The sequence below is a fragment of the Erinaceus europaeus genome, chromosome 2 (assembly GCF_950295315.1).
Source record: "Erinaceus europaeus chromosome 2, mEriEur2.1, whole genome shotgun sequence".
Taxonomy (NCBI): domain Eukaryota; kingdom Metazoa; phylum Chordata; class Mammalia; order Eulipotyphla; family Erinaceidae; genus Erinaceus; species Erinaceus europaeus.
The window spans coordinates 134,141,694-134,213,782 of record NC_080163.1 but is presented as its reverse complement, the minus strand read 5'-3'; the positions used below and the strand labels follow the sequence as shown (position 1 = coordinate 134,213,782).

At 38.7% G+C, this 72,089-nt stretch overlaps 1 protein-coding gene and 1 long non-coding RNA gene across 4 annotated transcripts; both read left to right on the top strand.

Moving 5' to 3' along the window:
- Positions 1–33,041: 33,041 nt before the first annotated feature.
- On the top strand, positions 33,042–42,082 carry CMTR2 (cap methyltransferase 2). Of its 3 annotated transcripts, XM_007526682.3 has the most exons (3): positions 33,043–33,380; positions 33,858–33,938; positions 38,650–42,082. In XM_007526682.3, the coding sequence occupies exon 3, from the start codon at positions 38,669–38,671 to the stop codon at positions 40,961–40,963; it is 2,295 nt and encodes a 764-aa protein (XP_007526744.1). In that variant the 5' UTR covers positions 33,043–33,380; positions 33,858–33,938; positions 38,650–38,668; the 3' UTR covers positions 40,964–42,082. The 3 variants fall into 3 exon arrangements, with proteins under 3 accessions (XP_060041190.1, XP_060041189.1, XP_007526744.1); XM_060185207.1 differs by lacking the exon at positions 33,858–33,938 and having other exon boundaries at positions 33,042–33,380; XM_060185206.1 differs by having other exon boundaries at positions 33,042–33,938.
- A 7,040-nt stretch (positions 42,083–49,122) lies between these two features.
- LOC132536753 (uncharacterized) lies at positions 49,123–68,190 on the top strand. The gene is made up of 3 exons (XR_009548264.1): positions 49,123–49,349; positions 53,404–53,435; positions 68,113–68,190. It is a non-coding gene; the product is annotated as an uncharacterized LOC132536753 (long non-coding RNA).
- Positions 68,191–72,089: the final 3,899 nt, after the last annotated feature.

Sequence of the window (72,089 nt, the reverse complement as noted above, 5' to 3'; positions counted from 1 at the left end):
CTATAAATTTGTAACTATAAGTTAGTAGGTGTGTATATTAGCACTATTCCCGCCCCAAACGTCTCTCCCCTTTCCCCCCTCCCCAAACACACACACAGTGAAAATGAGAATCTGCCCTCACCCTCTACCCAGAGTTTTTTACATTGGTGCAGTACTCCAAACTCAGTCAGATTCTGCTTTGAGTTTCCCTTTCTGTTCTTCTTTCTCAACTTCTGTTTATGAGTGAGATCATCTAATGCTCATCATTGTCTTTCTGACTTATCTTACTTAACATAATTCCTTCTAGTTCCATCCAAGATGGGTCAAAGAAGGTGGGGTGGGTTCATTAAAATATATATATATATATATATTATTTATGTATATTATATAAGATATTATATATGTTATTATAGCTGAATAGTATTCCCTGGTGTATATATACCACAACTTTCTCAGCCATCCATTTGTTGTTGGGCACCTGGGTTGCTTCCATGTTTTGGCTATTAAGAATTGTGCTGCTGCAGCTATCAAAAACAATGAACCCACCTTCTCTGACCCATCTTGGACAGAGCTAGAAGGAATTATGTTAAGTGAACTAAGTCAGAAAGATAAAGATGAGTATGGGATGATCCCACTCATCAACAGAAGTTGATTAAGAAGATCTGAAAGGGAAACTAAAAGCAGGACCTGATCAAATTACAGCAGGAACCTCACATCTCCACTATAGAACCCCTACTTCCCCCAGTCCTGGAACCCTTGGATAGGGTCCACTTTCCCGTATGCATCTCCCAATCCAAACCAAATAATATTGCATTCGCCGATCACACCCTAACCAACGCAATGATTGCCACCTCAACATGCTTCACCTCAGACTGTGTCCAGAGACTTCACGTGTGGAATGACAACCCTTCAACTTCATTACTTGGGTGAGACCTTTCCTTTTATAGTACACTCTAATTTCATCTCAGGTAGTTCACTTTCTAACAAAGTCCCATAACCTAGATATACACCAGTTTCTGTGAGAGAGAGCTTATGTGCACATGTATCCATAAACTACTGCAAAATATATACCTGAAAGCAGAAGTACACTAGAGTTTGCAGTGAGTACCTCTCTAACACTTCCTCTCCACTATTCCAAGCTTGGGATCCATGATTGCTCAACAAATTGTTTGGCTTCGTATGTTAACTCTCTTTTCAATCACCAGGTTCCAGATGCCACCAGGATGCTGGCCAGGGTCCAATTGGTTGAACAAAGTTAGCAAAAGTTCAGACTATACACTGTGCAGAGGTTTTTTGTTTATTTGTTTGTTTTATAAATATCCTCATCTCATATAAGGAGCAATGGTTATAGAGTAATAGAGTCAGAATCCACATATACTCTGCAATACTCGCCAATATTACTATTGGTGTCAAAATAGGAGTTTGCTATTTTTCTAGTTACTCATTATGGAAGATAAGTTACATTGGCAGCCCCAATTAATGACTCCCTATACTCACACCCTTTGCTATAAGATTTTCTTTTTTAATTTCATTTTACTAGTGAGTTAATAATAATTGACAAGGTTATAGAATAAGAGGGGTACAATTCCATACAGTTCCCACCACCAGAGTTCTGTATCCCCTCCTCTCCATTGGAAAGTTCCCTATTCTTTATCCCTCTGGGAGTATAGACCAAACATCTTTATGGGGTGCAGATGTTAGGAGGTCTGGCTTCTGTAATTGCTTCTGTTTAGCCTGATCCCGCCTCTCTCAAAGATAATTTGGGAGAAGCCAAGAGGCAATGGGTGTAAGCGTGCTTTACAAAGATAAAAAAAGTGAGCCATTTTGACATGAGGAAATGTGGAGAATGAGAGAAAACAGACTGCTGCAAGAGGGAAGAGGGAAGACTAGTACTCTGGAGAAAAGAGGAGGTGGAGTACTCTACCAGAAAACCTGCCTGGAGAGTAGCAGTATTAGTCTGGACATGGGTGTTGGCAGGTCAGTCCATACTCCCAGCCTGTTTCTATATTTCTGTAGTTGGGTAGGACTCTGGGGAGGTGGGGTACCAGGACACATTGCAGATACTGTAAGATTTTCTAGTCCCTGCCCACTCTTACTCCAGGCTAGCCTTGTGTCTTGCTTTGGTGAGTAGAATGTAATCAAAGTGAGCACCTATTAGTTTCATGTCTGGGCCCTCAGTGGGTTGCAGTCCTCTGCTGCCTTTTGTTTTTAAAGCATTGCCATCACCATCTGAAAATGCACTGGAGGATGAGAACCACACGTAGTAGAGACCAGTCATTTCAGCATGAGGCCATCAAATCAGCTTTAACCAGTAGATTCCCAATTAAGTGAGAACACAGTTAAAATCAGTAGAGCTGCCTGCCTGATCCAGACTGACCAAAGATATCTGAGCAAGTTTTGTTGAGACCAGAAGGACTGCTCTGCTGACAGATACAGACTCATGAGCACTAAGTGCCTGTTGTTTAATATTTAGTTGCTGGAGGGTTTACTCAGCAGCAATAACTAACTGGTAACACTTTAAGTTCTTAAAGTTGTAGGGTAATTGAAGGGAGAGGGCAGTGCAAAGAAGGGGGCCATACTTGGCAGCAACTATCTGGAAGGTTACTAATTATATTAGACTGCTTAAGGCAGTAAGTTTGATGCTTTTAGAATCTCAGATTCATGGCATAAGGATCCCAGTTCAAGTCCCCGGGCTCCCCACCTGCATGGGAGTCCCTTCATAGGAGGTGAAGCAGGTTTACAGGTGTCTTTCTTTCTCTCCCCCTCTCTGTTTTCCCCTCCTCTCTCCATTCCTCTCTGTCCTATCCAACAACGATGACATCAAGAACAACAATAAAACAACAAGGGCAACAGAAGGGAAAATAAATAAAAAAACTTAAAAAAAAAAGAATCTCAGATTCAGGGATAATACATGGTAGTTCTGATTGGAGTTAGTGTATTGCACCAAACTAAAAGACTCTGGTTGTTGGGGGAGGGTTCAGGTCCTGGAACATGATGGCAGAGGAGGACCTAGTGGGGGCTGAATTGTTATGTAGAAAACTGGGAAATGTTATGCATGCACAAACTATTGTATTTTACTGTTGATTGTAAATTATTAATCCCCCAATAAATAAATAAATAAATATATATATGTTCTGAGTAAACAATGAAATCCAAATCACTGCTCCACGACACTTACAAAATGTGCACCTGTGGTCAAATTTCTGAAGCTTTTCATTAGTTTCCTCTTCTGTGAAGTGGAGATAATAATAGTTTCTGGGAGGGTTAGGGGTCCTGGTGTATGATGGTAGAAAGGACTTAAGTTGGAGGTCAGAGTCTTTTTTATATAGCTATTATTGGGAGATGGAAAACTGTATTCATGTACCAACAACTAACTGTACTACAAATAAATACCATCGTTCGTCCCCCCCTCTCCTTGAAATGATATAAAAAGTAGTAGTGGCTGGAAGGGTTGTTGAGAAGCTACAATGGGGTTAGTGCATGTAGATGATTTCTTGTGGTGCCTGGCACACGGAGAGCACACCCAGTATACTAAATAGTCCTGCTACTAGTCAGTCTCCAAAGGACATGCTCCATGTAGCCTTGTGGGTGCTGTAAGTTTAACTTGATACCCAGGGCAGGATTTCACAAGTAAAAGCTTTGTCTTTATTTTCTTTTTATTATTTAAAAAATATTTTTTATTTATTCTGAAGAGACAGAAGTTGAGAAGGGAAGGGAGACAGAGAGGGAGATAGAAGGGACCTGGTGGTTGCACACCTGTTTGAGTGTATATATTACAGTGCACAAGGACCTGGGGTTTGAGCCCCTGGTTCCCACTTGCAGGGGGAAAGCTGCACAAATGGTGAAGCAGGGCTACAGGTGTCTCTGTCTCTCCCCTTTTCTATCATCTCCTTCCCTCTCAATTTCTAGATGTCTCTAGTCAATAAATAAATAAAGATAATAAAAAATTAAAGAGAGAGAGAGAGGGAGATAGAGACACCTATAGTACTGTTTCACTGCTTGTGAAGTGTCCCCCATGCAGGTGGGGGCTGGGGACTTTGCACCTGGGTCTTTGCACACTGTAATGCTTGTGCTTAAGCAGGTGCACTACTGCCCAGTCTTCTTACAAGTACAATATTTGAAGAAAGGGAACTACAGCTGCATATGATACTATTTCTCCCTTAACCACAGCAAAATCCCTGATTCAAAGAAAGCTCATATTGTGAGCCATGACTTATAGTTTTGAATATTGAACTTGGCTTTAGTGTGTGGAGGTATTTTAGAAAGAAAATGTGCACACTTGGCAATTGTAAGGCAGGGACATACATAACTGTTTGTGGAAGTTGTACCAATGAACCTATTTCCTTGAACAAAGAAGCAGAGAAATTGTTCACAATATGTGAGGTGAGAAAAACATCATTTGATTATATTGCCATCATACACAAGTTTAACTCAAAAGATAATCTCAAAAAAGGGAAAAAAACTGATCTATATTTAATGTTCAAGGCAAAAGTCCTCCAGTGATCAATTTCTGAAGACACTCAGTGTGTATTCTTAATGGAGAAGAAAATTGTGGGAGAAAGTCAGGGTAGAAATTCTTGGGAATGTGATATCAAATTTCTGTTCCCAAGTAGAATTGGACTGTGTGAGAGCTCTCTGTTTTAAAGTAGATCAACACTCAATTAACTTAATTATTTTTTCCAGAGCACTGCTCAGCTTTGGTTTATGGTGGTGCCAGGGACTGAACCTTGGACTTTGGAGCCTGTTATGCTATCTATCCCTCCTCTTATTTAATTTATTTAGAAGAAGCTTTTGTATTTTGAGAGAGAGGCCCCAAAATACTACTTGGCTCTGGCATATGTTGGTGTTGGCAATCAAACCATAGACTTCTGTGAACTCAGGCATGTGAGTCCTGTGTGCTACTATTGAATTATGCCCTAGACTCAGTCATTTAATTTAAAAATGACAAATTTAAGCCTTTCCCAAACCGTCATCTCATTGTAATTTTTGTTTTGTTTTGCCCTAGCCATGTCACTGCAGTATCTGATAGTCACTATATATCTATGAATACATAGAACTATATAAGGCCAGTGTGTTCATCACACCTGAAGCACTTCAAGCAGCTCCATGGTCCTAGTGGGAGTGACATGCCCCTCACACCACACTACTCAGTGTGATGTCAGTCCTTTCTGACAGATCTCACGGAGACCTGTTACCCCTGTATAGGCTGTATGTATCCTCCTAGTTATCACAGTGAATGCACTTGACATTAGCACAGAAACTCTTCTGTGACTTCTCTGGAAGAAATATTAACTCCCCATTGGGGTAGTGAAAAAAATCTAAGCATACTGAGAATTCTCTGTGAGGCTAAGAATCTGACTCCCATTCAGGTGATTTTCAATTTCTTAGATTTGATGGGCTACCAGCTTCCACAAAGATTATGGTGTATTCCTTCAGAGTGATTGGTGTTTGTGTCACATTAAGTATTGACAGTATGACTCTCCTTAGAACAAGTGAGATAAATCTAATGTTTGGATTTTACCTTTTTCAAATCTAGGGGCTAGAACTGTAGCCAATCTCTATTTCTTCTTTCTTTTCTTTTCTTTTCTTTCTTTCTTTCTTTTTTTTTTTTTTTTGCATCCAGGGTTACCGTTGGGGCTTGGTATCTGCACTATAAATCCACTGCTCTTGGTGGCCATTTTCTTAGATTTTTTGGGGGTAGGACAGAGAGATATTGAGAGAGGAGGGGAAGATAGAGAGGAAGAGAGAAAGATAGACACCTGCAGACCTGCATCACCACTTGTGAAGTGACCCCTTGCAAGTGGGGAGCTGGGGGCTCCAACCAGAATCCTTGAATAGGTCCTTGTACTTCATACTACGTGTGCTTAAAATGGTGTGCCACCGCCCTGCCACCGCCAATCTCTATTCTATTACACACACACACACACACACACACACACACACACACACTGCAGAATTTATCCCAAAACACAAGACCAGAGCCAGGTGTGGTGAAAAGAGAGAGGAATTTTAATACACTGGTGGGTGAGAGATCTGGGTAGCTCCAGGAAGTTCTCTCCACCAGACAAAGGAACAACACAGGTTTAATAGAGTCTTACATCTCTCTCTCACACACTTTTTGTTGTTGTTTCTAGGATTATTGCTGGGGCTCAGTGCCTGCACTGTGAATACACTGCTTCTGGAGGCTATTTTTCCCATTTTGTTGCTTGTTGTCGTTATTATTGTTGTTGTTGGATAGGACAGAGAGAAATCTGAGGGGGGGAGACAGAGAGGAGGAGAGAAAGATAGACACCTGCAGACCTGCTTTACCACCTGTGAAGCAACCCCCCTGCAGGTGGGGAGATGGAGGCTGGAACATGGATCCTTATGCCCTGCACTTAACCTGCTATGCTACTAACTGACACAACCCCTCAACCCTGCCCCAAGTTTTACATCTCTGTTACAAAGGGAATGCAGACATTGCCACAGTGATCTTTGGCAGGCACATGATCTTTGGCCCTGGTGCTACTTAGTTACCTGGGTCTTATCCCTTCCAGATAGGCTGGATTCCTCCCTAGCTGTCTGCTTTGGAATGCAGAGGGGCGAGGTAAGGCACATCAGACACAAGGGAAGCATAAACTTATATTCATCTATCTATTCTCTCTCTCTCTCTGCATTTATCGTTGAGCACAGCAGAAGATGACTGCTAAATAGCTTCAATTCATTTCAGACCACAAGCAGAAATCAACCAGGGTCTCTGAGTCACAAATCAGAATTCCTGGGGAATAGAATCTAATTGCCATGCTTAGGGTAGGTGTCTATTACCATTAGCTGTGGCTTAGAGGTTACACTCACATGATACAATCAGATATTTAGCCATCCTGTGAGTGGTGGTGGTGGTGTGATTATGAGAAGGGTGCTGTGGATAGTGACTTCTGAATAATTCCTGGTCACTGTATCCTTGGAGTCACACTCCCATGTAACCTCCTCCCTGCAAGTAAGGGCTGGGTCTAGTGATTCTCACATGTAGTGAATGATGAGATCAAAATTAGGTTCCAAGATCTGGGACATCTTAATTGCTAAGCTTCTTCCCTCTTGATTGTTGTTTACTTGTTCTGATGACAGAAGCTGTCTCTTTATGTTCTGTGATCATTTCCATATTATGAGGAATCCAGGGTGGTGTTTGGCCACATGCCAGCAAGGAACTACATCTTGTCAATCACCAGGGAGTGAGAGCAGAATCGGATCTTTCCCCCATGCAACCTCAAGAGAACTGATACCTTCATGTGGCCTTGTGAAGCCCTAGTGACAGAGACCAAGTAATGCTCAGACTTTTAAACTGCAGACACCAAGATAACTGATACTGTCTAGGGCACTAAGTTAAAAAAAAACACAAAAACATTCACTACACTATTCCAGAAGTCCCAGGCCCAACCTACTAAATTTTGGAGTAGTTTGTTCTGCAGCAATAGATAACTAATATGAGTTTCTAGTGATTGTAAATGCTCTAGGATTACTGCAGGGTATATTTTTGTGTGGTTTTGTGCAAGCTACTAGACTTACTCAAGTCACAATCTCTTTTGTAAAACAGAGCTGACATAATGGAGTACTAGACAGCTGTTAAAAACAATGAAATTATGTCTTTTGCCTCAGTTTGGATGGAATATGAAAGAATTATGTTAAGTGAGAGAAGCCAAAAAGAGAAGGATGAATATCAAATGATCTCACTTGTAGATAGCTTTTAAGATACAAAGACAAAAAGGGAAAACACAAAGTGAAACTTGAACTGAGTATGATGTAGTCCATCAAAGCAAAGGACTCGGGGGAAGAATGGGAAAGGAGTTGGAGAGGGTGTGGGGTCTTTGTACATGATGGCAGAAAAGGACTTAGGCTGAGGGTGAGAGTGTTTTGAAGATACCTATCATGGGGAGAAGAGAAATTATACCCATACGTCAACAACTATACTGTACCCCCAAGAAAATAAAAATTAGAGATGATAGTAGCATTATGATTATCATGAGAACTAAATAGGTAAACTCAGTGTCTGAACTTAGCTTACATATATTAATTGATTAATATTATTATATCAATAAAGTTTAGTTACTGTTATAGAGCTTCTGCAGCTCTGTTAACATTATATACTTGGGTCAATGGTGCTAAGTTTCTTTCTCTAAGCAGTCTAGAGAATTCTATATTCCTGCAAATGATTTGGAGAGGAACAGAAATGCTCCAGAAATCTCTCTGAAGCACATGGCTATTTAACCACTGAAAAACTACTGAATTGTTTTCAGTTTATTAATCTTTATTTTATTATAAGGAATAACTCCATATCACAGAGAAGTCAGATAAACACAGAATCTGTGATCTCAGATTCAAAACATTTTTTTAAAAATGTGTGTTGAGTGAATTTGTTTTTTGCAGTTTTATTCGCACAAAGACATCCAACAACCTTCTGCAGCCAATTATTTTCTGTGTGAAAATGCCAGGGCACTGTTCAGGTGACAATCCATCACAGAGATAGAGCCTGGAGATGAAGACACAGGGATAATCACTGGCGCTTAAAAGGTGTCTGCTTTCTGAGGCTGAAGCCCATGGTGCCAAAGGTTTGATGGGATTTGCTCATTAATTCCAAGCTTGAATGCTCAGTTGCCATATTTTCATTTCTCCTTGGTGATGCTGTTTTTTCCTCCAACAGGGAGCTGTGGACCTTGTAGGGAAGTGTCAGATTTTCAGCTCCCTCACCAATCCCACCACTGTCTGTTTACTGTTCCATCCCAAGGTCACTGCTGAAGCTTAAATTCCCTACCTGTCTCCTTCCATCACCTGGGGCTCAAGCCACCTGCCCCTTTTGCTCCCCAGCCACATTGAGTTTTCATGCTGAGTAGGGGCAGCTTCCTGAATGCACCCATTTTTACTGCCCTAAATTCAAGCATTTGTGTTAGCTCTCTACCACTCCTGAAGAAAGGGCAGCAGAAAGAGTAAATAAGAAATTGGCTAGGGAGACAGAACAATGGTTATACAAACAATTTTTTTCCTGAGACTGAGGTCCCAAATTTAATCTTCAGCATCACCATATGCCAGAGCTGAACAGTGCTTGGGTTTTAAAAAAAGTTAATGAGGAGAATAGTTCCTGCACTGTTAAAAGATTCATTTCATCTCTTTTTCCCCCCTCAATCCTGTCGTTGAAACTGGGAGGGTAAAGTTGAAAATGGGAGGGTAAAATTGCTGTCTCCTCACAATTAGAAAACATTTACTTGGCTTCCAGAATCACTAAATGAAATAAGTCAGTTAAAAATGTTACCAGTATGAACCAAACAAGGGAAGAGGTTGGTTACCTTTAGGCAAGAAACTGGAAAGAGGGGAGTCGGGTGGTAGCACAGCAGGTTAGGTGCACCTGGTGCAAAGCGCAAGGACCAGCATAAGGATCCTGGTTCGAGGCCCCGGCTCCCCACCTGCAGAGGAGTCGCTTCACAAGCGGTGAAGCAGGTTTGCAGGTGTCTATCTTTCTCTCCCCCTCTCTCTGTCTCCCTTCCTCTTTCCATTTCTCTCTGTCCTATCCAACAATGAAGACAACAACAACAATAATAACTATAACAATAAAACAACAAGGACAACAAAAAGGCAATAAATAAATAAATATTTTTTTAAAAAAGAAAAGAAACTGGTTAGAGTGTAACAAGAGGGAAAACACGAGTTTTTCCTGTGATTCTATGCAGCTCCTACCATACCCACATCATCCATTTTCTTAGAAGTGATACAAGAAAAGAGAATTCCAAACCTTGAGAATTCTCACCAACTACTCCCTGGTTTGTAAAGAAGCAAATAAATTTATTTAGGGTCACTCTGAAGAAAATCAAGGAAATCTAACAGTAGAGAGTCTTGCCTATGGCCTCACTATCACAGTCAAGCCAAGAAAATCCATTAGATTTCATCATCTTCCAGAAATCCATGCTGGCTCAGGGGATGTGCTGATACCTGTGGATCAGGACCAAGGACCAGGCAGTACTTCAACATGGACATAACCAAAACCTTAGAAGAAAAGAGGAAACCCAGCCCTATACTAAGGCCTCCAGTAAGTTTGTCAAGCTCTTTCCAAGTTCCTGCCCTCAGGTCATAGGAAAATGAGTGGAATGCAACCTTTAGACCTCAAAATACAGCTGAAAAATGGTCCCAGATAAGGTTAGGAAGGTGTTAATGAGAAATCATCTTCTTTCTATCAAAGCAAAAAAGGAGCCTGGAGCTTTCTGCTAGAATCATGAGCAAGATGAAAAGAATCAGCATGGTAACTAAGCAAGCATTCTGCAGGTGAATAAAATGAAGGAAAGACTTAAAAGAGCATAGCAAGCATAAAAACAGAAATCCAAATAACCTGGGAAAGGATCGCTGTAGTTACTTCAAGCCACAGAGAATATTAACAAGGTAAGACAAGAGTCATAACAACCAAAGCCAAAGCCAAACCAAACCAACTCAAGCCATTTCAAATGTTGGGATTAGATAAACTGAAAGATGAATGACTCAGTCAAGGAAAGGACTAAAGCAAGAAACCTTTCCAGAGGACCAAAGAGCAAATTCTACAAACTTATGAGAGGAAAGTATTGATGTCCTCTGAGGACAGAGTCAATTGGAAACAAATTTAAGATTGCTCAATCTTGGCAGCTATCCAAAGATCCCTCTTTAAAAACAATTTTTGAAATCAGGGCAAAACAAACAAACCTTAGTAAAAGGACTCCAGATGAATAATTTGTAAATGAATAGTGACAGTGAGGTTTGGACCAGCACACTGGGAGAATGAGTTGCTATATATTACTGATGTGTAGTAGGCTGTGGGCAGATGAGATGTTTGGAGCTGGATTCAATTTTAGACCTTTTAGAAGTATCCAAGTAAAGATGTTGTAGCTATAAGACTAGCAGCTGAAAGAGATCTATAGTGAAGAGATTCATTTGGGAATCAGACATATCCAAGACATTTAAGCCTTGATATTAAAGGAGATCTTTCAGGAAAGGGGCATAGGGTCAGTGAGCCTTTTTTTTTTAATTTAATTTAATTTATTTATTCCCTTTTGTTGCCCTTGTTGTTTTATTGTTGTAGTTATTATTGATGTCGTTGTTGTTGGATAGGACAGAGAGAAATGGAGAGAGGAGGGGAAAACAGAGAGGGGGAGAGAAAGATATACACCTGCAGACCTGCTTCACCGCCTGTGAAGGGACCTGCCTGCAGGTGGGGAGTCGGGGGCTCGAACCGGGATCCTGACGCCAGTCCTTGAGCTTAGCGCCACCTGCGCTTAACCCGCTGTGCTACAGCCCGACTCCCAGTGAGCCTTGTTTTATCCCATTATTAATAACCAGGGAGTGGCTGGGTGGTACCACTTTCAGTAAAGCACACGTTACCATGCGCAGTGATCTGAACTCAAGACCCTGGTCTTCACTTGTGTGGGGGGGGAAGCTTCACAATCAATGAAGCAGTGTTACAGGTATCTCTCTTCCTCTCTCCTTCTCTATTTCCCCCAATTGTCTGTCAATCCAATGAATAAATAAATAAAGTATTTTTAAAGATTTTTAATGTATTTTTTATAAATTTTATTTATTTTTATTATTGGATGAAGATAGAAATTGGGAGGGGAGGGGAGATAGGGAGAAAGACAGAGAGACTTGCAGCTCTTTTTCACCACTCATGAAGGTTTCCCCCTGGAAACCAGGGCCTTGAACTGGGGTTCTTGCACACTGTAGTGTGTGTACCACCCCTTGGCTCCAAATAAATGAATAAATAAATAAATAAATCCATTTTTTTTAAAGAACCAAGAAGAGGAGGCCAGATAGTGGCACACCTGGAAGAGCATATATAATATCATGCAAAAAGACCTAGGTTCAAACCCCTGGTCCCCGTCAGCAGGGGGGAAGCAGTGAAGCAGTACTACAGATATCTCTCTGTCTCTTTCCTGCTCTATCACCCTTCCTCCCTTCCTTTGCCATTTCTCTGTCTCTCTCTCTAAAAAAAAAAAAAAAAAAAAAAGAGCAGGGAGAAATGAGCAAAGAAGTTTGAGAAGGAAAGCCAGCAAGATAGAAGGGGCAATCAGAAGAGAGCAGTAACTAGAAAATTAGATGAATGATTAGCTGAATCAAATGCTGCTAAAGATCAAAGTAAGTTGAGACCAGAGAATTGTCCACTGCCTTTAGCAATGCAGAGTCCATGGGTGACCTTGATAAGAGCTATTTCAGTGCAGTTGTAGAGGTGAAAGCTTAATTGGAGAGGATTTAAGAGAAAATGAAATTTCAAGAAGTTTTTAGGTGGCAAAGAAAAAGAGTGTTACCTGACAGGTTTGGTAAAAAGAACAATTTTAAAGGTGGGACTAGAAATGGTGATAAAGGAGAAGAGGAATGATTTTTAAAAAATTTATTGGGAGATTAATGGTTTACAGTTGGCAATAAAATACAATAGTTTATATATATGTAACAATTTTCAGTTTTCCACATAACAATTCAACCACTACTAGGTCTTCCTCTGCCATTATGAAAGAGGAATTATTTTTAATTATGTTAGGCAGCTGACTAGATGTCTTTAACCTCAGTGTTATAGTCTAGAGCTTTGGGCTGGACAAGTAAATTTGGGGATAACCACCCCATTTTAGATTGCTTAGAGATCAGGGGAGATTTTCAAAAGGACCATTTAAATTGAGAGAGCAAAAGAGCATAATATAGAACTCTAAGGACTCCAAGATTTAGTTAGTAGGCAGAGGTACTGGAGCCTACAAAAAATTCTAAAGAAGTACACTTATGGGAGTTGGGCAGTAGTGCAATGGGTTAAGCACAGGTGGTACAAAGCTCAAGGACAGGCATAAGGATCCTGCTTCAAGCCCCTAGCTCCCCACCTGCAGGGGAGTCGCTTCACAGGTGGTGAAGCAGGTCTGCAGGTGTCTATCTTTCTCTCCCCTTCTCTCTCTGTCTTCCCCTCCTCTCTCCATTTCTCTCTGTCCTATCCAACAACAAAGCAACGTCAACAATGGCAATAATAACCACAACGGGGCTGCAACAACTAGGGCAACAAAAAAGGGGAAAAATGGCCTCCAGGAGCGGTGGATTCATGGTGCAGGCACCAAGCCCAGCAATAACCCTGGAGGAGAAAAAAAAAAAAAAAAGAAACAAGAAGTACACTCATAAGAGAAAACTATGAGATACTTATGACAACAAAGACAGGATATTTCAAGGAAGAACAAAATCACAGGGTTGGATATTGCCAAGAATTTAGCAAAGTGAGCTAGGGAAATAGCTCATTATATAGGGCCCCTGCCTTGTCATTTGCACAATCCAGATTGGAGTTCTGACACCAAATGAGAGTGTCAGGACACTGGAGAAGACTCTGATGCTGAAGTGTCTCTCAGTTTTTTTCTTTATTTCATTCTGAATGAGAGGGTGGCCTAGAGTAATTGAATCATGCATGCATGAGCCACCAGCTCATAAAAAAGATGAGAGTAAAGAAATCTATGGGGAGTCGGGCGGTAGCGCAGCAGGTTAAACTCACGTGGCGCCAAGCACAAGGACCAGCGCAAGGATCCCGGTTCGAGCCCCGGCTCCCCACCTGCAGGGGAGTCGCTTCACAGGCGGTGATGCAGGTCTGCAGGTGTCTGTCTTTCTCTCCCCCTGTCTTCCCCTCCTCTCTCCATTTCTCTCTGTCCTATCTAACAATGACGACATCAATAACAACAACAACAATAACTACAACAATAAAAAACAACAAGGGCAACAAAAGGGAAAATAAATAAAAAAAAGAAATCTATGATGGGTGTAGCAACAAAGTAAGTTATTTGGGATCTTCAATAAATTTTATGGATGTAATGGAAGAAAAAGCCAACTTCTTGTGAGTTTAATTGCTGGAAGGTGATGAAGTAAAAATTATGGGCACATAACCTTCAAGAACTTTGACAAATAGACAACAATCAGATACCACTTCACTTCTATGAGAATGTCATACATCAGAAAAGGTAACAGCAGCAAATGTTGGAGAGATTGTGGGGTCAAAGGAACCCTTCTGCACTGCTAGTGGGAATGTAAATTGGTCCAATCTCTGTGGAGAACAGTCTGGAGAACTCTCAGAAGGCTAGAAATGGACCTACCCTATGACCCTGCAATTCCTCTCCTGGAGATATATCCTAAGGAAACCAACATACCCATCCAAAAAGATTTTTGTATACCTATGTTCATAGTAGCACAATTTGTAAGAGCCAAAACCCTGAAGCAACCCAGGTGGATGAGCAAGTTGTGGTATATATACACAATGGAATACTACTCAGCTATTAAAAATGGTGACTTCACCATTTTCAGCCCATCTTGGATAGGGCTTGAAGAATTCATGTTAAGTGACATAAGTCAGAAACAGAAGGATGAATATGGGATGATCTCACTCTCAGGCAGAAGTTGAAAAACAAGATCAGAAGAGAAAACACAAATAGAATCTGAACTGGAGTTGGTATATTGCACCAAAGTAAAAGTTTCTGGGGTGGGTAGGGGGGAGAGTACAGGTCCACAAAGGATGACAGAGGACCTAGTGGGGTTGTATTGTTATGTGAAAAACTGAGAAATGTTATGCATGTACAAATTATTGTATTTACTGTCAAATGTAAAACATTAATACCCCAATAAAGGAAAAAAATTTTAAAAGGAACTTTGACAAGTATTAAGAAGGGGAGATCTAGAACAATGATTGGAGGAAGAAATGGAGAGAATTATCCTGAGGATAGTAGAGACAAATCTAAATGTAAAGGAAAACTTTCTGGGGGTGAAAGAAGTTTTGCTGTGCTTTTAGGATGAAGTTCAGATCTAGAAACCAAGAAAAAGACAGGGGAAAGACAGTGAAGGAGAAAAAGCCTAGTCTTTTAGAAACATATAAAGGGAGTGGGGGGAGGATAAAAGGGGTTTATTTGTTCTGTTTGTTCTTTGTTGATTTCATTCCATTTATTTTTTACCAGAGATGGAGGATGGATAGATGGATAGATAGATAGATAGATAGATAGACAGATAGATGATAGGAAGAAAGGAAGGAAGGAAGGAAGGAAGGAAGGAAGGAAGAAAGGAAAGAGATAGAGTTTGTTTGCAGGAAAAGGTGGGAAGAACTAGGACAGCAAACAGAAGAATGGGTCATACTCAGAACTGAGGTCTATGCATTAAAAAGATTGAGACATTCTATCTATTTTCCCTTCTCATATTGATTAAATAGTGATTTATAAGACTATAAGTTAGTAGGAATGTATATTAACACCATTCCTGGTGCCAAAGGTCTGTGTTCCTACCTGCACCCCACTATAGTGGAACTGAAAATCTACTCTTACCCTCTCCCCAGAGTTTTTTATTTTGGTGCAGTACTCCAAACTCAGTCAAATTCTGCTGTGTGCTTCCCTTTCTGTTCTTCTTTCTCAGCTTCTGCTTATGAGTGGGATCATCTCATACTTGTCTTTCTCTGACGTATCTCACTTAACATAATTCTTTTTAGTTCCATCCTAGATGGATTTATTATTCTTAATAGCCGAGTAGTATTCCATTGTGTATATATACCACAACTTTCTCAGTCATTCATCTGTTGTTGGGAGCCTGGGTAGTTTCCAGGTTTTGGCTATTATGAATTGTGCTGCTGTGAACATAGGTATATACATATCTTTTTGGATCAGTGTGCTTGAATCCTTAGGATATATCCCTAGGAGAGGAATTATTGGGTCATAAGGAAGGTTCATTTATAGCCTTGTGTGGATTCTCCAGACTACTCTCTACAGGGGTTGGATCAGTTTACATTCCCACCAGCAATACAGGAGGGACCTACAGAGAAATTCTTTACAAAATTGGAGAAGATCTTCACATGCCACACACACCAGACAAAAGGCTAATAACCAAAATATATAGAGTTCCTCAAACTCAGCAACAATAACAATAAATAAATAAATGACCCCATCCAAAAGTGGGGAGAGGATATGAAGAGAGTATTCATCACAGAAGAGATACAAAAGGCCAATAAACATAAAAAAATGATCCAAATCATTGATTATCAGAGCAATGCAAATAAAGACAATAATGAGATACCACTTCACCACTGTGAGAAAGTCATACATCAGAAAAGGTAGCAGCAGCAAATGCTGGAGAGGTTGTGGGGACAAAGGAACCTTTCTTCACTACTGGTGGGAATGTAAGTTAGTCCAATCCCTGTGGAAAGTAGTCTAGAGAACAGTCAGAAGGCTAGAAATGGACTTTCTTTATGACCCAGCAATTCCTCTCATATGGCTATAGCCTAAGGAATCAAACACACTCATCCAAAAAGATTTGTGTATACCTATGTTTATAGCAGCACAATTTGTAATAGCTAAAACCTGGAAGAAACCCATGTGCTCAACAACAGATGAGTGGCTAAGAAATTTGTGGTATATATACACAATGGAATTAAAAATTCAGCTATTAAAAATGGTGAATTCACCTTCTTCACCTCATCTTGGATGGAACTTGAAGGAATCATGTTAAGTGAGATAAACCAGAAAGAAGGTGAAATGGGATGACTCAGACAGAAGTTGAGAAATAAGAACAGAAAGTGGAAACAAAGTAGGACTTGGACTAGGTTTGGTGTATTGCACCAAACAAAAAAGGACTTTGAGGGGTGGGGCTTTTAGGTTCTGATGCATGACAGTGGAAAAGAATCTAAGCTGGAAGTAAGAGTCTTTTGCCGAACATTGAGAAATTTTACACATGTATTAATAGCTGTATTTACTGTAAACCATTAATCCCCCCAATAAAAAATGTGAAGAGTGATCAATCAAAATGGGTTATCTAAGAGGATATTAACAAGTTTGGTTTGGATTCCTCTTGGGAGTCATTGTCAACAAACTCCATTTATTCTCTCTGGTTTCATTTTTGGTAACTTTTTTTTCTTTCCTTAAATCTTTGGCTTGAAGTTAAAAGAGAATTTCTGATCTAACTCCAATAGGGGCTGTGGAAATATTGGAATCTGGGATTTGGGGTGAGACACAGTGTTCAACAAAGAAACTAGACAGGTAAAATGTTTTTTTAAAAAATCATTTTATTGGGGGGAGTTAGGGTTTACAAAACAGTTTTTGACACATGGGTACAGTTTCTCATCTCCTGTGATAGGTGTCTGCAAACACTTCCATCCTCAGCGTAGGTCCTTTAGTATCATCATGCACCAGCACTCTGACCTCCCCCTCCCATACCCCCCCTTTCTCAGAGTCCTGCACTTGGTGCATTATACCAAACCTAATCCAAAATTTACTTTGGTTTTTTTTTTTTTTTTTAACTTTCTGTTCTTGTTTCTCATGCTCCATCTCTGAGTGAGATTTTATTTACTGCTTTCTATAGCAAGGGTCCACAAGCTAAAGTCCACAGGTCAAATCAAAACCTCTGCTGGGTTCTGTAATAGAATTTTACTGCAATGGATCTAAGTGTATGGTAGCTTTTAAGCTAAAAATCTCAGAGGTGAGTGGTTCTGACAAAGACCTATGGTTCACAAAACTGAATTTACTATCAGGCCCTTTTAAAGTCAGTATTTGTCAGTCTCTGCTCTGGAGAAAAGATGGAGAAATTTTTCAAGGAAGGATTAACCTTGAGAAAATCCCAACTTCTGAGTTTATTTCCTTTTCTGCAAAATAAGGACACCATTCATTAAATCATTCTTTCATTTAACAAACATTTATTGATTGCTTACTATGTGCCAGAAGCTGGGAGTACAGAGATCAATAAGATCCTACCTTGTCCTTTCAAAACTCACAGCAGAAATAGATGGGTAAATAAACTGTTGGAATACTTTGAAGTAAATGGTATATATGTTCCATGGGAATGGGAAGGAATCCCTAAAAGGCAGAGGAGGGACTCATCAGCCTATAGGATTACTGTGGAAGATAATGAAATAAGCCAGGGATTATGGTGGTATGGGGGAAAAATACAAGGATAGTCAAAGAGGGATGTTTGGAAGTGCCAAGATGGAAGGGATAAGTGAAAGGAGATCAAAGAGAACACAAAGAGACCATTCCCAGCTCCCTGCCCTTGATACACTTTTATTATCCAAGAGGATAGTCTGGGGGCTGGGTAGTGGCACACATGGTGGAGTTCACACATTACTATGCACGAGAACCCCGGTTCAAGTCCCTGGCCCCCACCTGCAGAGGGAACACTTCATAAGTTGTGGAGCAGTGCTGCAACTATCTCTCCTCTCTATCTCTGCCTCTCACCTTCTATAAAAAAAAAAAGAGGGAGTTGGGCAGTAGCATAGTGGGTTAAGTGCATGTGGTGCCAAGTCCAAGGATCAACATAAGGATCCCAGTTCAAATCCCCAACTTCCCACCTGCAGGGGTGTCGCTTCACAGGCGGTGAAGCAGGTCTGCAGGTGTCTATCTTTCTCTTCCCCATCTCTCTCCATTTCTCTCTGTCCTATCTAACAATGACAACATCAATAACTACAACAACAATAAAAAAACAAGGGCAACAAAAGGGGAAATAAATACATGTAAAAATTTTTTAAAAAAAGTTTTAAAAAAGAAAATATACAGAGGAACTTATGCATGAAATTGTGTCTTACATAAAAGCGTTAGATATAGAGTTTACATATAACTACATTATACACACACACACACACACACACACAAAGGAACAAAGACAAACAAAAAAGGGTACTCTGGGCAGCTACCATCAATTAGCTGGAGTTTTCTTCACCTTAGATGAAGCCTACCAGTGATCTTAAGTAATCTAAATGTAATGCAAGCAATTTGTTAACTACAGGGCACCCCAAAACTGTAGGCAATATCATTATCAATTGTTATTAAAATCAAACAAAAACTAATACAATATTTATTTATTCATTTATTTTCATTTCTTATTGGTGATTTGATACTGATTTACAAGATAACAGGGGTATAATTCCACGTCTTTCCCACCACCTCATCCACTCTATTGGAAACTAGTAGTTCTCCCAAGATCACAGATATGGGTTGACAATTATTATTATCTATATTTTTATACAGATATTATTTCTACATATATATATATATATATATATATATATATTGCCCATTTTTTTCTAATGGTCCTGCCTTATTTTTCTTTCTAAGTTGAACCTACTACTACTGAGTGTCCTTACCTCCCCCCATTTTTCTCTCTCTTCTCTCTCTGAGTTCTGATGGAATTGGAGTTCAGAACCCTCTGAATAAGATCATATTTAACTCAAGATAGGTATCAGATTTTGAAATGTATTTTGGTAGTGTAAATATAACACAGAGTATAACCTATTCTAAATAGTGCCACTATACTCTTTTGGAATTGGATATGAAGAGCATATTCAATCCTGAAAATCATTCATACACATGATTTAGAGTGGATTTCTAAAGTGTATAGGAGTTTGAATGGAGAAATGAGGAAGATGAGTCTTTTTCATGTCTAAAATGTTTTAGAAAAAAGTTCAAACATTCAGAAAAGCAGAGAGAATTATGTGGTACGTGTATCCATTGCCTAGATTTTAAAAGTGCTAATATTCCACTGCTGCAGATTTTAATAAAAAGAATTTATATCCCTACCGTGCCTCTTTACCAACCTCTCTACCTTCACAGAAGTTACCATTCTTCAGATGTTTCATGCTTATCTGTGTTTTCTACTTTTTTCCTATGTATCAATAAACATTAAGCAGAATTTTTTCATTTGTTTTTAAGCATTGAGTAAATGGAAAGGTAAGGAGAGACCATTTTGCCATTACTCCACAGTACTTTTAAAATTCATCCATGCCAGCTCACATACTCATTCAATCAACTCACAGACTCACTCAATTTACAATCTGTCTTCATTCTTTTTTTTTTTTTTTGCCTTCAGGGTTATCACTGGGGCTTGGTGCCTGCACTACAAATCCACTGCCCCCAGCCCCCAGTGCAGCATGACAATGTTACGTGATCTATTAGTAGTAAGAGTTCCGAGAGCTAGTATTTTAACAACTTTCAGTTGATTTCATTTCTAAATCAAATATCGTAATGGTTGCTAATAAAAATAATGATACACATTCACAAGGCTGCGTATTACTTCAGTTTTCTTTTTTTTAATTTTAAAAATATTTATTCCCTTTTGTCACCCTTGTTGTTTTATTGTAGTTCTTATTGTTGTCATTGTTGTTGGATAGGACAGAGAGAAATGAAGAGAGGAGGGGAAGACAGAGAGGGGGAGAGAAAGATAGACACCTGCAGACCTGCTTCACCACCTGTGAAGCGACTCCCCTACAGGTGGGGAGTCGGGGGCTGGAACCGGGATCATTACGCCGGTCCTTAGGCTTTGCACCAGATGCACTTAACCTGCTGCACTACCGCCCGGCTCTCTTACTTCAGTTTTCTAACCTAAATCCCAGCCACTCATTAATATCCAGTCCCCAACTCACGATTATCTGTTATATTTCTTTTTTTAATTTAATATAATTTTTATTAGTGATTTAATATGGTTTAAGAGATTACAGGGATTTATGAGTGGGAAAAGAGCATAATGGACTGGGGAGATAGTGTAATAAAAAAAACTTTCATGCATGATGCACCAAAAATACCAGGTTCAAGTATAGTCCCCCACACCACTATAAGCCAGAGTTGAAAGGTTCTAGTAAAATAAATAAATAATAAAATAAAATTACAAGATTACAGGGGTATAGTTCTACAGTGCACCCACCACCAAAATTCTGTGCCCTTTCCCCACCACCTGTACCTCCCCCTGAGGATAACTACCACAGCTCTCACAAAGTCTTAGAGAAAATTAGGCAACAATTAAGTTAAAATTTTGTTACTAATAATTTGTTACAAGATTGCATAATTACAATATATAGTTCCACACTATACCTACCACCAAAATTCTGTGTTCCTACCCTCCCCCCTCCCAAAGATAGCTACCGTAGTTCTCAGAAGTCTTATAATTTGCTTGCTTTTTGTTTTGCTTGAATTTTTTTTTTGGGGGGGGAAGTTCATGTAAATCAGATCTTTAGATTCCACATATGATTGAAACAATCTGGTAGTTGTCTTTCATCTCTTTACTTATTTCACTAAGTATAATCACCTTCAGTTCCATTCACTTTGTGTAGGATGTTTAATATGAAAGCCTAGTCTTGATTGGTTGTTTACTTGGATTTTTCTTTGTTTTATAAGTTATCCCATCAAAGTCTTCGGCTCCCTGTGGCTTGGTGACTTTTTGAAGAGACTCTGGTCATAAATTTTCTGCTGAATTTGCTGGTGATAACGGTAGCTTTTCCAAGTTGATCAAGGAGAGAAAAACACAGTACTGCTACTATTCCATTGCCATACCTCTGGAAGTCTCTTGGCAACTTTTCTTTTTTTCTTAATTTACTGCAAGTTTATATGTTTTAGTTCTCTGCATTCCACATATGAGTGAAATCATCTGGCAGTTGTGTTTCACCTCCTTACTTACTTCACTATTCAACTAACTGTACACTCTCTCTAGTTCTGTAAGCAGCACTCTTATTTCTGAACCAATTCCATTGTTGCAGATTCTGGTACCTCACCTGGCTTCCAGGGTCCTCTGTACTCTGACTCTTCATTACTTTCTGCAAACTGAATTGTGTTCCTACAAAGTTATTGTGTTTAAGTGCTAGCCACACAATATGATGGTATGTAGAGAGAGAGGTGTTCAGGAGGTAATAAAATTTAGATGGGGCCATGACAGAGGGACACCTATGACAACACCACAAGAGTGCTTTCTCTCTCCTCCTTCTTTCTTTCTTTCTTTCTTTCTTTCTTTCTTTCTTTCTTTCTTTCTTTCTTTCTTTCTTTCTTTCTTTTTCTTCTTCAGTTTTTATTTATAAAAAGGAAGCACTGACAGAAACCATAGGATAAGAAAGGTATAACTCCATACAGTTACCACCACCAGAACTCCGTATCCCATCCCTTCCCCTGATACCTTCATATGAGGACACAATGAGAAAACAGCTAAGGAGCAACCTTTTTCCAGAAATAGATGCCAGCACCTTGATCTTGGACTGCCTAGCTTCCAGTGCTATGAGAAATTAATGTCTTGTGATTTGACTCTCTCAATCTAAGGTATTTTGTTATAGCAGCCTGACCCAAGTTAGTGTCTACATAGCTTTGCCTGCTTTCCTTCCTTCCTCTCTCTTCCTCTTCCTCTTATTCTTACTCCTCCTCTTCTTTTCCTCCTCCTTTTTTGATCCCCCAGACCATTACTCATCTGATGTCTGGTGGTGCTGGGGATTAAACCTGGGTTTTTTGGTACCTCAGGCATGAAAGTTTCTTTTCTTTGCTTTGCTTTTTTGCACAATCGTTATGCTATCTTCTCAACCTTTATGTAGCAATTCTTGCTAACTTTACATCCCTTTTCTGCAGTCAAATGTTCTATACTGAGCATTTGATGGAGCTATACCCCCACCCATTCCTTTTCTGTATTTATCCTTCTTCATGCCTGTTTTCTATTTTAATTCACTCCCTTCCCCTAAATGACCTTCTAGTGACCTTCTAACATAAAACTAAATTATCTTTTTTCCTAAGTCTTACACTAATTTTCTTATTTTCAGGTGGCTACAACATTTAATCTATTGCATAGAATATAACCCTTAGTTGTATAGTGTTACTTATAACGTCTTATATCTGAAATGATTAATATTTTAGGAGTGGGCCTGTCAGTGTTTGCCAACTTTGAAAAACCCCTGAATTTATCTTAGAGTAATATGCATTCTCTTTTAATAGATTAAGAATTAAGTATATTGGGGGGAGGTTGAGTGTTCAGATCCTGGAAGATGATGAAAGAGGAGGACCTAGAGGGGAGTTAGATTGTTATGTGGAAAACTGAGGAATTTTACACATGTACAAACTACTGTATTTTATCATTGACTGTAAACCATTAATCCCCCCAAAAAGAAGATAAATAAAATGGTCATATTTGCATTTAAAAAAAGAATTAAGTATATGTCAATTTTGGTCTAATTTACATGGAAGAAAAGAAAAAAGTGATTTTAGTAAATATATATTTTAGGTCAATGTATTATTAATGATTTTAGTATAAGTCTTCTTTTTAACTTTAAGTATGGTTTTAATATATCAACAGCATAAAATGCATTTTGTTCCCCCCTATTCAAGATGCGACTTGATCTGCTTAGCTAACTTTATTAAGATGGGTCATAAGCTGATGAAAAATAAATTTTAGTGACAACATTTAATATTCTGAATATATATATATTAGGTACAGAGTAGAGTATAACAAGATATTATGGCACAAAAACAGACACAAACTGATGTCCTGACTTAATATCTAGAATTCTTGCATTTGTACTTAAAATTTTCAGTGTTTCCTTCCTTCCTTCCTCTTTTTCTTTCCTTCCTTCCTTCCTTCCTTCCTTCCTTCCTTCCTTCTTTCTTCCTTTTTTTTCTTCCTATTTTATTTGATAGGACAGAGAGAAGTTGAGAGGGGAGGGGGAGATAGACAAGAAGAGAGAAAGAAAAATCACCTGCAGACCTATTTCACCATAAAGTTTCCCCAGCTGCAGGTGGGGAGTAGGGGCTAGAACCTGAATCCTTTGGCATGGTAATGTGTGTGCTTAGCTAGGTGCACCACCACCCAACCCCAGTTCTCTCTCTCTCTCTCTCTCTCTCTCTCTCTCTCTCTGTCTCATTTTTATCCAGAGCACAGATGGTACAGGGAGTTGAACTTGGGACTTTGGAGCCTCAGGCACATAAGTCTCTTTACCTACCTAAACATTGGCTTTCTCCCCTGCTCACCCCTATTTAGTTTATAAATAGCAAGAAAAAAAGAGATTTCAGGATGATGTTTTCAAGATTTGCTCTACAAATACCCCAGTGTAGATAGTCTATTCAATACTAACTTGATAAATTGATTGTAATTTTTATTTCTCCCTACCTACCTTCCTTCCTTCCTTCCTCCCTCCCTTCCTCCTCCTCCTCCTTCTCCTCCTCCTCCTCCTCCTTCTCCTCCTCCTCCTTCCCTCTCTCTCTCTCTCTCCCTCTCTCTTTCTCTCTTTCTCCCTCTCTCTCTTTCTTCCTTTATCAGATTTCACTGATCTGGGATGCTTTTTCATTTTGATAAAGACAGAAAGACACAGAGAAAGACCAGAGCTATCCCTAGTGACATGGCACTTACATATGATGCCAGGAATGGAATCTGGACTGCACACATAGTAAGAATGGTCCTTCCTGGTAAATTATTCCTCTGACCCTATATTTCTCTTTTTAACATTGTGTTGACAGCTTAAGGTGCTACATGAGCATTAAAAAAAAGACATATTAACATGAAAGAGAAGGGGAAGGAAAGAAAGAATTGGAGCATTATTCTGACACATTCGATGCCAAGCATTGAATTCAGAACTTCAATTCAGAACATCTAATCCACTGCACCACCTACCAGTCTGCTGCATGAAAAATTTTATCTTAGTGCAATTTAAATATCTAGCAAACCCCACCTGTAGGGGGGAAAGTTTCATGTCTGGTGAAGTAGGTCTGCAGGTGTCTCTCTGTCTTGTTCTCTCTATCTCTCCCCTCTCAATTTCCCTATCTCTATCCAATAATAAGTAAAGTAAAATGTTAAAAAATATCTAAGGGGTAACAAAGGGGAAACAGGACAATTCACTATCAGGTTTATAACCTTTGTTGACTTCTAAAACTTTGAAGTGAATGTTTTCCCATTCTTTAAAGAGTGGTCCCTTCCATGTGGCAAAAAGAGAGTAAATGGAGAACCATGTGACAAAGAAAAGAGCCAATAAGAGACAGGCTGGGAGTATGGATCAACTTGCCAACACCCATGTTCAGCAGAGAATCAATTACAGAAGCCAGATCTTCCACTTTCTATACCCTGCACTGATCCTGGGTCCATACTCCCAGAGGGATAAAGAATAGGGAAGCTGTCAAGGGAGGGGATTGGATATGAGGCTCTGGGGGTGGGCATTGTGTAGAAATGTACACCTCTTATCCTATAGTCTTGTCAATATTTCCATTTTATAAATTAAATAAATAAAAAATAAATAAAAAGAGATTGTGTTGTAGTGAAAACTAAGCCTGAGTGGTGTCTACTAAATTAGATAAATGAATCAAATGACTAAGACAATAAGAACACTGGATGCTCTTCATATAAAGCTCATTCACAGGTCCTTCCTTGTGTTAGTAAGAAATTCTAGATGCTTATTGTGTGTATGGATTTATTTATTTTAATGAAAAGAGATGCTTTTATCAAATTTCATGCTATGACTCTTTGCACCCCCCCAATACTGTATTATAAGAAATATCAGAAGCCAAGGAAGTAATTCGGTTGGCAGGGTAGAAGACTTGAATGCCTGAGTTTCCGCATCATTCTCCAACTCTGAATTGTTTGGAGGGATGCTCTGGATTCTCTATCTGTCTAATAGGAGACTCTCTATTTTTTAATTGATAATATAAATCTTTAAAATTTTAGGAAATAAGCTAAATTACAAAATGAACGGCTATGTGCTCACCTCATAGATTCTATAATCATGAATATTTGCTATACTTACTTTAGTCATTGATCCATACCTCTATCCATCTATTGAACCATCTTATTTATTATACATTTCTAGGCAAGGTGTGAATGTCAATATGTGTCTCTTCTAAGTGGTGGTTCAGCATGCATATGATCAACCAGAGTCCATTATCTGTTGTTGTTCTTCTTTTTCTTTTTTTTTGCAGTAAAATTTAGATACAATGAAATGCTTAAACTGTAAATGTACCATGTGATCTCTCTTTTCTTTTCTTCTCATTACTTTCCTCTTCTTTTCTAGAGGCAGAGAGGCAGAGAGAGAGCAAGAGTAAAAGAGACCATAGCACCAGAGCTTCATTCAATGTAGTATGTGTATATATGTGGAGGGGCAAAGCTTGATCCTGGGTCTCACACATGGCAAAGTAGTCCACCATCCAAGTCAGCTGTTTTTGCTGGTACTACTACTACTGCTGCCACCATTACTTTACCAGAGCACTGCACAGATCTGGCTTGTGCTGTCGGGACTAAACCTCAGACAGAGTCTTAGGCATGAAAGCCTTTTTTTTTTGCATAGCCATTATGCTATCTTCTCTATCTAAATCCACTATAAATATATAGAATCTCCACACATAACTCCCATCTGGGATTTTGGAACCATGATTTTATATTGCTGTTTCACAGAATCTGTCTGAGGATATAATTAGAGACTCAGCAAGTTGATAGGTGATAAATGACCAAAGAAGCCATTTAGTTTTTGTTTGTTTTGAGAGAGAAACATAATCAGAATAGAGGTTGGGGAGTGGTTTGTTTTAGCTTTCCTGTACTAATTGTCATGTTTATTGAGTATAAAGAACACTCGAGAATTGGAAGGAATAAGTAATTGCAACTATTGTTCACTCAAATAATTGTATATTCTTGAAAAAAGGAGAGAGAAAAATATATATACCAAATGCACTTATCTAATAGCATTTGTATTAAAATTTGCACTAGCAGGGCTTACTTTCTTTTTTTCAACTTTTATTTATTTTTTAATAGGGGGTTTAATGGTTGACAGAACAATTATTGACATCTAGGTATAATTTCTCACGTCACCAATGATAGGTGCCTGCATAACACTCTCATCCCCAGCCTAGGCCCTTTCCCACCATTATATACCATGACCCTAAATCACTCCTCTCCCTTCTTCCCCTTCCCAGAGTACTTTGGTTTGGTGCAATATACCAAGTCCAGTCTAAGTTTTATTCTGTGTTTCCCTTTTCTGTTCTTGTTTCTCAACTTCTTTCTATAAGATCATCCCATATTCATCCTTCTCTTCCTGACTTAGCTCACTTAACATGGTCCCTTCAAACCAAAATGAGGTAAAGAAGGTAAAGCTTTCCCTCTGCAAGTGGGAACCAGGGGCTTGAATCTGGGTCCTTGAACATTGTAACATGTGCGCTCAACCAGATGCCCCACCACCCAGTCCCAATAAGGGAACTCTTTATAAGGGCTCCAGCCCTTCCCCAGTATGGGCACCTGCACCTCACTTAAGGACCTCCTCCCATTTCTTTGCAGGAGCCTCTCTTTTCCTTCCTTCCTATCCCTTTCCTCCTGGGAGGGTTACTCTGTCCCTAGTAAATTTGCCCTGTAAAATCTCAGTGCCTCACTCTCTGTCTTTCCCTTCATCATCTTTGGTGACTGCCACCCATTCTTGGGTGCATAGATGATAAGAACTGGAGAAGTCGGCAACACCATGAACATAGGTGTACATACATTTCTTTGGATAAATGTGTTTTTTGTATCAGAAAGGACAGTAACAACAAATGTTGGAGGGGATTCAGGGGTAAGTGAACCCTTTTGCACTGTTGTTAGGAATGTAATTGGTCCAACCCCTGTAGAGAATAGTTTGGAAAACCCTCAGAAGGCTAGAAATAGGTCTACTTTATGATCCATCAATTCCTCTCCTGGGGATATATCCTAAGGTAACAAACTCTTCCTTCCTTTCTTTCTTTCTTTCTTTCTTTCTTTCTTTCTTTCTTTCTTTCTTATTTATTTCTTTCTTTCTCTCTTCCTTTTCTTTTCTTTCTTTCTTTTTTTTCTTTTCTTTTTCTTTCTTCCTTCCTTCCTTTCTTTTTTGAAGAAAATAGTATTTATTTGGAAAATGTCAAGTGGGGAGTATAATAATTACATTTATGTGATTTCTAAACATGGAAATTATTTACTTGCTAATATTTTAATGATATATGTTAAATTTTGTTCTTGGTACTTTTTTAATTAATTTATAAAATGGAAACACTGACAAGATCATAGGATAAGAGGGGTGCAATTCCCATGGGATTTGTACAGAGTTCCATATCCCATTCCCTTCCCTAACAGCTTTTCTATTCTTTAACCCCATGGGAGTATGGACCCCGGGTCATTATGAGGTGCAGAAGGTGGAAGGTCTGGCTTCGGTAATTGCTTCCCCACTGAACATGGGCATTGACAAGTCGATCCATACTACCAGTTTGTCTCTCTCTTTCCCTAGTGGGGCAGGGCTCTGAGGAAGTGGAGCTCCAGGACACATTGGTGGGGGTCATCTGTCTAGGGAAGTCTGGTTGGCATCATAGTAGCATCTGGAACCTGGTGGCTGAAAAGAGTTAACATATAAAGCCGAACTAATTGTTGACTAATCATGAACCTAAAGGCTGGAATATTGCAGATGAAGATTTGGGGTCTCTGTTTTGGAAATAGCTAGTATGTCTATTTTAGGTATATTCCAAAGGGCCCATGACTTAATTAGTTTTTGCCTAAGCCTGACATCTGATATGCAGGTGGGCCCAAGTTATTGTCTGGGGAGATGATGTCATGGCTGGAAAACAGGCTAGGAAGCTGGATCAGAGAAGACAGTAGCTCCCAAATATGGGAAAAGTGTATAAATATTGTTGACTGTAAACTCCATTGATTTGATCTGGGGCCCATATTCAGCATAGGAGCCTACTGGTAACCTCTGCATCCCTGTAGATCCAAACTTGCACTCTGTGATCATCAATAGGAACATTCCTAGTTGCACCAATTTCAGGTCCCATCTTCTTCAGGTAGTAGATAGAGTATGTTATCCAGCCCCCCTTCGGAGGACGGAACATTCTCTACCATTGTTGATCCACAAAGAGGGCAAGGTCTTATGGGGGCCCCCAGAGGGGTCCATTATGTTGTTCCTGATGGAGAATACCAGTGATAATGGAGAGAGGGATCTACTTGAGGTCTATGCTCATTGAACACTTTCTTTTAACAACTGGGAGAAAGTCTAAGCTCATCAGATAATGAAAGGACTACAAAAAGCTGGCTAGGGCAAGAGACTAGCACACTTAGTGATGGTCTTTTTGGTCAATACCAGGCCAACCCATCATCTGGAGCTCTAGTCAGGGAATCCTTGGATTCCCACATAGATAGCATGGCCTAGACCTCTAATACATCCCTTTCTCTACCATCACTGGTCACTTCTATCAGAAACACCATCATTAACACTCTTATGGGCCTCTCTAGGACCTTGCCTTCACTATAAAGCAACAATGGTAGGGACTGCCCCACTTGCTGAAAGAAAGCTAGGTCAGCCTACTCTGCCACTTAAGGAAGACTGGTTCTGAAATGAGTGCGGACTAGAATATTCCCAGCTGTGACCATGGACTGTGAGCTCATAGTGACAGGGACTCAGAGGTTATACAGGCTTCTGTGCTAAATATGAATATATATGAATATATATATTCATATATATAAAAATTCATATATAAAAATAAGAATATATATATTAGGTCTGATCAATGGGGCAAAAAAGCTAATTGTATTTATATACTTTCTTCAAGTTTAGAAGCTACTTTCTGCCCTAATCCAGCTTTCTAGCCCTATTCTCAACTCTTGATATCATCTTCCCAGACAGTAATTTTAGTCCATCTCCATGATAGCTATCAAGCTCAAACAAAAATTACTAAAGTCGTGGTCCCAGTGGAGCATACCTAAAATAGACTTCCTAGCTTCTTTTCACCCTAAAGTCCCTATTACCACCTGCTCTATTCCTGCGTTTTGGTTCTTGTTTATTAAACATTTTATCCTGCTTCAGTTCTTACTGCCTTTTAGCCACCAAGTTGCAGATGCTACTATGCTTTCATCCTGAACTCGCAGATGACCTCACCAATATGTCCAGAACCTCACCTCTCCAGAGCCCTAATCCACTAGGGAAAGATAGAAATAGGCTGGGGGGGGGGGGGGATATGGGTTGACCCGGAAACACTCATATTCAGCAGAGAACCAATTCTAGAACCTAGGACTCCCACTTTCTGCACCCTGCAAAGAATTTTGATCCATACCCCCAGAGGGAGGAGAAATATTAGGGGAAGATAAACAGAGGGCTCTGAACTCCAATTCCATCAAGACCTGGCGAGGGAAGAGAAAAAAGGAAGGACATTCAGAAGTAGCAATAGATATAGACATGACTTATAAAGGAAGAGAAAAAATGGGCAAATATATAGATATAAATATATAGTTATAAAAATAATAATTAACCTATATCTATGACCTTGAGAGAATTAGTACAGTTTCCAGTGGAAGGAATGGGGACACAGAATTTGGGTGGCGGGAACTTGGGTGTGTAATTATACTTCTGTTATCTCATAATTTTGGAAATCAATATTAAATCACCAATAAAATAAATAAATATAAGACAAAACAGATTCTGGTAACAGATACTAACTTCATTGATGTTTCATCTTTTCCAAACTTTTTGTAAGAATCTATTCCCCTCTTCTTAGACCAAGTGAATAAAATTTATCGTCACACAGTTGCTGGGATACTGTAAACATTTCTGACAATGACTGTAGACTATACAGTTTATTAAGTTAATGGAGAGATACTTCCTAGAAATTCTTGGTCTCAAAATAGATCTACAGCTCTGACTACTTATGGTCTACATGGCTTTTAGCAAAACACTTAATCATTTGTCCCTAGATCTCTTTGTTAATGAAATGGGCACAGACATGTATCTACTCATCAGGCAGTTGAAAGAATGAAATGAAAGCAAACAGTTTAGTGCTTAACACATGTACTCAGTAAATGTTAGCTAATTTTATTTTTTTAATCCACTTTATTAGTTATGTATCATTGTGAAACAAGTTAACTCCCCAAATCTAGTGACTATAAAGAAGTTACTATCCAACTCACTGTAGTTAGGAGTGCATGGTTGACTTGGTTGGGTCCTCTGTTCCATAGGCTGTAATCAAGGTGTTTACTGGGGGTGGGGGAGTGGGGGTGTGTGTGCTGTTCCCATCCTAGGGCTCAACTGGGAAAGGATTTGCATGGTTGTTGGCAGGATTTAGTTCCTCATTAGTTGTTAGTTGCAAGCCTTCATCAGTTTTTGTCACATGGGGCTCGCTCTAACAATGGCAAGTTGCCTTCTTAAGGTATACCTGCTGACTTATTTACTTTTCCACCCAAATGATTAGTCGATTATCTAAGCAGAGGCTGTGTTTGCTTGCTTGTTTGTTTGTGTGACCTGGGTTATTGCTGGGTCTCAGTGCCTGCATGACTCCACCATTCCTGGTGGTCATTTTATGTGTTTTTTTTTTTTTCTGATAGGAAGAGAGAAAAAGTGATACCTGCAGTGATGCTCTACTGCTCACAAAGCTACCCCCTACCCCCTGCAGGTGAGGTCTGGAAACTTGAACCCAGATCCTGCACATGGTAACATTAGTACTCTACTGAGTGTGCCACCACCCGGCTTCCCTATTGGCTATTTCCCATTCCTGTGTGTCCCCAAATCACTGTGGTTGGCTCTCCATAGGTGACCTAAAACACATGTCAATTATGGGTGACTGAAGACCTGCATGGCTCTGGGTGGACTGACAAAGAAGTGGTCTGGAGCATTTCTGAAAATGTTTATAAGCCTCAGAGAACATAGTGATTGTGTTTAAGAAATAATATATGCTCCATCTAGTTTTTAATTCCTCACAGGACTTTCCTCAATTTTATATTTTAATTAATGTTTATTAAACAGATTTAAAAAGCAACCAACTCCCACCAATAGCTCAAATAAGAACGATTCATAATATCCAGAGTTGGCACTGGGTATGAAATTATTACAATTCTCATGAATTGTGGGTAGAGAATTAAAATAGTGTGAACACTGAGGGAAAGTGTTTGGAAGTTTCTCAAAACTTCACTGCCATTCAGAGATAAAGCAATCCTAATATACTTCATGATCTCACCATTCCTTACCTAAAGAAACCATGCACAGGAAAAAAAAAAAGTCTCATACTAAACAAATTGCAGGTTTATTCATAATAGCCCCAAACTGGAACCAACTCAGATCTCCATCAACAAGAAAAGAGATAAAACTGTTTTTTCATTCATACAATGATACAGTAGTATGCATTTTGCCATAAAAAGGAGTCAAGTTGTGCATGTGTGTTTTAACCAAAGCACTGTTCAGTTCTGGTTTATGGTGATGCAGGGGGTTGAAGCTAGGATTTTGAAGGGTAGGTGGTGGTGCACCTGATAGAGTGCATATGTTATCATGTGTAGGAACCCAGGTTCAAGTTCCTAGTCCCCACGCTCAGGAGGGGATATTCACAAATGGTGAAGCAGTGCTGCAAGTGTCTCTCTTTCTCTCTCTCAATTCACCCTTTCTTTCTCTCAATTTTCTTTGTCTCTATTAAAAATAAATACAATTTTAAAAAAAGAGAAATTAGAATTTTGACTCTCAGGCATGAAAGTCTTTTGGCATAACCATTATGCTATTTGCACCCCCCCCACACACATATATATTAAACGACATGGATGAATATTGATAGAGCTCACAACATGCTGTTGTAAAAGACAGTCCCTTGGTAAAGCAAATATTTTAAATGAAAGGAATTCAGGCAATGGTCCAGGCAAGAAGAACTCTATCTGAAGATTGTCACAACAGTCTGTATTATACCCTTCCCATGCTGTGAGGACAGACACCTCTTCATGCCAGAAGGTTGAAGGATGCCAAGAGCAATCTGAATGCGCATGCCTCGTGAGTGTTGTTCTTAGTTCGAATTCATTTGACACATTTTTCCTAGGACTTTCCACTCATCAAACTAAGGATAAGAACACTGAGGCTTAACCATTTAAGTTTTCATTTTCTTACAAAAGTTTTCCCATGTCATGTAATATATATAACATTTTCTCCTGTTAGCCTACTTCTTTTTGTTGTTACTGGGCCCCAGCCAAGGACCTAAAAGCATAGGAAACTTTTGTCTCCTTTCCTATAATAGAAAAATAATATACTGCATGGAAAGGGACTGGAAATAAAAAATATAAACTGTAATAACTGAATTTAGGTGAAACTCCAGAATAGGCACAGGTAAACTATCCTGATTGAAAACAGCTCAGTGGTTGTTTTCTTAGGAAGTTAGAGATTGACTTGAAAGGGTTTGAGGGAATTTTTTGCAATAGTTAACAGGTGGTCACGTGGGTGGAACCAGCGCAATAGACAGGTTGGCCCCGCCCTCTGGGGGGTGGAAGAGGGCGGTGCGGTGCCAAAGGGCATCGAGAGAACCAACGCTCCTCGCTCCTTAGCCCAAGGAGAAACACAACCGCCTGAATCACGGGAGGACGTCACATTGACGTAAATTACGCCAGCCGGCCTGAAAGGCGCATGCGCAGTGTGCCCGTCAAGGTAGTGACGTTTGGCGGAGGCGCGGCCCGAAGGCAGGCGGTCTCTTCCGTGGTCTCGCGGCTGGGAGGGGGGTTCACCTCACCCCCACCCGTACCCGCACCCCCACCCGCACCCCCACCCGCCGCGCTGCCTGTGGAGATTTTCAGCGAGGACGCAAACCAGTGACTTTCCCGGAAGCAGCTCTCGGGAGCGGAAGTGGGGAAAGTCCCCCCCACCCCGAGGAGAGTCAGTGAAGTCCAGCCTCTGGGGCTAAAGTGGGCGTGAGCGGAGGTGATGTGGGCCGGCTTCCCGGACTTGCCGGCAGGTGAGGCCGGGGCTGGGGCTGCGGGGCCTCCGGTCAGGGATCCGGCCGCCTGGACGGCGCTTAGCATTCCCTCCACTAGATGAAATGAGATCCTGGGTGTCCCGGGAGCGCTGGACACTCGCTGGCCCTCAGTGTCACTCGCACCCTTGCTGGGAGCAGGCGCGAGCCGGAGCCCCGGGGAATCTCCCTTATTGATCCGGAACCCGAGCAGCTGTGGATGAGATTGTGCGGGCTTTGTGTTAAACCTGCACAGCTTGCAGCCATTCCCTTTGCTGATTCGGGCAGGGGGCTTCATATCCTAAATCTGCAAAGCAAAAGAAAGCAAACAAAGTAGTGATAATCCTGACCCTCCTTAGGCGAATTATGCCACAAAGCTCCGTGGAGTGCATCGTGAAGCGACAGAGGAATCCCTGCTGGACATTTCCCCCTTATACTCTGTAAACCACATGCTTTGCTTTTCTTTTTTCTTTTTCTTAGACATGCACTGAAGTGCCGAAGTGAAATTGAAATGCTATTATGACTTTCAGAACCTGATCAGTGGAGTGTCTTTTGTGCTAAGTATGATTTTTTTTGTTTATTTGATAAATACTTGAGAGCCTGCTGTGTACTAAGCACTGTTCTAACCTCTTGGCATGATAGATGAGTGAATAAAAAAAAAGATCCCTACACTCTGGTGCTTGTATTCTAGTTTGGGGAAGACAGGTAATAAACATGTTTATTACAGCAAACATGTGGAAATTAGTTATATGCTAAAAGGAAAATACCAACAACATAACAGTAAAAATTGCAAGATGAAGATTTAAATTAATCTATCATGGCAGGTTTCACAGAGAAAACTATACTTCAGTAAATAGTTGGAGGAGGTAAGGAAGTTGTACAGATTATCTGAGGGCAGAAGGACTGACCAATACAAAGCTTTGCAGTTTGCAGTGTGCCTAGTGTGACTTTGGTGACCAGCAATGAAGTTCATGTGACTGGAGCACAGTGAGTAAGGGAGGAGGGGTGGTAATAGAAAACTAGGTGACAGCTGGGGTGAAGGTCAAGGGCAGATACACCTTCAGGGGCTACTGCAGGGCCTTTGGCATTTGCTTTGAGTGAAATGGGAAGCCACTGCATAGCTTTAAGCAGAGTGGTGACCATTTAATTTAGGTTTTAACGAAGTTTCTCTCGTCAGTATGTTTCAGAAAAAACTGTAAGTGGCAAGGCTGTGAGCAAAGTGGATCTGTTAGAAGGCTGTGGCAGTACACGAGGAAAGTTTGGCAGTGTCTACAATTAGGATACTGTTAGCAAGAAGTTGATGAGAGGTGGCTGGATTAAAAATTTTGTCTGTGTGCCACAGGTAAATCAAAACAATTGAGTGTCAGGATTACTTTAGCTCTTTTCATGTAATTACCTAATAGCTTAGGTAGTATCTCAGAACTTACTCCCCCTAACTAGTAAAAAGTGTGTAGAGTTAATTACTAAACTCAGACTTCTTCCAAAATAGATTATAATTGAGATCTAACCATGATTGTAGTCTCCTGCAAGCAAAGTGCACTTTTATTTAGGTTTCCAGTGAATGTAAAAATGCTTCTTTTTTGCCTTCTTACAGAAATTTGTCTAAAGTTTTTTTTTTCACCAGAATTAGACTTGGTGCCTGAAATTATTATTATTATTTTTTTTACTAGAGCACTGCTCAGCTCTGGCTATGGCGGTGCAGGGGATTGAACCTGGAACTATGGAGCCTCAGGCATGAGAGTCTCTTTGGATAACCATTATGCTATCTACCCCTGCCCAGTGCCTGAACTTCTGTACCATTCCCAGTGGGCTTTCCTAACCCCCCCTTTTTTTCTTTCTGATAGAGGGTAAAAGAGAGAGAGAAAGAGATGGAGAGACACCTTCAACACTGTGCCACTGCTCAGTGTAGCTTAGCTCCCCCCACCTTGCAGATGGGGTCCTCAGACATAGCAACATGTGTACTCGACCCCTAGTTTTAATTTTTACTGTAGTTAAAAGTAGTGAGTGATCCAAAGTAAGAAAGAAGATATTGATGGTTGTATGTGACTGTTAACACAGTTAACATGTAATTTGTAAATATACCATGACAAACAGAGATTATAAAGATGCTTATTACTTTGAGAAACTTTACAAACTGAAGTAGTGGGAAGACTTAAATAATTTAAACAAGGGGCCAGGTGTTGGTGCACCTGTTTAAGCGCACATATTACAGTGTGCAAGTACCAGGGTTCAAGCCCCTGGTCCCCACCTGCACGGGGAAAGCTTCACGAATGGTGAAGCAGGGCTGCAGGTGTCTGTCTTCCTCTCCATCTCCCCTCTCAATTTCTCTGTCTCTATCCAATAAAAATAGATAAATATTTTTAAAATATTTAAACAAAATACTCATAGAAAAAAGTGTACTAAAAGGACAGTACCAAGTAAATGCTAGCAAGATAAAGTCTTCTGGTTATTGTACTCACATATTATTATTTTTTTTATTGCTACCAGAGTTATCCCTGAAGCTCAGTGCCGGCACTATGAATCCACTGCTCTTAGTGGTCATTTTTATCATTTTTATTGGATAGGATAGACAGAAATTGAGAGAGGAGGGGGAAATAAGGAGAGAGAAAGAGAGAGAGACACCTGCAGACTTGTTTCACTACTTGAAGCTTCTGCTCTGCAGGTGAGGAGTTGACACTCAAACCTGGGTCCTTGCACATGGTAATGTGTGCTTAACTGGATGTGCCATGACCTGTCCCCTGGTTATTGCATTTTTTGTGCTGCCAGTTCACATGTATTTCCTCTTGTGACCATTAAACTTTGACTGTTTGTGGGATGTTGATTTAGCTGTCATTTTTTAATATTTAACACATTTATCTTCTTAATAAAAAATTGGGTAGAATGTCAACTGTAAAGCATTAACCCCCTAATAATTTTTTAAAAAAATTGGGTAGAATGTGTTGAATTTACTAAGTAAATATATAACTCATGATTGAAAGCACTTGTTGGTTAACAACTGCTGTATAATCCTTGTTGCTTTAACTGCTAGAGTTTAGAACTTTGCTGACATGCCTTTAAGCATATCTCTATCTGATGGACAGATGTTTTCTTAGGTGCTATTTATTATAACAAAGAATCTGGAGAGTGACGAGTAATTTGCATGTTCAGCAAGGACATTTATTTAGTTTGAAATTCAGGAAGTTGGGCGCTAGTGCAGTGGGTTAAGCACACATGGCACAAAGCGCAAGGACTGGTGTAAAGATCCTGGTTCGAGCCCCTGGCTCCCCACCTACAGGGGAGTTGCTTCACAAGCAGTGAAACAAGTCTACAGGTGCTTATCTTTCCCTCCCCCTCTCTGTCTTCCCCTTCTCTCTCCATTTCTCTCTGTCCTATCCAACAATGACGACATCAACAACAACAACAACAACTATAATAAACAACAATCAAACCACAAGGGCAACAAAATGGAGGAAAAAGCAAAAAAAAAAAAAATTAAAATTCTATAAAATGTGTTAAGTTTTGGTGGCAAGAAGAAACTATTTTATAGTAAAAACATGGAACTGTTTGAACTGTCAGATGAGATAGGAATCCCTGTAGTTGAAAGACATGCCAGGATGCAGTTGAGTCAACTTCGGCATTGAGTAAAAAGAGGCTAATTAATCAAGTACAGCACTGTTAACAAGCTGTATAGTGAGAAGTGTTAGTGGCCATTAGTGATAAATTGATACTATGAAAATGCATATTTTAGTGATCAACAATTTCATGGTTGTGATGTCATTAGTACCTTCAGAGGGCATATTCCAAGTCTTGAAAGGTGACTAGGTGGGTGGTAAACAGAGGCTTGGTAATAGGACATGTACTGGGTTTAGATGCAAGATTCTCTCCTGGAGGGAAGTGAAGTTTGAAGGACACTAAAACACCAAACGTCACTTGTTAGAGCTTGATCAAAGGCCATGTCCAGAGTTGTCTCTCAGTGTGTTTGGGGCCCTGTGAGTAGTGTCTCAGCTGTGGGTAGATGAGAACTTTGAGAAGAAACTACTTGAATGACTGTTAAGAGCTACCTGTGATTCAGTGATGAGCTATCTAGCTAGCTTCCTTCATGTTATGTTATGTTATGTTACATTATTATTATTATTTTACCTGAGTACTGCATGGCTCTAGCTTATGATGGTGCCAGGGATTAAACCTGGGACTTCAAAGCCTCAGGCATTAAAGTTATTTGAATAACCACTGGGCTATCTAAGAATATTTTTTAAAAATAGAATATTTATGCATAAGACTGAACAGCATGGCTAACACAGATCATTTCTACACTGGGACACTTCTGAGACTATTCAGTGATGAATTTTCTTTGACAAATCTCTCCCCCCTCCCCCAAGAACACCACTTAGTTCTGGTTTTATGGTGGTGTGGGGATTGAACCTGGGACTTTGGAACCTTAGGCATGAGAACATTTTTGCATAGCCATTATCTCTCTCATGGCATACACTGTTTGTGTTAGTATGTTCTATCGTTTGAGATAATGATACCTCATTCTTTTAAACATAAAAAATTGAGACTCAAATGTAAAATTGCCCAGTAATTTAAGTTACATGTAGCAGATGATTGTTATCAAAATATTTTTTCCCCCTCAGAGAAAGACAAAGAGGCAGAAAGAGAGACCACAGCACTGAAGCTTCCTCCAGTGCAATGGGGGCCAAACTCGAACCTGGTTTTTCAGATGGCAAAGCACTATATACATTGAGCTAGTTTGATGACCCCAAAATCTAAAATTTATTTCAGTGAGAGTAAGCAATTCATGGTATCACTTCTTGCATATGCTTTACTAGGTGCTGAACCTTGTGCCTCAGGTTTGCAAGTACTGTGCTCTACTAATGAACTCTCTCTCCTGGCCCTGAATATCATAGTCTTTAATCTTTATTTCTTTCTTTATTTTTTATATTTGTTTCCCCTTTTGTTGCCCTTGTTTTTTATTCTTGTTGTAGTTATTATTGTTGTTGTTAGATAGGACAGAGAGAAATGGAGAGAGGAAGGGAAGACGGGGAGAGAAAGATAGACACCTGCAGACTTGCTTCACTGCCTGTGAAGCGACTCCCCTGCAGGTGGGGAGCCGGGGGCTGGAACCAGGATCCTTGTGCCAGTCCCTGCGCTTGGTGCCACATGCACTTAACCCTCTGCCCCACCGCCGATTTCTTTCCAGTATCTTTCTTTACTACCTCATTATGTAACATCATGAGAGTAATCTGATTCACTCCCTAATAAGTCTGATTTATTTATGTGTTTTCTTTTCTAGATTTTAATTTAATTTGAAAATGAATAAGTGCAAAAACACACCCCTGGGTTCAGGTCCTGAGACATTCAGCCCAGATGTTCTTGCTGACATTTTTGAACTCTTTGCCAAGAATTTTTCTTACGGTAAACAGCATGATAGTGAGTGGCAGTTACCAGATCCCAGTGAGATTTTCACTTCTGACCACATGGAATTTAATGCATTTCTTGATTTGAAGAAATCCCTAAATGAAGTAAAAAACCTGCTAAGTGATAAGCAGTTGGATAAGTGGCATGAGCACACTGCCTTCACTAATAAAGCTGGAAAAATAATTTCTCATGTGAAAAAATCTGTGAATGCTGAACTTTGTACTCAAGCCTGGTGTAAGTTTCATGAGATTTTGTGTAGCTTTCCACTCATTCCGCAGGAAGCTTTTCAGAATGGAAAGCTGAATTCTCTACACCTCTGTGAAGCTCCTGGAGCTTTTATAGCTAGTCTCAATCACTACTTAACATCTCATCGATTCCCGTGTGAGTGGAATTGGGTAGCTAATACTCTGAATCCATACCATGAAGCAAATGACAACCTGATTATGATTATGGATGACCGACTTATTGCAAATACTTTACATCGCTGGTACTTTGGTCCAGATAACACTGGTGATATCATGACTTTGAAATATCTGACTGGACTTCAGAAGTTTATAAGCAGCATGGCAACCATTCATTTGATTACCGCAGATGGAAGTTTTGATTGCCAAGGAAACCCAGGTGAACAAGAAGCTTTAGTCTCTTCTTTGCATTATTGTGAAGTTGTCACTGCTCTTCTGACTCTTGCAAATGGTGGCTCTTTTGTTCTAAAGATGTTTACTCTTTTTGAACATTGTTCCATAAACTTGATGTACCTACTAAACTGTTCCTTTGACCAAGTCCATGTTTTCAAGCCTGCTACTAGCAAGGCAGGCAACTCAGAAGTCTATGTGGTGTGTCTCCACTATAAGGGAAGAGAAGTCATCTATCCTCTGTTATCTAAGATGGTGGTGTATTTTGGGGCTGAAATGACCAAGAAGGCTCTCTTTCCCCATCACATGATTCCTGAATCTTTTCTTAAAAGACATGAAGAATGTTGTGTGTTCTTTCATAGATATCAGTTAGAAACTATTTCTGAGAACATTCGTTTGTTTGAATGTATGGGAGAAGAGGAGCAAGCAAGGCTGAATAATTTAAGGGACTGTGCTGTTCAGTATTTTATGCAAAAGTTTCAAGTGAAGCCTCTTTCTAAAAATAATTGGCTAGTGAAAAAGTCTAATGTTGGTTGTCGTACAAATACAAAGTGGTTTGGGCAGAGGAACAAATCTTTTAAAACTTATAATGAGAGGAAGATGCTGGAAACTCTTTCATGGAAAGATAAGGTAGCCAAAGGATATTTTAATAGTTGGGCTGAAGAACATGCTGTATATCAACCTGGGCAAATTTCTCTGTTAGAAGGAACAGCTTCCAGTCTTGAGTGTCACTTGTGGCATATTTTAGAGGGAAAGAAATTGCCAAAGGTAAAATGTTCTGCTTTCTGTGATGGTGAAATTTTAAAGGCACTTAATGAAACTATCGAAAAGTCACTAGGGGGGGCTTTGAATTTAGATCCCACGTGTAGACCAAAACAGCATTACTATTGTTCTTGTCATATTTTTTCTGAAGAACTGATACTTTCTGAGTTGTTTACCCTTATCAGGTACCTTCAAGATGAGCAGGTTTTAGAACCCAGTAACCAGATGAAGTGTCTGCTTATGGGTTTTCCAACTCTCCATGATACTAAGATGAATATGCCATTGGAAGTTCTTCTCCTGGAATCACCTGAACTCATGACTTTTAACTGTTCATTGTTTCATGATGGAGACCCAACTTATCAACAGTTATTTTTGAACTGCCTTCTACATTCATTGCAGCAGCTTCATACAGGAGACACTATGATTTTGCCTATACTTTCTTGTTTGACAAGATTTATGGCTGGTTTGGTCTTCGTACTCCACAATTGTTTTAGGTTCATCACATTTTCTTGTCCCACATCTTCTGAGCCCCTAAGGACCTGTGCAGTCCTGCTGTGTGTTGGTTATCAAGATCTTCCAAACCCAGTTTTCCAGTACCTGCAGAATGTGAATGAATTGTTGAGTGCTTTGCTCAACTCTGATGCACCCCAGCAGGTTTTACAGTTTGTGCCAATGGAGGTGCTCCTTAAGGAGACACTACTTGACTTTTTGTGGGATTTGAATGCTGCCATTGCTAAAAGACATTTGCATTTGATTATTCAAAGAGAGAGAGAAGAAATAATCAAGAGCCATTAATTATGAAATTGAACTTGTCCTTTCTGGCATTTACCTTTATAGTTTCTAACATAATTGCACTGATAATTTAGAACCTTACATTTTAGAAAAAGACCAACTTTTACATCATTTAAAGTCTCATTATGTCTGCAAATCATCATCTAGTTTTGATTCTAGGATATACAAACTCATGGTAGAATATATGCATGGATGATTCAGCCTTAAACATGAGATGTGTATGTGTACATGGGGTGGGTACAACTGTTCTTTGCATACACACTTTAATTGGTTTTATTTATCTGCTTAACATTTGCACCCATGTGCTTTCATTCACATTAGAAATTCCTCCCAATAGATAGTATTTTAATGTTGATAGGAATCTTTGATGCAATCAAGTGGGTCACTTGCCAGCAACAATGATTTCCTTTAACACGCTAATTATGGACTCAGGGAGCTCATCAGACTTCCTTATATGTGCCACTCATTGCCTTTAAGTCACTGTCCAATTTACTTTTATAATTCAAATGTAACTAGTGTGCTATTTTATGAATATTAACCACAGTCATTTAACTAGAAAGGATATCAGGACAGCTTCAAACCAAAGATCATGTTTAAGATCATCATTCATTTAGTTGTAGTGTACTAGTGTTTGTTTATTTATTTTTTTGGACATAATCAGTGAACTGCAAGTTTTTTTTTTTAATTGCAAAATATTGTTGATGGTCTCTGGGGTCATAAGAATGTTTAGGACATAGTGAATAATGAAGAAAAAATGTAACACTTTCGGAATGATGATTTAGTATTTAAAAATTCCTAATTTCAGTGAGTTATTTTTTCCAGTATGAAAGTAGCACTTTGTTAAAAGATTAACCATGGGATAGTTATTTTACTAGTTAACATTTGATTTCTTTTGAATTGTATGTATTTGATAGTATACATTAGCTTTTTGTAGCAAAATTTTAAAATATTCATTAGATAGAAATTCTATAAAGTGAATATATTCTTATATGTACATTTTTGTTAGATAATTATATGTATTTTCTGATGGATTTGGTTGATAAGTATTAATCTGAAAATTTTTCATGTTCTTGGCTATTTTGAGTTCCATTATATATTCATGAATAAAGTCATTAATAGAAATCTTGTGTTCGTCTTTTTATTTATTTTTTATGCAAAGAAGCTATTTGTTATTTATTTATATTCCCTTTTGTTGCCCTTTTTAAAAAAATTCTTTATTGGGGAATTAATGTTTTACATTTGACAGTAAATACAATAGTTTATACATGCATAACATTTTCCAGTTTTCCATATAATAATACAACCCCACTGGGTCCTCTGTCATCCTTTTTGGACCTATACTCTTCCCCCCCTCCCAGAGACTTTTACTTTGGTGCAATATGCGAAATCCAGTTCAGGTTCTACTTGTGTTTTCTCTGTTGACCTTGTTTTTCAATGTCTGCCTGAGAGTGAGATCATCCCATATTCATCCTTCTGTTTCTGACTTACTTCACTTAACATAAATTTTTCAAGGTCCATCCAAGATCAGCTGAAAAAGGTGACGCCACCATTTTAAATAGCTGAGTAGTATTCTATTGTGTATATATACCACAACTTATTCAACCACTCATCTGTTGTTGGACACCTGGGTTGCTTCCAGGTTTTAGCTCGTACAAATTGTGCTGCTAAGAACATAGGTGTACACAGATCTTTTTGGATGGGTGTGTTGGGTTCCTTAGGATATATCCCCAGGAAAGGAATTGTAGGATCATAAGGTAGGTCCATTTCTAGCTTTCTGAGAATTCTCCAGACTGTTCTCCATAGAGGTTGGGCTAATTTACATTCCCACCACCAGTGCAGGTGGGTTTCTTTGACCCTACAACCTCTCCAGCATTTGCTGCTGTTACCTTCTCTGATGTATGACATTCTGACAGTAGTGAAGTGGTATCTCATTGTCTTTATTTGCATTTTTCTGACAAAGACTTGGAGCATTTTTTCATGTGTTTCTCAGCCTTTTGGATCTCTTCTGTAGTGAATATTCTGTCCATGTCCTCCCCCCATTTTTGGATGGGGTTATTGTCTTGTTGAGATTTGCAAGTTCTTGATATATTCTGGTTATTAGCTTCTTGTCTGATATATGGCATGTAAAGATCTTCACCCATTCTGTCAGGGGTCTCTTGGTTTGGGTAGTGGTTTCTTTTGCTTTGCAGAAGCTTTTTAATTTGATGTAGTCCCATAGTTTTATGCTTGCTTTAGTCTTCTTTGTAATTGGATTTCATTGAAGATGGCTTTAAAATCTATGCAGAAAAGAGTTCTGCCAATATTTTCCTCTAAGTATCTGATAGTTTCTAGTCTAACATTCAAGTTCTTGACCCACTTGGAATTTACTTTTGCATTTGGTGAAATACAGTGGTTCAGTTTCATTCTTCTGCATGTTTCAACCCATTTTTTTTTTCAACACTACCGAGGTATAGATCTTCTCTTGAGTTTCCTTGTTCTCTCTTGGTATCTGCACAGGGCCTCCCCGTTGCTGCTCCAGCTGCTGAGGGCAGTAGCAATGGAGACTCACAGTTGTGTTTGGTGAGTCTTAGGGGAGTCCTCTCCTCCCTCCAGCTGGCTTTCTGTTGGTGAAACAGACTGGAGGTGGTGTCTCATCTGGTAAATTGCCAGACTGTTAGCAGCCTTTTAATCTGTCCCTAAGCTCCTCCCTGTCCATGAGCCACAAGTGTTTGCACTCACTGGTCATTTGGTGGGTTCCTGAAGTTGTTCTAGTCCTGTTTTGTAGTCCCAGGTGGTCTCCGCTGGTATTCCTAGTTGACCCATAGCCCTGCCTCCAAGTCTTCCTTCGTGTGCATCTTTTTATTTTATTTTTTAAAATTTGTTATTGGATTGAGACAGAGAGAAACTGAGAGAGAAGGGGGAGATAGAAAGGAAGAGAGACAAGACACTTGCAGACCTGCTTCACCTCCTATGAAGCGACTCCCCTGCGGGTGGGAAGTTGGGCTTAAACCGGGATCCTAACTGGTCCTTGAGGTTTGTGCCACATAAGCTTAACCCGCTGTGCTGCCCGGTGTTCATCTTTTAAACACAGAATCATAGGGGAAGTTAAAATTTTAACTTAGAAACCATTTTTTTCCTTTTTTCTTTCTTTTTTTTTTTTTTTACCAGAGCACTGCTCAATTCTGGCATATTGTACTGTGGGGGTGGGGAGGGAGGCGGGGAATAGAACCTGGGACTTTGTAACTTCAGGCATGAGAATCTGTTTGCATAATCATTATGCAAGATTTTTTTTTTTAAAGGAAGGCTTGAATGGGAGTTAATGTTCTTTCATTTCCTCTGATTTGTATTCATTAAAATCTAGTTGTTGTAATATTTATGGGAGCTCTACTTTGGGAAAGAGATTTAATATATAAAGGAAGGAGGGGGTGAGTGTAGATTTAGTTTTTGCCAGAGAGGGTATTGAGACTTGGACGTAGATTTCTGAAGGAAATGTGATTTCCTAATGGTGACTTTATGGAAGCAGTTCCAGTTGTACAGTGATGAAAGTCTAATAGAAAATTGGCTAGGGGGTCGGGTGGTAGTGCACTAGGTTAAAAACAACCTGGTTGAGTGCATATGTTATAATCCGCAAGGACCTGGGTTGGAGCCTCTAGTCCCCACCTGTAGGGGGAAAGCTTTGCAAGTGATGAGCAGTGTTGCAGGTGTCTATCTCCCCTCCCCTCTCAATTTCTGATAGTTTCTATCCAATAAAGATAATAATAATAATAAAAACTGGTTACCAAGAGAGGATTAAATACCAATTTTGGAAAACCATTTTCCACTTAATAAGCATCACACTTTTCTAGGTTTTCTACTACATAATAATACATTTAGTTTTACTTATACCATTTGACTAAAGTTAAATGTTTAGGTCTAGATTCTGGTATTAAAACTTTGTAAGCTTAATTAAAAGCTAGGCCCCTTAAATAAGTATTGAGTGATTAACTTCTTTTTTTTTTTTCTTTAAAGGTTGATTTTTATTATTTATTTATTTATTTATTTATTTATTTTTCCTCCAGGGTTATTGCTGGGCTCGGTGCCTGCACCATGCATCCACTGCTCCTGGAGGCCATTTTTCCACCTTTTGTTGCCCTTGTTGTTGTAGCCTGGCTGTGTTTATTATTATTGCCATTGTTGATGTTGTTCGTTGTTGGATAGGACAGAGGGAAATAGAGGAGGGGAAAACAGAGAAAGGTAGAGAAAGGTAGACACCTGCAGACCTGCTTCACCGCCTGTGAAGCGGCTCCCCCGCAGGTGGGGGTCGGGGGCTCGAACCGGGATCCTTATGCTGGTCCCTGCGTTTTGCGCCACATGCGCTTAACCCACTGCGCCACCGCCCGACCCCGAGTGATTAACTTCTTAACACTAATATTTTGGAATATATAACCTATTAAAGTATATCAGAATATATTTTGGCTTTTAAGTTGGCTTGGAATCAGTTGCTGTTCATCTCACTAATTGGATTTAGATTTGCTTTGGCTTATTTGAACCAGTTTTAGGTGATAGGTGCCAATAATACAGAAAGTTTTCTTTCTAAAAAAAAAAAAAAGGGAAGAGTGCTATCTAAAATTAATGAGAAAGTGGAGAACAATGTGAGAGGTGATTTGTATAATTTTTTTCAAGATTGTTTTCAAAAACTTGTTGATAAGAGGTTTTAATTTAATTGTGATTTTTTTAAAAAAAGGATTTTGACAGCCAGAGAGTTTAAAATTCAGAAATGTGTTCTCTAAAAACCTTAGGTGACAAGTTTTACTTTTAATTCTTTGCCACCAGGGTTATTGCTGGGGCTTGATGCCTCCATGTCTCCACCAATCCTGATAGCTTTTTTCCCCAGAAACAGGCATAGAGAGTGTATATGTGAGAGGCCACAGCACCAGTTTCCTTCAATGCAGTGGGGGACCAGACTTCAGTGTGGTTTGAGCCCATAGTAAAACAGTGCATTATCCAAATGAACCATTCTGTGGTTGATGATGATTTTTACATGCACTTACTTTCCATGTTTAAATACTCTTCATTATTTTTTTTACAAGGCCACTTTTAAAAAGGCAATACATATTTATTGTGCTTTTACTTTCCAAGATGGAAGTAAGAAACAAGACACTTTTACTTTATTTTGATTTTAAAATAATTTAAAATGATAATTGTTTGTTTTTATCACTGCGTATAAAAACTGTACATGTTTATAGAGAAAGCATAAAATATTTTCTATTTTTATTCAAAATAAAATTTAAATGTTTACTAATTCCACTAGTACAAATAGGCTTTAAGTTTCTTTGTTACTTGCCTAATAAAATTTGAACAAAACAGACAACATAACTATTATCCTTATTATAATTATGACGTGTGTGTGTGAGTGTGCGTGTGCGTGTGCGTGTGCGTGTGCGCGCGCGCACTTTAACCAAAGCACTGCTCAGCTCTGGTTTATGGTAGTACTGGGGATTAAATCTGAGACTTTTACTGCCTCAGGCCTGAAAGCCTTTTTGCATAGTCACCATGCTATTTTCCTACCCCATAAAATGGTGAAAAGCTATTGTATGTAGTTGATACGGATGTGCAAGGCTGGCTGAAATTATGCTGATTACATAGTTACTATTAGAAAGAAAAGGTCATTCATTATACGATAGTAGGACTCTCATTTTTATTAGTATTGTTTTTTCTGGATTAAAATTAATTTTAGGGAGTCGGGCGGTAGCGCAGCGGGTTAAGTGCACGTAGTGCAAAGCACAAGGACTAGCATAAGGATCCCAGTTCGAGCCCCCACCTGCAGGGGAGTTGCTTCACAGGCAGTGAAGCAGATCTGCAGGTGTCTTTCTCTCCCTCCTCTCAGTCTTCCCTTCCTCCCTCCATTTCTCTCTTAAAAAATTCATTTTAGGGTGATTTTAGGAGAACTAATCATAAAGTAAAAATTGAAACATTCCATTAGATTTATTTAGATTATTTTATAACTAACAAGTAAGCAAAATGCTTGATAATACATATAATAACTCATCAGATGTAGGTGTCTTAAAGCATGTAATTGAAACAATAATCAGTTTATAATGAATAGTTGCTTACTGTTTTGTGCTTTTAAGTAATACATTCCATAGTTTATATAAAATAGCAATTTTTCACCCATTATTTTATTCCATGTATTTAATATTTTTCTAAGTATTAGTCAATACAGTAAACAAAGGTTATTTATCTTTGGGTAAGAACAAGTTTATAATGGAATATTTTGTGAAGAAGAGAAGCCACTTTATATGTGTACATATGTGTGTGTGTTATTGTGTTTTATATCTGAAGATTCCATCTGTCCTTTATTTATTTTTATGATTGGATAGAGACAGAAATTGAGAGGGGTGGGGGGGAGACAGAGAGGTAGAGAGACAGAAAGACACCTGAAGCCCTGCTTCACCACTCGTGAAGCTTCCCTCCTGCAGGTAGAGACCAAGGGCTTGAACCTGGGTCCTTGCACACTGTAATGTGAATACTTAACCAGGGGCGCCACCACCTGGCCCCAGATCCCAGCTATGCTTTCCTAGTAAACATATTTAGAAATTAATCTTTTTGTGAGCATGGTTAGGTTAGTGCTGAATATCACTGAACATAATTTTTTATTAAAAATTTAATGTTTGTGTTCACATATAGGTTGTGTGCTCATTTATAAATTGTATCTATAATAGTCTTTCTCTAATTTTCCTGAGATCTTGATCTTTGTGTCTTTCCAGGTTGTGTTAATGGGTCACCTAGGCATTTTATTTTCTTTCCTTTCCTTTTTTTTTTTTTTGAACAATATACTAGTGTTTCTTTTTTCTGTACATTTTTACCAATACTTGTGATGTAGACCATTCTCATGAGTTGTTGGGTTGCGTCGCGGGGGAGAGAGAAGAGACCAGGAACTCATGGCGGAGCGGGAACGCAAATCTTTATTCATGCGGATGGCCCAGAATTGGGTGAGAGCACAGCGGTTTAGGCCATGTGGAGCTAGCAAAATGGCCGCCTCCCACTATGCCCACCAGCCCTTCTCCAGGTTGGGTCATGGAAGAGAAAAGAGAGGAGAAGATAGGGAAAGTGGAAACAGGAGAGGCTTTTATGGGAGAATTTCAGAAGTGGCAAGTCGGGACAGGATTGGCTAGGAAAGGAGGCAGAGAGAGGCAAAAGGCATATTGGGAAGGTGGAAGCGTCCTTAGCAACTGTTGCAATGGTTTTAACTGAATTAGCTATACCCTGAGGGGATAGTGGTGGAGATCTTTAAATAACACTTGCATGGAAATACAGTGGTTTGTGGGCCATGCCAATGTTCAACCACATCTGCACGATTTCCCAACAATGAGTGAATCTCAATGTGTTTTTTTTTGTTACTTATTTTTTATTGGGGGATTAATCTTTTACAGTCAACAGTTAACTACAATAGTTTGTACTTGCATAACACTTCCCAGTTTTCCACATAACAATACAACCCCCACTAGGTCATCATGTTCCAGGCCATCATGTTCCAGGACCTGAACCATCCCTAGGCATTATCATTATGCATTTACTTATATCAGGCGCAACAGCATTACTTTAATCTACCAGACATTTGATATTTAGTGTCGTAGCTTTCTTACTGACTTATGGCTTAAATTTGTGCTAGTATAGTCAAGGAGAACATTTGTAGTATACATTGTGCTGAAGAGATACTTTTATTAAGATTCTCAATATTTTTGTGGGTAAACTGGTTTTATTTGCATGGATATCTACATCTTTTTGCTGTTTAAGATTGTGTTTCAATAACAAATTATTTTACTGGGAAAAACAGGTGTGCTTTTTCATAAAAAATGAAGCCTGCCTGGGGTCGGGCAATGGCACAGTGGGTTAAGTGTGCATGGTGTGAAGCACAAGGACCATCCTAAGGATTCCAGTTTGAACCCCCACTCCCCACCTGCAGGGGGGTCGCTTCACAAGTGGTGAAGCAGATCTGAAGGTGTCTTTCTCTCCCCCTTTCTGTCTTCCCCTCCTCTCTTGATTTTCTCTGTCTTACCCAACAACAACGACATCAATAACAACAACAATAATAACCATAACGATAAAACAACAAGGGCAACAAAAGGGGAAAAAATTAGTCTCCAGGAATAGTGGATTCATGGTGTAGGCACTGAGCCCCAGTGATAACCCTAGAGGCAAAAAAAAAAAAAAAAATTAAAACTGCCTACAAGACAACCTGAGAAAATTCTAAAAGCAAGCACCAATATATACTAGTGGATTTTAAAAAAATCTTTCAATTTGATTAATGGTATTATCATTAATTAGATAATTAATTAATTTTAAACTATTTTTTTTTAAATCCGAGCACTCACTCATCAGCTGTGGCTTATGGTGGTGTGGGATTGAACCTGGGGCTTCAGAGCATCAGGTATGACAGTCTGTTTGCATAAGCATTATGCTATCTACCCCTGCCCTTACTGTTAATTTATATAGAATTTTTTTTTAGTGTTCCCAGTTCCTCAGAATAACCTATCAAACTATCATTGTAGTCAGTGGGAACATTCTCTTTTTAGTTTTGGGGAATATGTCACTGAAATTTCTCTTAACCTCCTCTGATTCCCTTCTCCACTCCTCAGCTCCAGTGTTTTCTTTTCCGTGTCATATTAACTATTGAACTTATTTTCCTTATACTGTCCCACACTTTGGATTTGACTGATTATTTTTTGTAATAATCTTTTAATTTGTATCTGTATGCCACCATTTCCTATAAATTCCTACTTATACCTGGAAGATTACTTTGTGTATGTTTCTCCTTTCCTTCCTTCTATCCTTCCATCCATCCATCTTTCCTTCCTTCCTTCCTTCCTTCCTTCCTTCCTTTCCACCTTCCTTTTTTTTTTTTTTTTTTACTAGTGGTTTAATATTGATTTACAGAGTTGTAAGATAATAGGAGTATAATTCCATACAGTTCTTACTACCAGAATTCTGTGTTGCATCCTCTCCACTGGAAACTGTAGTAGTTCTCCCAAGATCCCAGGTATGGGCTGATTCTATCTATTTATATTTATCTATATACTTTTTCACCATTTTTTAATGTTCCTGCCTTCACTTCCTTTTTAAGTCACCTATACACCTACTATTACTTGCAAGTATCCTTCTTTTCCTCTTCTCTCAGAGAAGAAAAACAGTGCCTGGCTTTCTCTGGTGTTTTCCAGTTTCATTTCCCTTTCATTGAAGATATAAAATCAAGACTCCTGGTGACATGTTTCAGAGCCTGGTTGAATGTGGGTACAGAACCTTCAGTTTACATCCTCTATTGTTTGCCCCTCTGGGAGTATGGACCAGATACTGGGGTGCAGAAGGTGGGAGTTCTGGCTTCTGTAATTGTTTTTCTGCCGGACATGAGTATTGGCAGGTTGATCCATACCCCCAGCCTATTTTTGAAGATTGATGACTTTGGACAAAACTACTTCATATGTGGTATTTTATAGCACCTTTATCATACTAGAAGGGGGTTGGGCGGTGGCATAGCGGGTTAAGCGCACATGGTACTAAGTGCAAGGACTGGTGTAAGGATCCTGGTTCGAGCCCCCTGGCTCCCCACCTGCAGGGGAGTCACTTTACAGGTGGTAAAGCAGGTCTGCAGGCGTCTATGTCTCTCTCTCCCCGTCTCTGTCTTCCCCTCCTCTCTTCATTTCTCTCTGTCCTATCCAACAACAAACGACATTAACAATAACAATAATAATCACAACAAGGGCAACAAAAGGGGGAAAAATGGCCTCCAGGAGTAGTGGACTCATTGTGCAGGCATTGAGTCCCAGCAATAACCCTGGAGGCAAAAAAAAAGAAAGGCAGACACACAAACAAGCAAAAACTCCAGTGACTAGAGTTCATCAGAGGTTCAAATGTCAAGCTCTCACTTAATAGTGAACTTAGCAGTTTTAGCATTCATTGACTATTGACACTTAGCTCTATTAGAAGTTGTAAATTATTTTTATTTTCTAAACATGTTTCTACTGTTTTATATGGGCTTTTATGAAGTTGTACCTGGAGTTAACTTGTTTTTCTTTTTTTTAAATTTCTTTATATATATATTTATTTATTTTCCCTTTTTTGTCCTTGTTGTTTTATTGTAGGTATTATTGTTATGGTTGTTGATGTCGTCGTTGGATAGGACAGAGAGAAATGGAGAGAGGAGGGGAAGACAGAGAGGAGGAGAGAAAGATAGACACCTGCAGACCTGCTTCACCAGCTGTGAAGTGACTCCCCTGCAGGTAGGGAGCCAAGGGGCTCAAACTGGAATCCTTACACCAGTCCTCATGCTTTGTGCCACGTGCACTTAACCCGCTGCGCTACCGCCTGACTCCCAACTTGTTTTTCTAAAAATATTTTTTTCTAGAAAATCTGGACAAATGAGAAGAATTTTTAAAATACTGTATTGATTCTTAGAAAAAGGTGCTTTAGCAAACTCCAAGTGTCAACAGTGAGACTCTTTGGCAGTTTTTTTAAAAAGTATTTTTAAGAACTTATCAGTGATTATATATTTGATGCTTTAATGTCCCTATTTTGGTTTGGGTGGTTGGAAAAGGGGCTTCAAGTTGATACCTATGTCTTTTTTTACATAATTCAGTCTTTCATTGCTTCTATTATTGCTGACATAACCTGTGCTGTATTCATCTTGTATATTTTCTTTGCAGACCAGGCATCATGCTGACCTAATAGGAATATATATAGTATAGAGGTTCTGAAACTTTTTGATCTTAAGACCAGTTTTCTCTCAAAAATTATTGGGGAACTCAAGAGCTCTTGTTTATGTGAATTTTATCTTTGGATGTTTTCCACATCAGATATTAAAACAAAAAATTAAATTTTATCAACTTTAGGTAACAAGAATAAAGCATTGTGTACTAACAGAAATGACATCTTTATGAAAAAAAATTTTCAAAGCAAAATTTAGAAGGCTGCATGGAATTGTTTACACTTTTGCAAATCTTTTTCTATTTTTTATAGTAGATAGCTAGGTTTTTACATATGTTCCTATATTCAGTTTGTTGTAATATGTTGTTTTACTTAAAAACACTTATGAGAAATTTGGCCTCAAACAGGTAGGTTGTTAGAAAAAGGAAGACTATTTAAATAGGTTTTTCAAGTATTTATGGATTTTCTACTATGCTATATCAGAAAAGTTGACAGGAGCAATATTTTCTTAAAAGTTTAGTGCAATGAGGGACTTAGGCTATATAAATGAACTTTTTGTACTATAGTACACTGAACTCATGGTCTGTCAATTGATCATTTACCTATATGTAGTTTTTTCACATAAATTTGTCATTTGGAAAATATCAGTTAACTGAATTTTGGAGGAGGTCACTGAAAGGACACGACTGCTCATCCACCTGTGAACTGGACCCAGGCAACCACAGGCTGTTCATCCTCTTCTCCATCTCTGGAGTGTACATTCTGCCCACTGTTCCCACACTGGTATCTGTTTTCATGATGCAACCTTGAGAGAGCAATATGTTGTTGATATCATCTGAAAGGTGTGTCCATTTAAGGCCACTGGATAAAAATTTTAAATTTGGACTGGGGAGATAGTATAGCGGTTATGAAGGCTTTCGTGCCTGAAGCTCTGAGTTCCCATGTTAAATCCCCAGCACTACCATAAGTCAGAGCTGAGTAATGCTGGTAAATTTTAAAATATATACATATATATTAAGTATTTTATTTTATTTATTTATTTGATAGAGACAGAAAAATTGAAACAGGTGGGAGAGAGAGGGGGAGAGTAAGAGAGACAATGGCAGCACTGCTCCACCACTTGTTAAACTTCTCTTCCCTATGGGTGCAGAGTATGGGCTTGAACCCAGGTCATTGTGCATTATTAATACAGCTGGATGTATCACCACCCAGTCCCTTAACAAAAGTTTATTTCATTGTTTTTAATTCTAGTAAGTGGGAGTATAGAACTTCTCGTGTTGCCATATATTGCCTAAGGCAAGCCCCATATGTAAGTCTCCTTGCTTGTTAAAACTGCCACCAATCAATCTGGAGTGGGTTCTTTCTTTTCACAGGCCCCTTCCCCAGTTTGCTTCCTTTTCTTTGATTTCTCTTTGCCCTCTCTCTGTGCAGGACAGTTTGCAAACCAACAGTGAGTTGAGTTACGTAAATCTTGGCAAAATTGACACATTTAATTTTATAGTATGAAAAATATCACACTTTAAATTGTCACAGTTTATCTCATCAGAAAAATTTAAGCATTGAGAAGCTGTCAACCACAAAGTAGAGGACACAATTTTCTAAAATTCTAAATTTCACTCAAATGTCTGAATTTTATTATGACACAAATATTGTCAGACATTTTCATCAGATATTCAAGTCTGCATAGCTACTGTTTGCCAGTTGTTCTTTTGAGTAAAAATGGTGTTCCATGAAAATGCACAATTTCAGTTTGTAACTGACCCTCACATCTGCTTTTTCTGCAGGCAACCATTCTACCTCAATATACAGCAGAAAGGTGTTGTATGTATTTCTCATTTCTTCACTAGAATGTTGAAGACATATACAGAAAGGTTGAGAATATACTAAATTAATTTTCACTATAGTATCAGTTCAATTTGGCTTAGTTAGATCTCTTTCTCTGGTTTTTGAAGTATAAATTTAGGCTGTGGTTTGAGATCTTTGTTTTTATTTCAAGTAGGCATGTATTACTATAAACTTTCCCCTTATAATTGCCTTTACTGCACCCTAAATTTTGGTATATTGTGTTTTCACTTTTGTTTGTTTCAGGATATTTTTTTTACAAGTTGTTTGAACCACTGGTTTTCAGGAATGTGTTAATATTCACACATTTGTGAATTTTTCAGTCTTTCTCTTATAACTGATTTATCAGTTCACTCCATAGTGGTTGGAAAAGATACTTGTTATGATTTTTAACTTTACAGTTTGTTAATATTTCCTTTGTAATCTAACATATTATCTGTCCCAGAGACTATTTACTTGAGAAGAAAATATATGTATTCTGCTGCGTTGGGATGGAATGTTCTATTACATTTGTCTTTTAGGTCCATTTGGTCTAAAGTAAAGTTTACATTCAGTTTTTTTCTGTCTGGATTATATGTTTGTTGTGAAAATGGGACATTGGTATCCTTTACTATTTTGTACTGTTTATTTTTCTTTCAGATCTTTTTTTCCTTTCCTTTTTTTCTGGTTCAGATCTTTTATTATTTGTCAACTATATTTAGGAACTATGAGGTTGGATATGGGTATGTATCTATTATATCCTCTTGATGAATTACTTCCTTTATCACTATATAATGACCCTCTTCTCTCTAGCTAGTTATTTTAAGTAAAAAAAAATTATGGTACAAGCATAGCTATTCTTCCTCTTTATTTATTTTTTTTTGAAATATATATTTCTTTTTTAAAATTTTTAAATTTTTTATTTAAGAAAGGATTAATTAACAAAACCATAGGGTAGGAGGGGTAAAATTCCACACAATTCCCACCACTCAATCTCCATATCCCACCCCCTCCCCTGATAGCTTTCCCATTCTCTATCCCTCTGGGAACATGGGCATTGACTGGTTGATCCGTACTCCCAGTCTGCCTCTCTCTTTCCCTAGTAGGATGGATCTCTGGGGAAGCTGAGCTCCAGGACATATTGGTGGGGTCTTCAGTCCAGGGAAGCCTGGCTGGCATCCTGATGACATCTGGAACCTGGTGGCTGAAAAGAGAGTTAATATACAAAGCCAAACAAATTGTTGAGCATTCATGGACCCAAAGCTTGGAATAGTGGAGAGGAAGTGTTAGGGGGGTACTCACTGCAAACTCTAGTGTACTTCTGCTTTCAGGTATATATTTTGCAGTAGTTTACGGATACGTGTGAACATATGCTCTCTCTCACAGAAACTGGTGTATATCTAGGTTTTGGGACTTTGTTAGAAAGTGAGCCACCTGGGATGGAATTAGAGTATACTATAAAAGGAAAGGTCTCATCCGAGTAATGAAGCTGAAGGGTTGTCATTCCACACGTGAAGTCTCTGGACACAGTCTGAAGTGAAGCATGTTGAGGTGGCAATCGTTGCGTTGGTTAGGTTGTGATCGGCAGATGCAATATTATTTGATATGGATTTGGAGAGGCATACAGGAAAGTGGGCCCTATCCAATGGTTCCAGGACTGAGGGAAGTAGAGGCTCTATAGTGGAGATGTGAGGTTCCTGCTGTCTTAGGGTTCAAAAAGACAATCGATAGTTAATGTTATCATCATATTATTTGGTAATTGGGTTAACTTTGAAAAGTCCTTTTGTTAGGGTTTGCTGTATAGTACCGAGTATCTTGTATATAGCTGTGCTATTGGTTGCTTCTGATCTACTTGGTCTAGGCTTTTGAGAGAGTCTGCATATCAATTACACAGCCTATATATTAAAAAGATTCAGTTTGTATTTTGAAAAACTTCGAGACATACAATTAATTTTCCCCCTCTCGTATTAATTAACTAGTGATTTATATGACTACATTTTACTAGAAGTATACATAAACACCATTCCCACCACCAAAAGACTGTGACCCATCCCTCCCACCCACTCCCACCCCCCACTGGCCCAGGAAGCTGCATGTCTACCCCTCACCACAGGGTTTTTACTTTGGTGCCCTACTTACAGTTTGGTCAGGTCCTGCTTTTAGTTTCCCTTTCAGATCTTCTTACTCAACTTCTGTTAATTAGTGGGATCATCCCATACTCATCTTTATATTTCTGACTTAGCTCACTTAACATAATTCCTTCTAGCTCTGTCCAAGATGGGTCAGAGAAGGTGGGTTCATTGTTCTTGATAGCTGCATAGTATTCCATTGTGTATATATACCACAGCTGCATAGTATTCCATTGTGTATATATACCACAGCTTTCTCAGCCACTCATCTGTTGTTGGGCACCTGGGTTGCTTCCAGGTTTTAGCTATTATGAATTGTGCTGCTATGTACACACCTCTTTTTGGTTGGGTGTTATGGAGTCCTTGGGGTATAACCCCAGGAGAGGAATTACTGGATCATATGGAAGGTCCATGTCTAGCCTTCTGAGAGTTTTCCAGACTGCTCTCCACAGAGGCTGGACCAATTTACATTCCCACCAGCAATGTAAAAGGGTTCCTCTGTCCCCACATCCTCTCCAGCATTTGTTGCTGCTGTCCTTTTTGATGTATGACATTCTTACAGGAGTGAGGTGGTATCTTAGTGTTGAAATATATATTTCTGTCTCTCTACCTTGAGGGGTTTGGTGCCTACACCACAATCCATTGCTCCTAGTAGCCATTTTCACTTTCTGTCTTTCTATTTTATTTGATAGGACAGAAAAAATTGAGAGGGAAGGGGAAATAGAGAGGGATAAAGAAAAAGAGACAACTGTAGACCTGCTTCATGGCTTGTGAAGTATCCCCATTGCATGTGGGTAGCAGGGGCTTGAACCCAGGTCCTTGCTTAGGGCAACAGTGTGCTCAACTGTCTGTGCTACTGCTCATCCCATGCCTTTGTGTTTCATTACAGCTTATATCAGTCAGTTGTTGGTAGTATGGAATTGGTCTTGTGGCTTTTTTTTTTAATTGTTTTTTAATTAATTCTGTGCCTTTGCTTGGGTAATCTAATCTACTTACTATTTTTTTTATAATGACTGTTGGTAGGTAAGGACTTAGTAATGTATCTTCTTGCTTTCTGCATTTTTGTTATGTTTTCTGGATTTTTGTAGTGTTCTCATTTTCTTTTCTTTCTTTCTTTCTTGCTCCGTGAATTGGTAATTTTCTGTAGTTGAATGCTTTAGTTTTCTTCTCTACCTTTTGCATATCTACTATAGATTTGTTTTTTGTAGTTATTACAAAGCTTACATAAATACTCTATAGGTAGAGCAATCTATTTTAAGCTGATGACTTAATTACACACAAACTCTTCTCTGTTATCCAAGTAATCTATCAGCCTGGCCTTTAACCAAAGGCCTTTAAGCCTTTGTTATTAGAATTGAGGATTATCATACCCTTATATCACAGTGCTGGAATATTCAGAGTTTATGTATTCTGTTCAACACAGTTGATATTTTCATATTACTAATTGGCATCATTTTGTTTTAATTTAATGAACTCCTTTTAGCACTCTTTATAAGGAGGTCTGATGGTACTATGCTCCTTCAGCTTTTATTTATCTGGAAAAAATAAGATAGTAAGAAAAAGCTCAAATAAGCAACTCGATTACAGACCTTAAAAACATAGAAGAAGAACAAAGAAATTCTAAAGTAACCAGAATGACTGAAATAATTAATATTAGGTCAGAAATAAATAACATTCAAATTAAGAGAACCATACAAAAGATCAGTGAAGCTAAATGTTGGTCTTTCGAAAGGGTAAATAAAATTGACAAACCCTTGGCCAGATGCAGTAAAAAAAAAAAAAGGGGGTGGTGGTGGTGGTGGATGGGTGTGAAAGACTCAAATAAATAGTATTGTAAATGAAAGAGGAGGTATCACAACAGACACCGCAGAAATCCAAAGTATCATGCAGTGCTTCTATAAACAATGATATGCCACTAAGCTAGAGAACTTGGAAGAAATGGAAGAGTTCCTAAAAACATATAACTTTCCAAAACTGAAACAAGAGGAACTTGAAAATATGACCAGGTCAAGCACAGCCAAAGAAATTGAAACAGTTATCAAGAATGTTCCCAACAATAAATGTCTAGAGCCAGATGGTTTTACAAATGAATTCTTCAAAACCTTCAAGGAAGAGTTAGTACCTCTACACTTTAAGCCTTTCCAAAATATTGTAGACACAAGACTACTCCTACCTTCTATGAAGCAAATATCACCCTGCTACCAAAATTAGGCAGATACAACAACAATAACAAACAAATAAACATACAAACAAAAAAGCCTACAGACCATCTTGGAATATAGATACTAAAATATGGAACAAAACTCTAGCCAACTGGATACAGCAGTATATTAAAAAGATTGTACATTACAACCAAGTGAGATTTATCCCAGGGATGCAAGGCTGGTTCAATATAAGTAAATCGTGTGTGTGTGTGTGTGTGTGTGTGTGTGTGTGTGTATGCTAAGTTTACTGCATTCTTTATGTATCTTGGTTATTTGCCCTTTGTGTGTGTGTGTGTGTGTGTGTGTGTGTGTGTATGCTAAGTTTACTGCATTCTTTATGTATTTTGGTTATTTGCCCTTTGTGTGTGTGTGTGTGTGTGTGTGTGTGTGTGTATGCTAAGTTTACTGCATTCTTTATGTATTTTGGTTATTTGCCCTTTATCTGACATACAGTATATAAGGATTTCCTATTTTGTAGGGTGCCTTTCTGTTTTGGTGATGGTTCCCTTTGCTGTGGAGTTTACTATTTTATTATCTCGTCTTCTTTGTATTTTATCATTTTCTATAATAAAAAAACTTTTAGGAAGATAGATAATTAGAATTTTTATTTCTTAAAGCTCGTAAGGTAAGTACCCTACAGTTTAAACTAGAAAAGATGAATTTCTTGTGGCAGATCAAATGCCAGGTTGCCACACCTAGAACATTCACTCTTGAAAACTTCTTGTGATTTAATTTATTCAGGAAACCAGGTAATCTGTGATGGTGGGTGCACAGAGGGAAAAAAAAAAGAGGTGAACTCTCCTAATTCAGTGAATTTAAGTCCTGCCCACCCAAAATGGATTAGGAGGAGGGAATGAACCTTAAAGATTTTAGTCTTACTAAACCTAAATCAGCTCAATGAAAGGAAGAGTCCTAAGAAAGCATCCCTCACAGTATAGGCTTAGGGGAGGGGAAGAGCAGTGTCTATTCTATGCAAAAGCACCTTCAAAGAGATACAGTTTGCTTTCTCTGCCTTTTATACAGGTTCTCACAGTCCCTCCATCTTTCCTGTTCATAATATGGAAGGATGAATGCCTTGGGAAGGCAGATCAGGCTATATGCTCCATGGGGGTAAGGAATATTTTAAACAGTAAATGGGGGGACTGAGCTGTAGTTCATCTGGTTAAGTGTATAGAGCACCATGCTCAAGGACCTGGTTTGATCTCCACTCCTCAACTGCAGAAGGGATGCTTCATGAGCAGTGAAGTAGGTATTGCAGGTTCTCGCTGTCTATTTCACTCTCTATCTCCCCTCCCTTCTCAATTTCTTTTTGTCCTGTCAAATAAAACAGAAAGGGAAAAAATGGGAAAAAAAGGCTGCTGAGAGCAGAGATTGGTTGTGCTGGCACCAAGCCCCAGCAATAAACCTGGTAACAATAAAAATAAAATAAAAAAGTGAGTAGTACATCTATTACTTTTACTAGCACATAAAAGACATTGAATAAATATTGGATGAAGAAATTCTCATTTATTGCTTTCCACATAGAAGAAGCCCAATAAATATTGTATTTGTTGGGTTGAATTCTTAGTGACAGAGTTGAAAAGAGGATTGAGAATTGTGCCTGTTTGGTGTTGAACCTCTTCAAAGCCTCTGATAGATGTCCAGATGAGAAAAATTAACCAGTGTGCTATCTATGAACAGGAGTGTGAAATAAAAAATGAAGTGCAACTTCTTCATTTAAAACTGAAAGAATAATATACATATATGTCACCTTTCTTTCAAGTATTTCCATGGAAACTATTAGAGAGTTATTCTCTCCTCCCCTTTCAATGTACACATGATAGAATTTTGCAAAGAAATCAGAAGATAAAAAGTTGGAAAGCCAGGTACCTTTAAATAAACAAGTGTAATTAATCATAGTGTTGCTTATTTTGATGAGCATGCAAGAGTGACAAGTCAATAATAAATCTCCAACTCATACAGGGAAGGTGGAAAAGGAAGTGCTGTGGTTTAATTTACATCTTTGGAAGACATGAAGATTTAATAATCTCCCCGCCTCATACATCAAGCTAGTACCCCTGAGGCAGAAAAGCAAAGCATTTTTAACTGTTAACCAGAGAAGCAATAAAACCTTATTTCAGGTCCCCAATATATTGAGTTTCTGGTGGTCTCAATGGATCCCTGGTATGTGTGATTTATTCACATTCTAAAGAACACGCAGGGTCCCTGGGAAGCTTGGCGCCAAGAATGGACATGCTTGGAATGCCCTGTAAATTGCTAAGCTAGTAAAAAAATTCTGGAGAGGGCAATGACTGATTTTATCTTAAATCTACCTACTGATATTTCACCATCTATATTTATTACAGATTATGGACTATAAACATACATGATTTTGAAATTCAATTCTAAAATGTTTGCTTTTATGTAATACTGTTCTTGAAAGATTAAAGTTGCTTTACAGTATCTACTTTTATTTTTTGCCACCAGGATTATTGCTAGATCTGTGCTTGCATGACTCTACCATTTCTTACCTGCAGCTATTTTTTCTTTTTTAATATTTGTTAATTTATTCCCTTTTGTTGCCCTTGTTGTTTTACTGTTGTAGTTATTGATGTCATTGTTGGACAGGGCAGAGAGAAATGTAGAGTGGAGGGGGAGAAGAAGACACCAGCAAACCTGCTTCACCACTTGTGAAGTGACTCCCCTGCAGGTGGGGAGACTCGTTGTTGTTGGATAGGACAGAGAGAAATGGAGAGAGGAGGGGAAGACAGAGAGGGAGAGAGAAAGATAGACACCTGCAGACCTGCTTCACTGCCTATGAAGTGACTCCCCTGCAGGTGGTGAGCCGGGGACTTGAACCCGGGTCCTTACGCCAGTCCTTGCGCTGGTCCTTATGCTTTGCACCACGTGTGCTTAACCCGCTGCGCTACCGTCTGGCCCCCTATTTATTTATTTTAAGGCGCTAGCAGGAATCTGTTTCCTTGACTTTCCCAGCTTTTAGAGACCTCTGCATTCCTTGGTTCCCTGAATCACTTCAGTTATTGCATTGGTTGTCACTATTCAATATGTTCTTCTGATTTCCTCATATAAGAATTTTTGTGACTATGTTGATCTCACATGTATAATCCATGATAATCTCCCCATCTCATAATTCTTTCATTCTCTCTCTTCCTTTCTTTCTTTCCTTCCTTCCTTCTTTCTCTCTCTCTTTCTTAGTGATTTAATATTGATTTACAAAATTATAAGATAACAGGGGCATAACTCCGTATTGTTCCCATCACCAGAGTTCTGTGTCCCTATTTTCTCCATTGGAAACTGCAGTAGTTCTTCTAAGTTCACAAATATGGATTGACTATTATGTATATATCTGCTCATTTTTTCCCGTATGATCCTGCCTTCTCTTCCTTTCTAAATCACACCTACACCTATTGCTACTTCAGGGTGTCCTTCCTTTTTTTCCCTCTTTTTTCTCCAAGTCCTGATGGAAATAGAATTCAGAGTCTTCTGGTCATCTTCCCTTAACATTTCTCCCTCTCTGAAGATATGAACCAAAAAATTTTAGGGGTTGCAGAAGGTGGGAGTTCTAGGTTGTTTAATTGCTTCTCCACTGGACATGGATGTGGATGTTAGTAAGTTGATCCATACCCCCAGTATGTTTCTATCCTTCCCTAGTGGGCTAGGGCTCCGGAGAGGTGAAGTTCCAGGACACATGGGTGAGGTCATCTGCCCAGGGAGTTCAGAATGGAATCAGAGTAACATCCACAACTTGGTAGTTGAAAGGCAGTAAGATATAAAGCAGGACTAAATGTTTAATAAACTGAAACCAAAAAGTAGGAATAAAGCAGATGAGAATAGGGAGCTTAGGGTAGAAAGAAGCTAGGAAGTTTATTTTTGTTATATTCCTAGGAGCTAGGACTTTAGTTATTTTTGCTTGAGCTTGATAACTAACATGCAGGTGGACTAAAAATATTGTCTGGGAAAATTATGTCAGAATTGAGAATATAATCTGAAAGCTAGATTAGGGAAGAGAATAGTTACCAAACTTGAAGAAAATATATAAATACAATTAACTATTTATCACATCAGTCTGACCCAGGGCCCATGTATATTTATATTTATCAGAGAAGCTATGTATAATCTTTGAGTCTCTGACAGTCTGAGCTCACAGTCTATGGTCATAGTTGGGAATATTCTGGGCTACACTAATTTTAGGACTAGGCTTCCTTGAGTGACAGAGTAGGATGACTCAGACTCCTTTCAGAGAATTACCATTGCTACTTCATAATGAGAGTATGGTCCCAAAGAAGCCCACAAGAGGACTTATACATCTCATAAACTTTAATTTAACCATATCCATATAAGATAACATTCATAGGCTCCATTTAGGGGATGTGAACATCTTTGTGGGAATATTATTCAGCATAGAATTTGGCACTGGACAGCTGTGCCACTCTCTAAATTAATAAGACTACTTAAAATGTTTATTAATAAAAGAAAAAGAAAAAAACTAGAGTATCATTCTGATAGATTCCCTATAGGGATGAAATTTGGGTATACTGGACCACTTTTCCAGTCACATGGACAACTAGGTTTTTTAATCTTTCTGAGTTTTAGTCTTACATATAAGATGGAGTAAATAATACCTAGGGGGTTGTATAAAGATTAGATGCCTAAACACGATTAGCACCATGTCTGATACATATTGATAGTTCAATGAACGAGAAATTCATCAATTGATGCCCTTTTTTTTTTTTTTCAGTGATGAGGGTAGATGTACTTGTGATATAGGAATTTGACTTTGAATGCACTCTTTTGTAATTTGGGTCATGCATTTTTAGAAGGAATGTCAGAGTTAAAGCTGTGCTTTCCCTTTAAATCTTATTGCCAAGTGATATATGATTTTTATTTCCCCCATTACTAATGATGTTCATTTTGATTATTTGATTAAGGAGTGATCTGTTGAACTCCTCTTTGTAAGTAATAAACATTTTATGAGGTACTTTGAAAATATTTAACTATCTTGTTCTTCATCAAACATTTATTTTATTCATTTATTTATATCAACAGACTCCTGGATTCTCATTTTATTCAAGGAACTATAATCTGATACTATTAATATCATTATTTATTTTGATGTTCACACATCTCAGATTACAGATGCATGAACCCATTATTCTGGACTTTGTGTCTCTTTGGCGTGTCACATCACTCTTTGAGTACTTCCTTACTTTTTGGAAGAAGATGTCTATCCCAAATACATCTCATACTTTCCTTACTATAACTTTTGCATCAGCCATTTCCCCCTTACTCCTTTTAGTAGGTAATAGTATCTAAGAAACAAAATCAGAAGTTATTGTTATAGGGTATTTATGCTCTTAATCCCTCCCACTTTCTCAATAGACAGAGCTAGGGAATGTATATAGCTGAGACATATGACTAGTTCCGTGAATGAGAATGTATTGTATATAGTGTACATGTGTGATACAGTGTGTAGGTCTTGTTTGTGTTTGGATTTAAATGAACCAATTGTAGGAAGATATTTCGGGAAAATTTTATAGAAACTGGGATTATGTGATATCAAGTATTTGTCCGTTGTGTTATGTGAGTTAAAGACATTGTGATTATATTTTAAAAAAAAAAACTTCAGAGAGTCAGGTGGTAGCACAGTGGGTTAAGTGCACATGGTGCAAAGCACAAGGACTGGTATAAGGATCCCGGTTCAAGCCCCCAGCTCCCCTCCTGCAGCGGGGTTGCTTCACAAGAGGTGAAGTAGGTCTGCAGGTGTTTGTCTTTCTCTCCCCCTCTCTGTCTTCCCCTTCTCTCTCCATTTCTCTCTGTCCTATCCAACAATAACGACATCAATAACAAAAAACAAAAACAATGAAAAAAAGAACAAGGGCACCAAAAGGGAATAAATAAATAAATATTAAAAAACATTAAAAAAAACTTTAACATGATGTTCTCACTCATAGGTGAGATTTAAGAAACAAGAACATAAGGGAAAACACAGAGCAAAACTGGGACTGGATTTTCTGTTTTGCATCAAAGCAAAGGACTCTGGGGAAGGAGGGCATTATAGGGGACCTTTGGGGTCCTGGTGCATGATGGTGGAGAAAAGGACCTAGAATGGAGGTGAAAGTGTTTTGCAGACACCTATCATGATGAGATGAGAAATTTTACCCACATATAAACAACTATACTGTAAACCATTAACTCCCTCCCATAAAATGATTTTAAAAATTCTTATCTGAAAGAAACAAAAGAAATATTTATAAATGAATTCTATTTTCAAGATTAAGAGACTAAATGATGAATAAAAATAACACATAATTTAATATATGTATGTTCATATTCTTATATACATAAATATAGTTAAATTAAAGCTTTGTATGTAAGTAGGTGCAATCTCAGTCCTTTATATCCAATTTCTTGAGTACATGTGACCCCAAAGCTCCCCGCTAAGTAAATTTGTATCAGAAGTTCCATTCTATAGGCTCCAGAAGGGTTTTGGCTATGCCTGGAGAAAACTTGTCCCTGACTTCCAGTTTGGTGCATGGTATACATACTGTTCTAGAGATAAAACCAGTAACTTGAGATGTCATAATGTATTCTTGGCTTTGGTTCCATTGTTTTGTGACATTAGAAGAGTATTTAAGATCAAATGCAAAACTGATCTTCCATGATCCTCTGAACTGTTGCTGGTATGACAGAAGAGTCTCTAGAGACGTAATGCACGTCTTTCCCTCACTGGCTAGGGGAACTGACCTCCAGCCCCCACAGACTGATCCCTCGGTGCAGCCATCATCCCTGGTGCACCTTACCATCCTGAGCAGCCGCAATAGCATTGTAGTAAAACATAAGCCATTAATTAATTTCTTTGTTATTGGAGCTTTCAAGAGCTTGTGACTTAGTTAATGAAGTGGAAGTGGCATGACTCTTGACTGCTAACATTTCCCAACATATGGATGCCCTTTACCCAATCAGTGACCCACAGGGAGCTCCTAGAGCCAGAAGAAGGAGTGAGAGTATTAGGAGGTAGCAAAACAAATGGTCTTTGTCTCCATAGCCTGATAGTGGCTTCACTGTGGAATGCTTATCTGAATGCCAGTGAGCTAGAGAGTCTCTTTAGCTATAAAGAAAAGAAAATTCTATACTTGGAATATTTATAACTCATGATAGAATATTGTGGTTTAGATCCACTTCTCTAGTGGAATACTTTAACTAATACTAATAAGAAGTGTTGAACTATGCAAAATTGTCCAGAGGCCCAACTCTTGCTAAAGCTGAAAAACCCTTGGAAATCGTCAGCTTCACACTTAATTACCACATCCTTTGGCTATTTCTCTGTTGCTGCTTTTCTCTCCTCCCCTGTGATTTTCCCTTCTTGTTGCCAAACATATTTCTTTTCCAGACACGTCTGTTTTCAGACTACATCTACAGTTCCCATTTCCTTCCCAAAGTACTCCTGCTTTGGTGCTTGTCTTCTCCTTAATGCATTGCTTTTACTATGTTCCCGTGTGGACTGCTGGAAGGAAGACTGTAGCTGACCCAATTAAAATACAACTAGGAACCCACTAGAGACATTCTTTCTGGACTTGGGTATGGGCTTTATGTTTCTGTAACACCTACCATCTTAGGGTCTTCGGAGCCCATGTATTGGTTTGGGACATGTTTTTAAATATCAATTTTTGATTATTATGATTCTTTTTTTTTAAAAAAAGTCTAGAGTATGAAAGGAAAAAGTGAAGGCAACTCTTTCCAACACTGGTCAGCATTCTCCATGGGACACCAACTTCTCAGTCACACACAGTGGCCTATTATCAACAGTATGACCTTTCTCCTAGTCTTTTTGTTATGCAGGTATCAGAATATGTATATGAATATATAGGCATTTAAAACATAAATCATACTATATATGCAATTTGATTGTTATCATCTTATATAATTATTACAGGTACTTCTCATGACAGTGTACATACATTTTTCACTATATTTAACAACTGATATTCACAGTATGGGTATAGTATAAATTACCTAATTCATCACTGATGTAGTTGTTTTCTATTTTTTCTTATTTCCATTCACTAATGTATTCATCTGTCTTTGTACAATTACATCTGTAGGACAGTTGGAATGCTATGGCAAGTGTAAATACATTTTATAAACATTGTGAAGAGGTTATCTAAAGGTAAGGTGGGAGTAGACAGCATAATGGTTATGCAGAGACTCTTATGGTAAACTCCAAAGTCCCAGGTTTAATCCCCATGTATCAGCATAAAACAATTGGGCAGTTCTCTGGTAAAAATAACAATAATAATAATTAAATAAATAAATAACTGATACTCCCCTAACCTTTACACTGAATCACTAACAGAAGTACATTTCTTATTTCAATTACAGACATAATAAAATAAATGTAAAATATTTTACAAAGTATTTTAATTTGATTCATTTAACACAGTATTGTTTTTTTAAAAATATTTTTATTTATTCCCTTTGTTGCCCTTGTTTTATTGTTGTAGTTATTATTGTTGTTGTTATTGGATAGGACAGAGAGAAATGGAGAGAGGAGGGGAAGACAGAGAGGGGGAGAGAAAGATAGACACCTGCAGACCTGCTTCACCAGCTGTGAAGCGACTCCCCTGCAGGTGAGGAGCTGGGGCTTGAACCCGGATCCTTAAACTGGTCCTTGCGCTTCGCGCCATGTGCACTTAACCTGCTGTGCTACCTCCCAACTCCCCTTAACACAGATATTGTATAGGAAGGTAATATTATCTCAAGACAATGCACTTGGAAGTGGCAGAGCTGAGCCCAGGATTCCACATCACTACTGGCTTCTTGTGGGAGAGAACTAAACTTTATGATTGAGCATAGGATTGGAGACAGAGGAGTGTGACAGGGATATAGGTCAGTTAACTTCATCCTAGTGTGACACACTCATGACATACAGATATTGATATCCCTCTTTCCTTCATGTCCCAGATCCTTCAGGTCCCAGATGACCTTATATGTTCTTAACATTAAATGTCATCTATATGTCAGAGACTCCCAAACTTTCCAGCCTGGAATTTTCTCATTAACAAATCCTGTATCAAACTTTCAGTTTTATTCCTAAACCTACTTTGCCTACAACCTTTGCCATCTCAGGTAGTTAGTTACTAGTTCATCTTTCTAGTCATTAAGCCCGAATATTTGACTCTCCCCATGCCTCACATTCACAGTTAATGTGATCATTACCCTATTTCCAGTATCTGCCAGGTTATGAATTGAAATCTTGTTCTAAAACACAGCTAGATTATGCTGCTTTATTATAATCCTGTTAGCTCAGAAATGTAATTTTGATTCGATGCTCAGAATTTGTACTTTAATTAAGAGGTTCATGGACTGAATGTTTAAAGTTGAGATCATATTCTTAATAATTTTATCTCTATTGCTTTCTAAAACTAAAAAAATTATATCTGAGTAAAACTTATTGAAAAATAATTTAGTTTTAGTTGCAGTAATTGTGTCTCAGGAATTTGAAAATAGGCATCTATTCTAGATTAGTTTTTTTCATATTGTATGTATATGTGCGCAGGGAAGAAAAGTGGGGGCTAGCAGAAATAGCAGAAGGGAGATACTTATTTTACTTTAAAAAAAGATTTATTTATTAGAAGGAAGAGGAGGGAAGAACTAGAGCATCACTCTGACACATAACAATGCAAGGCATCAAACTCAAGACCTCATGTTCAATGCCTTATCCATTGTGCCAATTTCCAGATCACTTTACTTCTATACTTCATTAAAAAAAAAAAAAAAAGGACCAGGATGAATGGCTTCTAGTGAAAATATAGTTTATTCCATGAGTTTGAACAGGAACTGAAGCAAAATTATAACTCTTCCTTGACACACAAAGAAAAGCAAGTTGGTGAGTAAGTTATGTTGAAATTACTGATCAGAAGTGGGTTTAACCTATGAGGAGGCAGTTTAATTGATGTTAGCATATACTTTTTGTATGTGTCTGTTCATATGTTTGTTTATGGGAAGTTGGCATACTCAGAAATGATTGAAAACTAATTGCTATTTAATTTATAATTCACTTGTCAACTGGGCCCTCCTTAGTCCTAGGAGATTTAGGTAAACCTTCTTCAAACCCTCAATTTTACAGCTTAACTTGAATTTTCTTGGGACAAAGCAAGTTTTGGAATGAAAGGTAGCAAGTGCTAACATTGGATATGTCCTACATAAATAGTTGTGTATTAGTTACTCTAAGATTGTAAAGGCCCTTACCACATCTTTGGCTTTTTTTTTTTTCAAATCACTTAATTTTTAATTCTACCCTTCTAATTCTTGTAATCAGTTTTTCTTAATTCCACCTCAGATTGACCTGCTTGCAAATTTCAGTTCTTCATAGATTTCCACAAAAGATTCATTTGTTCTCACTTTGCATACAATCAGGTAAGCAGTTTTCCTGAACAGTTAAGGAGCCATATATTCCAATGAGTTAACATAAACTCTTATCTTTGACTTCTGAGTTTCTCTCTTTCTTTTGCCTTCAACTTTTGTTGTGACCAACAAATTTGTTTTCTTTTTTCTTTAAATATTTTTATTTATTTATTATTGGATAGAGACAGAAATTTAGAGGAGAGAGGGAGCTAGATGGGGGAGAGACACCTGCAGCACTGCTTCACTACTCATAAAGCTTCCCCCTGCAGATGGGAATCAGGGGCTTAAATCTAGGTCCTTGTGCACTGTACAGTGTGTACTTAACCTGGTACATCACTGCCTGGCCCCCCAAATATGTTTTCTTGTCTTAGAATATTTCTGTTTCTCCACAGGAGGAGCCACTAGCCCAGCCGGACCTTAAAATATTTCTGTTTCTCAAGACCCACGGTGACTTTATTCCATTCAACTGTACCTAGAAATTTCCTCAACAAAGTTTCAGTTGAGTGAAATTCTTAACTAACCTACTTACCTAGAGATTAAAATTATATCTTTTATGTTACAAATTAAAGACTATTTTGTGCAATAATGAATACAAATTTTGGACTAAAATTTGACCTTTTCAGGGTATTATTAAGCTTGTCTCTCTTTCCCAAGATCTTACAAGATGCAGCTCCACCTCCAGCGACACATGCCATTTTAAAATCTTTTCTCCCAGCATTTTCCAGAAAGGGTTAAACTGAGGGTAGAGTTTAATTGTCTTCATGTTTTAGGAACACTGTGGAATTTTCCTTGGAGATATGTGGCTTGATGCATTAGCAATTCCTCCAGGATACTGGCTTTGCAAGCCAAAGTGTGCGTGCATCTTAAAAACCAAGTGATGCATCTTTCCTAACAGAAAGCATTAAAGATTCAGGTTCGACTTACACAGAGGCTGTAATAATAAGAAAGTTGTCAAAACTATTCATCAGGAAGAAGCTAGCAGTAGGCTGTCATATGGACAAGACTCTGGGTTATCTACAGCTTCTAACAGACACATCTCAGCAAGGGTGGAAACCTGCTGATGGTGGAAGACAGAAGTCTCTATTTCATTTCAGTTCCTAAGATTCAGCAGGTCTGGACCCTGGGAGAATCACAAAGTATTATTTATTTAGTCATAGGAAGGAGACATGGGGAAAGGCTCTATGAGAGATAAAAGGTTGGACCAACTGAGCCTAGCAGTTTTAGAATCTTCCAGAAGTCTCTACCCATATCTGCACTTGTTGTGCAAGGGTGACCAGAGAATACTGCTACTGCTACCACCAGCACTAACTTTTACTTTATGGGCACTATATGCCAGACATGATTTTTTTTAACATTAAAAACATTTTTTAGGTATCATTATTTATTTATTAGATAGAGATGGCCAGAAACCGAGAGGGAAAGGGGAGATAGAGAAGAAGAAAGACAGAGAGAGACCTGCAGCACTGCTTCACCACTTGCAAAGCTTTTCCCTGCAGATGGGGGTTGGGGGCTTGAACCCGGGTTCTTACACATTATAACCAGGTACACCATCACCTGGCCCCCAGACATAGTGTTCAATAAACACATGAATAGGTGTTCAATTTTTTTAGGTTACTAGGGAAATACAAACTGAAACTACAACTTGATAGCATTACAACTCACTAGAATGGTTAAAGTGGAAACATCAGAAAATACCACATTTTGCTGAGCAACTAATTTTTCATGCACTGCTAGTATGGATACAAATTGGAACAACTGTGCTGGAAAACTGTTGGCAGTACCAGCTATAGCTGACTCATAGGGTCCATTTGATCCGGAAAGTATATATGTATTTTCCACTAAAATATATGCACAAGAATTTTCATAGCAGTGCTGCTTGTAATAGCCCCAAACCAAAAATAACTAGAACCTTCATCAAGAGAATAGACAAATAAACCATGGGATATTCACAAAACAAGCTATTATGGAGCAACAAGAATGAATGAACTCCCAACTACATGCAATACTATGTGTAGGTCTCATTTAGTCTTCATAATAACTCTATGAATAGTTTTATTGTGGTTCCTATGTAACAGATGAGGAAATTGAGCATAGTTATGTTACTTGACATAGTTATGTTAACAAAACTAGCAATGGAGTAGATGGAATTCAGACTCTATAAATTGAATTTCAACCAGAAACTACTATGTGCCACTTAATTTGAGTGTTTCATCTGAAATATAATGTTTATAATCACAGTAGCCATCTATAGATGATAATATGATTATGTCCATTTTTATAAATGGGAAACAGATATAGAAATGTGAAAGAACTGATTAAATTCTTATCATGAGTATGTGATGGAGCCAGGACTCAGAGTCAAGTCTAGTGTGGTTTGTACCATCACTATTTTGTTATATACTGCACCTGCCAGGGCAGCAAAACCCTGGACCCAAAGTCCTAACAAGTACCAGAGCTTCTGAGTCAGAGTTTGAGCATCTTGAACTATGTCTATTTTCAATAACAATGGGAATTTGAGGCCATACCCTGGGGTTTCATGTGGCCAATTACCTTCTGAATAAAGTATATGCTATAGGTGACCTTTAAAAAAAATATATATATATATATAAAGGGAATCAGGCACAGCAGGTTAAGCGTACATGGCGTGAAGTGCATGGACCACCATAAGGATCCCAGTTCGAGCCCCTGGCTCCCCACCTGTAGGGGAGTTGCTTCACAGGCAGTGAAGCAGGTCTGCAGGTATCTATCTTTCTCTTCCCCTCCTCTCTCCATTTCTCTCTGTCCTATCTAACAACGACAACAACAATAATAACTACAACAACAATAAAAACAACAACAAGGGCAACAAAATGGAAAATAAATAAAATTAAAAAATACAAATATATATTTTTAATTGTCTTAACTTTAAGGGGGCAGGAGAGAGATACGGAGAGAGAGAGAGAAGAAGAAGAAGAAGAAGAAGAAGAAGAAGAAGAAGAAGAAGAAGAAGAAGAAGAAGAAGAAGAAGAAAGGGAGGGAGGGGAGGGGAGGGGAAGGGAGGAGAGGAGAGGAGAATGAGACCAGAACACTGTGCAGCTTTTGCTTATGGTATGGAGGATTGAACCTGAGACCTTGGAGCCTCAGACATAAGAGTCTTTTACATAATTGTTATGCTGTCTCATACCCATGCTATAGATAATCTTCACATACTTTCTAGGGAAAGGAAGCTTAAATGTTCGTTGCTTTTGGAAACAAGATTAATTGGTAATCTTTGTAGTTTCTGAGGCTATGCCAATGTGATACCTGGAAAACTGTGACCTTGGCCTCCCTACATCTCAGGGCTCTTTAACAGAAGAGGTCTGAGCATTGCCAATGTCTTATCACTGACTGCTCAAGAAACAGATACTGGTTTTCTTACATTGCCAAAAGCAGACTGTGGGGCTAACTCTCTCTCTCTCTCTCTTTTTTTTTCTTTCCCTCCAGGATTATCCCTGGGACTTGGTGCCTGCACTATGAGTCCACTGCTACCAGAGGCAATTTTTCCCATTTTCTTGTCCTTGTTGTTGTTGTTATTGTTGCCACTGCTGCTGTTGTTCCATACGACAGAGAGAAATCGAGAGAGGAGGGGAAAGACAGAGAGAGGGAGAAAAAGACACCTACAGACCTGCTTCACCACTTGTGAAACGACCCCCCTGCAGGTGGGGAGCTGGGGGCTTGAACCCCAATCCTTACACCTGTCCTTGCACTTTGTGCTATGTGCGCTTAACCCACTGCGGCGCTACCGCCTGGCCCCCTCATGATTCTCTGTTATGAATATGTTTATGGAGGGATGAGGGCTGTGGCATTTTAATATTTCCAACTAACTATAGAGTTTCATTATCTCCAGCCTGAATTATTATAGTAAACTACCAAATTTCCCTAATTTCTGTCTTC

Coding starts and splice junctions, on each gene's coding strand:
- CMTR2 (XM_060185207.1), top strand. CDS start 38,669: ATGAATAAGTGCAAAAACACACCCCTGGGTTCAGGTCCTGAGACATTC.